Here is a 72,089-nt window from a genome sequence, read left to right on the forward strand (position 1 = left end):
GAACAAACTAGACTCATTTTCCAAACTCTCAGAATTTACGGATTCTGATTTGCACCTTTAGTTATTTTTCTATGAATTTTCTAAAACAGAATAGAAATGACAATACTAGAAAAATGTTTTCAATTTCATATACACCTTGTAACTTGTTGAGCAAGGTGTGTAACTTCATGTGATGATATGTTATTACCATATATGTCATCTTGTATTATTATATAGACATACATCAGAAAACAAATGGATTCTTACCTCCATAAGTATGGTAAATATATAAATGATATTACAAGGCTATATCCATTAAAATACAAATATTGGTAAACTATGACAAGTAAGGCTTATGCTCACTACCCACACAAATATTTAATAAACTATAATAGGTATAGTTTATGGTTCTTTTACATAACAAACACATTATTAAAGGTGTTACACATGCAAAAGAGTTATTACCACTACGAATAATTATGATAAACTATAATAAGTATAGTTAAGCCATTATACCCCCACAAACGAGCACGCTAGTTATAATCGGTATAGTTATGGCATATATATATTACAAATAAAGTGATAAACTATAATAGGTATAGTTTATGTTTCATCTACACTACGAACTTAATTACAAGAAAGGAATTCACCATCACCACCACTTTTGATAAGCTATAATATGCATAGTTCATGTTTACTACCACTATCACTATTTGATGAACTATGATATGTATAGGTTATATTCACCATCACCACCACTTTTGATAAGCTATAATATGCATGGTTCATGTTCACTACCACTATCACTATTTGATGAACTATGATATGTATAGGTTATATTCACCATCACCACTACTTTTGGTAAACTATAATATGCATAGTTCATGTTCACTAGTCACTATCACTATCCGATGAACTATGATATGTATAGTTTATGTTCACAGCCACTATTACTATTTCGTACACTACACTAGGATTGGTTACGGTTTTTGGATTTAAGTCCACATTCAATTTCGCATTGTTAGTTTTCGGCTATAATTTCTAAGTGTATATGCTAGAGTTATATAGAACCTAGTCGTGATTGGCTTAGAATTGGTGGTTCCGCCTCATCTCCTGTTCCTCGTTGGGTTGTGGACCTAGGGCAGACCCATTACATTCGACGTTTTATCTAACTTTAATTTTATATAACTTGTATACACAAGAAAATTATAGAAGGAATCTATAGGGAATTCTAGGATGCACTAATTCATAACATAGAAACTTACATTTCACATTTTGAGGAAAAGTACCGGGTTCACATAGAATAGTTATTTTGATATTAAAACTATATTTCATCTAGAATTGTTAGACTTCAACCATAATCGCTGAGCATATATGCTTGAGTCATATAAGAATTTAGTCTTGATTGGCTTAGAATTGGTGGGGCCCGCCTCATCTCCTGTTCCTCGTTGGGTTGTGGACCTAGGGCAGACCCACTATATTCAACGTTTTATCTAACTTAAATCTTATATAACTTATATATGCTGGACGATTATAGGGGAAATCTACGGGTCATTCTAGGGTTCATTAACGCATCATATAGAAATATTCTGTTCATACTTAACTAAGAAAATATTGGATTTTCTGGAAATCAAACTCTATCGATTTTACAAGGAAAACGATTTCTACTTCAAACAAAACTCTTATGAACTCACCAACTTAATTGTTGACACTTTTTCAAAACTACTTATATTCTCAGGAAATCAGTGAAACAGGAAAACTTCAGCGCTTTGAGGATGGGACGTTAAACTGTCAACAATTTATTTTTGTCATCATAATGTAATTGATTTTGAAACATGTAAACATATACTTAGGTGTAACTTTTTCATTTATATTTATGATGGTTGTATTTACTTTGAGCACTATTATACACGTTGTTGTGATACTGTACATGAAGTCCTCCACCCTCGGACATTTCCGCCATCCTTGGTTTAGGGGTGTGACATTATGTGTAAGACCTCAGAGGGTTTCCAAGGCATCCTTAGTAAAGACCTCGGGGGGTTCCCGAGACATTTGGGTGTAAGACCTTGGAGGGTTTCCACGACATCCTTAGGCTAAGACCTCGGGGGTTCCCGAGGCATCCGGAGTAAGACCTTGAAGGGTTTCTAGGTCATCCTTGGGCTAAGACATCGGGGGGTTCCCGAGGCACCCGGAGTAAGACCCTAGAGGGTTTCCAGGGCATCCCTATATGTTGTATGCATGACTTATGTGGTTTATGTAGCTTTTATAGCTAATATGATTATGTGATTATGTGGAATGTGTGGGGTATGCTCTGGGGAACTCACTAAGCATTAACTTACAATTTGTTGATTTGTTTTAAGTAGATTTGAGCCTAAGGGCAAGGGCAAGGCTTAATGGCGCGACATGCACTCTTCAGCATTTGTTTGATGTGACACTCTGATATTTGAAATAAAAATATTGATGTTATGGATTTCGAAAACAAATGTCATTGATATTTCATATTTTATGGAATGATTCAGTTAATTAAAAATGAAAAAATTGTTTGAAAATTTTGGGTCGTTACAATATAATTAGCATGGTAACCCTTCTTTCTTTAAATTTTAATAAAAATATTTATTTGTTTTAGGGTGCAAGTTCTTGTCTTGTGTTTGTAGTTAAAGCTGAGCATCTTGAAAATCACTATTATTGTTGGTAAGTAATTGTACCTTTCATAGTATTTACAAATCCATAAGTAAATGATAGAAAAATGAAATCATTATCTCTACATTTGAAATGAAGGGCATATAAGTTTGTTAATTAGCTTCTGAATTCCTACCGGAGCATGGTCGCAGAATCAGAGCGGGAAATCATTGCTAAAATCTTGGTAAGATGTTTGGCCAATTTATTGATTATTTTCGGAATAAAGACTTCTTCTTGTTGAAAATAACTTTTTGATTTAAATAGGCTTTTATCCTTCATTAAAGTTGTGTCTTCTTATTTTAACCTAATTGTATTTTGGGTTGAAAAGTTTCAGATCATATTGTTACTCGAGTGTTTGCAAGACATAAAGCTTTTCACTTGCTCACTTGTCTGTAAATTATTCTATAAGAGACAATCTTAACATATATCAATCATTTCATATCCTATACCCTATGTTTTCACAATAGATGCCTTGAGGATCAAACAAATTAAAATTGGTATCCGTGTAAAAGTTTTTAACATAAATTTAGCTTTTATATGGAAGATGCCTTAGATGGTTTGTTCTTAACATATCTAACTCTTAGGTGTCTTGGTTTCTTTTCTAGCATTTAATATATTTTATAATGCTATCATCTAGTTGAAAGTACATTGTCACAATTTCTTTTCTTTGTAGGTTATTGTTGATCGTATTCGTAAGGAGATAAAAGATGAGCTAAGGGCAAAACGTGAATAAATTGATGCCAAAAAATAAGAAATTGTTAAGGAAGTAACATACCCGACTAAATAGACTTTCACACTTGGTTCTTGTAATTTGGTTTTAATACTTTGAAATAGATTTAGACTTTGAAACTTGATTTTCTTGATTTGGTTACGATACTTTGAAATCGAATATTAATCTTAATTTTGCTATCAAAGTTATTATTTAGTTTAGTAGTTGAATTTTAAATTTAGTTTAATATATACATTGAATTTGATGTTGTATAATTTGGTTATAGATTTAGAACAAAACTAATGATATAGAATTATAAATGTCATCAGCAACAGAAAGACGACGGAATACATTGGTTTTGTGGGCTATTCCGAAAAATTATTATCTAGCTAAAAAACTCATTAGCGACGGATTTGCGACATGCATTAGAGACCGGATTAGCGACGGAATCTAGAGGTTCTTTGAGCAATTTGTGTCATCGCCAATCCATTACTGGCAACTAGCGACAAAGGTTTTTTCGACCGACAATTTTGTCGTTAATCCATCGCTAAAGGCCATTAGCGATGGAATTGTCCGTCGGTGATACCTCTTTTTCTAGTAGTGTAAGTTTAACTTATTAAGGTTTTGTTTTTTTATAATGTGTTGAATTGATACTGATATATGAATGAATAAAATGTTGTTAGTATAAATAATGTTTCTTTTCTGAAGTGAATGTACTAGTTTAATGTGATTAAATGACTATTTGATCATCTTGTTTTAAAAAGACAAATAACAAAATTATCATTTATTAATTCATTATTATAAATAAAAATATTTAAATAAATAAAAAATAACATGATAAATTATTTAAATTGATAGAAAAGATAAAAGTAAATTCACAAAATAAATCTTTTTGTTTTAAATTTGATTTTGCACTTAGAATTTTGGGTTGTATATCGAAATAAAATATATCAATTTTTAATCAGACAAAACATTTATATCAATAGAGGTTGATATAAATTTAAAAATATATAGTTTTAATATCTTTTAAAAAACTTCAATTTCTATAATCATACAAAACATTAACAAATAGCATTTATTCAAAACAAATTGTAACAGAATCTCTTTATTATAATCTACCTCTTCTAATAAATGAAACTTGAGAATGACATGTGTCCGTTTTTTAGAATGTCTTTTAACACATGACATTTTTCTATGACTTTTATTATTTCTTTTTTTGGTAACAAATCAAATTCAATTCAAATTTTGAAAATACAAAATCTTATCCTAATAACATTATTATGTTTATTTTGTTTAACAAATTAATTCATAATTACTTACAATCGACAATATCTTGGTTTTTTTACATTTATTATTTTTTTATTTATATAGAAATTTTAAATATATTGATTTTGATTTCCACGGGTTATAACCTAATAAATGAATAAGTTTATTCTCCTAATGGCAAGTGTCATAATATTAGAAATTATCATTAATATTCTATGTCACTTGTCATGTCAAATGTCAACCTATTAATTCTTCATTTTAAATTTTAAAATTCTCATTCTAATTACATTAAATTAATAATTGATTATTCATTTTAAATTTCAAATTTTAAATTTCAAATTTTAAATTTTATATTCTAATTAAATTAATAATATATATATATATATATATATATATATATATATATATATATATATATATATATATTAAATCCAAAGGAGCTTAGGAATAGTATTCTTTTAGGCTTTAGGATTTTGCCACAAAAGTTTGCTGAACTTGACACTTTTAGTCCCTAATGTCAAAAAATTTAGATTTTTGCCTTTTGATTAAGCTTTTGTGTCTTAAGGTTTTTGCCACAAATCTTTAATGACTTTGATACTTTTAGTCCTTATATTCAAAGGTTTTACATTTTGGAGTTTTTGCCACAATTCTTTAATGAATTTGACATTTTTTGTCCTTATAGTCAAAAGTTTTACATTTTGACATAAAAAATACAAAAAAACCTCCTTTAAAATTTTGCCAACATATTTTTCCAACGTTTTTAACTTTAATATTATTGCCACAACATTTTGGATTTTCTCCATCAATGTCCATTTTTTTTTGTTGTACACTTTTGACATCTAATTTTAAGAGTTGTCGACTTTCTTCCCTATTTATGGTGATTTACAATTTTAGCACATATCTTTTAAAGTTTGATGATTTTTTCCATATTACCCCAAAAACGGCGTGGTCGCGGATTCTTTACTAGTATATATTATAAGGTGATATAATTTTATTTATTTATTTAAATTAACTATTAAAATTTTATACAACTAAAAAATATCTCTTAATTAATAATTTATTTAAAAGAATTGATTAATAATTTTAAGTTTTTATTATGAAAAATTAACAAATTTTATGACCGTGGTTTTTACGGGTTATAAACTAATTTTGTTAAATAAATTATAGAACAAGGTTAGAAGAAAATAAGGATAACCAAGGGTAGATTAACAAAATAACAAAATTGTAAAAAGGAATTAACTACTTTTAATTAAGGACACGTGATTTGTGAAAGGGGCAGTTTAGGGAAAAAAAATATAAAAACATCACTTAATGTTCATGATACCTCTTTTTTCAATTTAACCTATTAAGATATGTTTTTAATATTAAGTAAAAGAAAGCATATATATATATATATATATATATATATATATATATATATATATATATATATATATATATATATATATGAATTTATTAAGTAGTTTATATATTAAATGCATTAATTAAAAAAAAACTAACACCTAAAACTACTAAAAAAAGATGAATTTTCAACCGTCAATTCCGTCGGAGAAGTTTGTTACCAATATAAACCCGATAGAAAAAATTCCACCGAAAAATATGGCTTAAGTAAATATATCTAACAAATTTCTGATGGATTGTTTGACAATGTACGGACACGAAATTTCGTCAGTAGTCATCGACATATTCTCGACAGCATACCATCGAATGTCATTTCTAATGGCTTTCAGTTTTTGACTATTTCTGAAAGGGTGATGACAAATAATTTTGATGACAGAAGAAGGATGCTGCTTTTGCTATTTTTGGTGGCCCTGTATGAAGAGGGAAATAGCTTGGTTTGTAGAGTGGTGCTTGACTTAGAGGAAAGTCAAGGCCGAGCACCAGAGACCCTATGGCAAGATGCAAACCTTACCCATTCTCATATGGAAGTGAGAAGAGATTACCATAGATTTCATCACAAAATTGCCAAGGACGACATGTGGTTTTGACTCCATCTGGGTCATTTTTGATAGATTGACCAAGAGTGCACATTTCATACTGATTGCCGAGAGTATATCCGCAGAGAAGTTAGCGGACATCTAAGTCCGGGAGGTAGTAGTTCGGTACAGAGTGCCACTATCGGTGATTTCGGACCGGGATGTTCATTTCACCCCCAAATTTTAGAGGAAGTTTCGTGAGGAGTTAGGTACTCAGTTGCACTTTAGTACAACATACCACCCTTAGACCGATGGCCAGAGCGAGTGGACGATTCAGGCGCTCGAGGATATGTTTCGAGCTTGTGTGTTGGATTTTGGAGGGAGTTAGGATACTTACCTCCCACTAGGCGAGTTCTCTTTTAGCAATAGTTATCATGCCAATATTAATCGACCACCATTTGAGATGTTGTATGGAAGAAGGTGCATGACTTTGTTTTGCTGGGGAGAGGTCGGGCACCGATTCATGGGTAGTACAGAGGTTGTATTCAAGACTACTGATTTGATTCAACAGGTGCGCGACAGGTTGCGGGTTGCGTAAACCCAACAGAAGAGTTATGTAGATCGGTGACGTTCAGATCTCGAGTTTCAGGTGGGAGACTTGGTGCTTCTGAAGGTGTTACCTTAGAAAGGTGTCATCCGATTTTGGAAGTGGTGCAAGCTTAGCACCAGATTCATTGGACCTTTTAGGATTTCAGCCCAGGTGGACAAGGTCGCATACCGACTGTATTTGCCCAATGAGCTCAGCTAGATACATAACACGTTTCATGTGTCTCAACTTCAGAAGTGTGTGGCCAATGAGTCTACAGTTGTTCCTCTAGATGACATTCAGGTTGATGATTGCATGAACTATGTGGAGAGACCGGTAGCGATTTTAGATCGGAAGACGAAGGCTCTGCGCAACAAGGAAGTGTCACTGGTCAAGGTCTAGTGGCAACATCAGAAGGGTTCCGAATGGATGTGGGAGCCTGAGGCGAATATGCGAGAGCACTACCCATATTTATTCGCGGCAACAGACTTCGAGGACGAAGTCGAGTTCAAGTGGGGGAGAGTTTTAACATCTATTTTTTAGGTATTCGTTTTAACCCTTGAGTTGTGCTTTAATTGCAAGTTTAGTCCCCGGCGACAATTTCGTAATTTTATAGTTAGCTAGAGTACGCAGGGCGTACTCTGGATCGCATTAGTACGTTGAGCGTATGCAGGTACGTTGAGCGTATACAGGTACGCCGAGCATACGTAGCCAGGGTGCAAACCCTAAATTTTAGGGTTTAGACCCTATTTAAACACATTTATAGCTACATGCACCTTCTTATCTTCAGCCTCCTTCCTCATTTCGGAATCCTAAAGAGTGTTTGTGCATTGTGAAGCTTGTTGAGCCATTTTTAGTGTCATTTGGAGCTTTTGGAATAGAAGGAAGAGCATTGAGGTGGTGGTGTTTCACTCAATACTTTGGATCTAACATCATGTCCCCCTTGTGCACCTTGTGGAGGTAAAAAGCTTAAACCTCGGTGTAGAAATCTTATGTATCTAGTTTTAGATCAAATTTGTTCCCTTTTTGGTCCCAAACTTGGTCTTTGTGAGTAGAAGGTACTCCAAGGCATTTGAGTTACCATTCTGAGGTTTTGAGGGGTGTTAAGTCATAAAGTTGGGTTTTTGGTCACTAGTTTTTCTCCATGCAGGTGATAGATTGCCTTAATGGGTTAAGAGACTAGGGTTAATGGATTTAAGGTATTAATAGCCATGCTAAACCATAAAGTTAGAAACGTTATGGTTAAGAACATATTTTGTTGCCTAGATCTAAAGTTTGGGCGTAAGTGCTTAAAGGATTAAGCACTTAATAAGAGGGGTGGTAAGCAGCCGCGTGTGTTGGGCGTCCTGAGGGGTACACTGCACGTACAAGTTCACCACCCCAATCCTCAGTCAACTGCGAAGTACGCCCCATGTACACGTGGAGTACGCCCCGCGTACTGACTAAGTCAACCCAGTTGACACATTTGACTTTGATCTGGATTTTGACTAGAGTTTGACCTAGGGTATTTTAGGTATTTGAATGATAGTCCGAGTTTTGGTTACTATTATTCATAAAGGTGACCAGTAGCGTGGGTTACAGTGCAGCGTTTTATTTCAGCTTTTTGTCTGTCTGTGAGGTGAGTCTTTCTTACCACCTTAAAGTGGGATGAAGGCAACAAGGCCCACCCACTGTATCGAATGAGTAGAAACTGTATGCTATTGTATGATTTTTCATGAGGTGATTATATGGTTTATGTATTGAGCTAGTTTGGGCTCGGAGTCATTGCGGACTTGGGGTTGATAGGGACTTGGGGGTTGATTCGGACTTGACACAACTACTTGTTATTTTGGGTTGATACGGACCCAAGGGTTAATACGGAACAACCACATGTTGTTATATTATATGTATGTTGTATGTGGTAATTTGGGAAGCTTGTTAATCTTTATGCTTACAGTTATGTTTATGGTTTCAGGTACTTCCATTTCAAAAGGGAAGCACTCGGCGTGATCGCACAACATCCTCCCCATATGATTTTCGTACTTGATGTATTTGTACTATAATGTTTTGGATTACTATAATGAATGATGGCTTTTGGTACAATCAATGAATAAAAATTAATGGTTTTTAAATTCAAAATTTTATTACTGTTTTTGGGTCATTACACTTGTCACTTATGTGACTAGCCCAATTTAGGGCGATCCTTATAGACATTAGATTCACTAGATAGTTGAGACTCAAGAAGGCCTGAAAAGAATTGTATTGAGTGAGGACATGCATAATATGTTTTTCCTTTTGTTTATAAATTAATGTTAAGTTGGTTTTAGCAAATGATTTTGTATCTAAACTCATTTAGCTCACGAGACAACTGTGTCTTACGTATTTGGTTTGAAATTCCATGTATTCCAAGTATTGAGATACAACCTAAAGAGCTGAGTGGAGACAGATAACAAAGACCCAATGGATAGAAATTAGGCATAACTTTCATGAGGTAAGCAACCTTGCAACTTTACTATGCTTTTTTGTATTGGTTGTGATACCCGAAACAATATTTTTATAAATGCATTTGTAAATGAAAGGAGAAAATTTTGGGACCATCTATTATAAATGGACTCCATTAACAAAAAAAATGTTTTATAAACCATATTATTTTAATATTTAAAATTTCATGTGTTACAAAAGCTACTAGATAGTTAAGACAAATAAAGGTCGAATCCACAAGGTCATAAATGAGCATAATAGTTCTAATTTTATTACGAAAGAAACTACATAACTGATTGATTATTTAACCAACAACTATCACTTACGAAACATAAATTGAAGCAATTAAGTAAAAAGAAATTGGTTGCGATATAATAAAAGGTGAACACTTCCACTTGCATTTTAACAGTTTTATTCTCATTTACTTATATTTGTATTTGTTAACAATTAAATAAACATAATTTTTTTTGACAAGGGCGTAGGTTATAAAGGATCAGGAGGGGTTGTGCCCCCCCCCCATGATTTTTTATTAGAAGTGTTAATAACCTATATATTTTAATGCATATTAAGCTAGATATTAAAAAATTGGGATGTGGCCCCTCTTGTGATTTCCAATAGTTCGAACCAAAGTCCAAAACTCAATCGTCGTCTGTTAATGACGCGTCATTCATGATTCGTCCCTACCCTCGATTCTTATTCCCTTGCTAATCACTATTCTTTAGATGTTATCAAGCTCATTAGTTGGTCAGTGAACCCTAGAATCAATCACTTATAAGTAATAAGTTATCAGCAATCGACAATCTTAATCAGGTTTGTGTTTTTATTTCAGAATTAACAAATCGATTACTTTTAGTTCTATTTTATCATATAGTTGTTAATTAATTGATTTTAGATTTCTGATTGTTAGAAGCATTGTTAGTTATTAATTAATTACTTAGAAATATGATTTGTAGAATTTAGGAGCATTTTTAGTAAAGAACTTTTGTAGAATTTGAGATTTCTAATTTATGATTTCAGAATGTGAGAATTCGAGATTTCAGAAATAAGATTTGCAGAATTTGAGAGTTTGGGATTTCAGAATTTCAAATTTTAGATTTCTGATTGTTATGAGCAACATTAGTAGAATTTTTGCAGAATTTGGGTTGTTGGTTCATGAGCTTATGATTTCAATTTTGATTTTTATAGATACAATCATACAAATCTTACAATTTCTTGGGAAATATGAAAACCATTGATTCTTTTTTCAAAAGGAAGGTTGATAATGAAGAAACTCATAATGAAAATCAAGAGAATAAACGTCACAAAGCTTCACAAGTGAGCCGCAACCGTACGAACATGAAAATCAACAAGAGAATGATATTTCTGAAGCTACACAATCAAATCCTAATGAAGTGGATCTTAAGCATCTAGAAAGAGATCTCGCTAAACAAAAAAATGTGGGATTATCTAGTTAATTTAAGGCAACAAGTAAGACATGATTATATGACTTTAGGTCCTTTCCAAATACGTCTTCAAGAATATCATGCTAAAGGTTCAAAGAAACATTCTCGTAGATTCCAATATTTCATGTTCAACATTTTCCCTAATTGGTTAGAGTATTCTCCAACAACACATGCTTCTTATTATTTTGTTTGTTATGTATTTAATTATAAACCAAGTGTGTGCCATGGTTACGAAGCATTTACTATTAAAGGATTTGAAAATTGGAAAAAAGTAAATGATGGGAAAATTTTGTGCATTCCTAAAGCACATTGGTTGTTTACAACATAGAGATGTTGTTGCATTCGCTGAAAGCTTGATGAACCAAGACACACATTGAAAATATCATAGTGAAGTAAAATAAAGCACAAACATTGAAGAACCGTTTATGATTAAAAGCTTCAATTGACATAGTTTGTTGGTTGACATTCCAAGCTTGTGCTTTACGAGGACATGATGAAACTCCTAATTCCAAAAATCGAGGTAATTTTCTTCAACTACTAAAACTTCTAGCATCTTATAATGATGAAGTTGCAAGTGTTATATTAGAGAATGTTCCTTATAATTCAAAGTATACTTGTGGAGATATTCAAAAAAAATCTCATTATTCTTGCAAATAAAGGTCGGAAGCATATCCGTAATGAAGTGGGGGATTCATACTTTTGTATCATGGTTGATGAGTCACGAGATGAGTCTAAAAAGGAGAAATGGCCATAGTTTTGAGATTTGTTGATGCAAAAGGGATCATACAAGAAAGGTTTTTAGATTTGGTTCATGTTAGGGATACCTTATCATTATCCTTGAAAACAAATATGTGGAAACAGATTTTGCACTATCAGTTTGATGCTAGTAATATATATATGGCCAAGTTTATGATGTCTCTAGTAATATGAGAGGGGAATGGAATGGATTACAGGAACTTGTTCTTAAGGATCGTCTATATCTGAATTATGTTCACTGCTTCACTCACATGTTACAACTAGCACTAGTGGCTGCTTCAAGGGAAGTTATTCCTATACACTGATTTTTTACAAACTTAATTTTTACAATTAATGTAGTTTGTGCTTCCAGTAAGCATCATGATGAGTTACAAAAGAAAAAGGAAACTGAGATTGAACATTTATTAGAACTCGGTGCAATCGAATCAGGTATATGATTGAATCAAGTTGAGAGATTAAGAAGAGTTGGTGATACAGATTAGGGTTCTCATTTTCGTTCTGTTTGCAGTTTGCTTAACATGTTTGATTGTACTTGTGTTGTTCTCCATGCAATAATTCATGATGTTGCTACTTATTCTCAATGCGGAGATGTTGATGCAGCTTATTGTTACCTGAAATCATTTGAGTTTGTGTTTATTCTTCACTTAATGAAAGAACTAACGGGAAAAACTGATATACTTTCTCAAGCTGTGACATCCTCTAATTTTCAGAACCAATTAAAACTTTTCTTTACACTTTTAAAATCATTTATTTATTTTTGCAGAAAATCTAGATATAAAAGATCATTTTGATTACAAATGTTTGTTTCCAAAATGAAAAACCCTAAGGATGTCATAATCAATATAGATACATAAGTTACAACATAAAGATTTAATGGTCCTGAATACTATTGCGGGCTGTTTCTTAATCACTCAGCATCCTAATCAAGTTCTAGTAGCTTAAGTATTGATACATGTGATTCATATAAATTGAGTGGGTCAAGTTGGGAAACCTGGTGAGATACATAGGGATTTCAATCCCACAATATTGACATGATAATATTCCTTAATTATCAGACCTGAAAAACCAATTGTTTACCATTCTATATCCATATAGGCTTACATTCCTACATATTTATTCCTACCTATCCTCACAGATGCTAGGCCATGGTTATAAGGGGAAAATTATCTCGCCTGATGAACCGTTAAAAGATTGACTACACGGCTAGGGGCTTCATTGACCTTTGTAAGTCATAAAGAATATGCAGACATACCATTACAATTGTCTAAACAGGACCTACCATTTATGGTTATCCAATAATATACAGACGTACCATTACAATTGTCTGATCAGGGACCCACCATATATGGTCATCCTAAAGGGAATACTATATCGTACTCCCATACAAAGCTACCATACATCGACACCTGAAAGTGTCACGGAACAGAACTTTACTCTCCATTCCTAGGTTACGCATATTCTCCTAATGAGACTACCTTATATCAAACTTAATTGAACTAGGTACCTTCCACAAGTCTAAGTTTATCCTTAGACTAGATTACAGTGCATGTAATCAACTTTTAATACCAACTCTATGATGGGTTTTAGCCAAAAGACATCATATGTGCTCATGCAAACCCTAAAGCTTGGATCTAGGTTTCTCTATTGTACATGCTTTTAATCCAAGACTTAAAACCCTAGATCTAATCAATATAACATATGAATAAGGGTTTAGATCATACCTTGATTGTTATATAGTAATAACAATCTCAATTCCTTCTTGTAATGACTTTAGAAAGCTTAGAGTCACAAATGTCACTCCTCTAATGGTTCACAAACACCAAGAGCAAGAGGATGAAGAGGAGATGAGAAGGAGGCTGCCCAAAACGTGTGGAAACCCTAGAGAACAAGTTCACCACGTTTTTGGGGCTTAAGGGTTCCTTAAATAGTGAGGCTATTAGGGTTATCTAACAAGGAAACCCTAATTTGGATGCTTAGGCCTTAAGCAACCCATGGACTCTTTCCTTAAGGCCTTTGGACGATTTCTAATGGGTTTCCCCATAGAATTCGTCCACCCCCTTAATAAGGAGTCCATTAGCTTAATATTCAACTATCACACAATTGACAGTTCTAGTCCCTTAAGTTTAATTAATGTCGTTTAGCCACAAACTTAATTCTTATTAATTCTTGACTAATATTAATTAAACAATATGATTTCTCCTTTAATATATTATTCTCATAATATATTAATAAATCATATTTAATCCTTTCTCTCCATAATTCATCCTATCAAGTTGCTTTGGTGAAGGCAACCCAAAAGGACCATGCACCATCGGGTCAAGTACATACCAAAATAGTTATGGACTTAGACACTAATCCAACAGTCTCCCACTTGGATAAGTCTAATAACTATTCCATGTATGACTTCAGATCCTGATCTGCAATCGTAGCTTTCTAAAGCCGCTGTCAACTCTAATCTTATCAGATACGCGTGTCCTTTAGATAAGGGATCATATATATTCCTCCATTCTAGATATCGTATAGACTGAGACATGGATCTAAATAATTCTCTCTGTCTATGTGTTGTTTCCCAAATTCAGATTTACGACGACTGACAACAGACTACAATTGAACACATCAATTTAGTCCCGGCTTGGCCAAGCGCTTAGGTGCCATCACTAAATCATCGAGGGGCCCACAGATATCGCTTTCACCCTACTTTGGATAAAAGGAACGGATAAAATTTGACTCAATGCTCGCTTGAACTCACTCACCAAATCACACACAACAATATGTTTTATAACACCAAGTTACTGGTGCATTTACATATTATCAATGTGCAACCGACTTGCAAGATACAACTCAGACATCTCAGTTTCAAGAATATAAGATGTTATCGTCTCACCAATCACTCGTGATACAAATCCATGAAGTGATCCAAGTGAGTGTGGGTTTAATCCAATGCTCAAATCATATTCATAAGCACTCATGAACGTTGCAGCAAACATTTGCTTATGTCTAATACACTTTAGACAATCCACACACCAATTCACGACAGTCTTCATTCATATCTACTTCCAACATATGAACGACTGTGGCCCGTTCGAATAATTTGACTGTTCTTAACCAATTAAATTATTCAGGAAGTCAAAACATGCAAAGAAAAACACAAGAATAATACTAATCCCATATGTCCTCAAACCTTTGAGTATAAACAAAACACTTTTTATTTATCACCATATCGATTACTCATTATTTGTTGTTTCGGATAATCAACTTCTTACTTCAATTATTACCACACTTGTCCCATGCTCTTAGCATGCACACAATGTTTACCTATGGTTCTTACTTTGTGAAATATATCAAATGAACTCATTACCAATCATACTCATTTCACAACTCCCAATCCTTTCTACAAGTGAAAGAATATCAAATTCTTGCCACTTATAGAATATGCTAGATTCTAACATTTTATGCAATGATCCTTTCGTAATATCACTGCACTAAAGTCACAAGGACTATTGCCAATGAAATTACAAAGTCCTCTATCGGAGATTGTTACTAGACAATTCCATAGATGTGATGTCTGTCACTCAAAGTATATTCCTTTGAACATCCTTTTGCATAAAAGTTTCTAATCTAGACATAGACTCTCAATATCTAACTCCCAATATGGAAACCTTTCCATATGACAACTCATTCTTAATAGAACCTTTTCTATTCATAATAATGTCGATATGGTCCATCCAATATCATGCTTCCAACTACTCACAAGCGACCAATCCTCGGCGAACTTTGGATTGTCCTTTGATAGTTGTCTAATTATCTTAGTCAAAATCGATTCTTGTCCTTTTCCCTCTAAATGCACTAGACATTTGGAAAATTTTAGAATGGTCAAATATTATAGCATTTGCCAACGATCCTATACCCGAAGCGTATGCGACACGATGCATAATGTCTTTCATAAAGATTCGATACTTTATCAAACTTCTGCCATAATATTTTATGTGCTACGTTCTCTCAATTTGAAATATGAAGAGGAATGCCGTAATCATAATCGAATTTTAAGAACGCACTATGTTTCATTGACTAAATTTATTAACATTCCATAACCTAAGCCTTTAGATTTGAAATGAAGCATAATATTCTCTCCCTTAATTATAGCAAAACAACCATTGCGACTTTGCAAAGTATAACTCTTGTTTTCTATAATTAATATTGCTAACTTGCAATACTTGCCTTAATAATCATGCAATCATAACATTTATGCTCCCACTATCACGATGATTATTATAAACATAACACTTATGCTCCTACTAGCTTTGACATGTATTCAGAAACAACTTCACTTTCAGAAGAACAATGCTTATTGAATTTCTTTAAGTTTATATTTCTAATACACAATGCTTTGATAATCTTTTATCAAGGCTTCTTGAACTTATACACTTTTCCTTTAGATAGCTCATATGTGTGTCTTAAACAATTCAAACTAATTGTCAATTCACATAATTTGAATCATGGAAAGGGATACCGTAACCATAATCGAATTCGAGAATCCAATTATCACAATCATTATCTTCTTAAAATCTCTTTTAGTGAAAGTATTTCCTCACAGTCATTTTCATGAAGGAGGGAATCTTATGACACTTAGATTTTAATGGTGTATGTGTTCCTATTCATGTGAATTTGTCAAAACCAAAGATTACGACAAATTCAAACTCATATGGACCGAACTTTCTCAATCTTGATTTCTTGCCTTATCGTAACACGGCTGCCCACAATGTCTTCCAAGTAGTTAAGCAGCTCACCCTTTCCTATCAATGTAATTTTCATTGATCAAGGTCCTTGCCTTTTATGCATTCAAATGAGAGCTCATAGAACTCATATGCATAATTAACTCGATTGGAACGGCATAGAAACAAGATAACGTCAACACGATAGGTTGTAAACCTGTACTCGTGTGCTAGTGATGATCGATAAGGTTTATTCTTGATTTGTTCTTGAAACCTTTCAAAACCATTAAGACTCCCACTGACTCCTTGACATATAAGATTCTCTTGTCAATAAATGTTTCTTGACAAACAAATATTAAAGAGTTAGTGTAGTCTTTATCAAGACAAAACATTTCATAAAATTGGTCCTAGTTGGTCTTTGTCTTATCCAAGACATCACAACTTTCCAATTTCAAATGTGTGAGAATAGGAAAGCCTTTTTCCAAATTCTACATTCGATGAATGTTATAAACCTTCCTAAGACTTGTCATTTAATGTCACAATCTTAACTCTAAGACTTGTTTTGGAATGAAGTATGATTGACTTCTTGATTTAACCATTTCTTCAATTCTTGATTCCTCTTCTTATACATACAATTGTACTAAGACTTACTTAGAGGATCAATTGAAATATGGTTCTTAATCATTTAGACATATCATAAAGTATAAAAGGTACTCTCCCTTCTTCTTAGAATAGAGAAACTTTTATCTTTCTGCCTACTTGATTCTTCTTATTCGTTTGCTATTGATTTAAACTCTTTCAATCAATTCAGAATTACACTTAATCTTATAAGTATAATCATATTTACTAAACCTTTAGTAAATCATGATGAATATCTTTGTTACTCTTATGGTGGACTTGATCAACACACAACCTTGTGTACTTGATCTCCTAGTCCTTCACTTGACACTTTGTCAACGAATTAGTCTAATTTTCCCAAATGTGAAAGTTTTTTCATTCATCATACAACCAAGTTGCATGATTCCAAGTTTCTGTCCAACTGAAACTTGGGCGATGAGAAACTCTCCCTATTTGGTAAATTCTCGACATTTCCATAATTATCATAATTAAGAATCACATTCATTCGTTGTAGAAATATGCAAACATCAATTTTTCATAACGATTTCACTGCAAGGAAATAAATAAATAAATGAGTCAAATCAAAATTTATTTTATTCATAAAAGCAGCAGAAAACATTTGTCCTTACAATGCAAAATCAACTGAAAAACTATGTAATCAAATATTCCTAACAACTCTATCATAACTTTCTAAGCTCAAATCTAATCTTCGAATCCATGCGATCGAGATCCATTTCTTCGTGATTAGACTCATCTTGCTTTCTCATCAAGCTTCCTCTCATTTCACTGATCCTGCAAAACATTCAAATGCAATCTTATCACATTATGTATTAAGAATCAATGAATAGGAACTTAATGGAGTTAGATAGTGGATTTTACCTGAAGCACAACCATACTCTTTGACTCTCCCATCTTCTGGACTCTTTAGGCTCTTAGGCCAGACTTGTATCCAACGCCCTTTCTCTTGGCAGCAAACGCAGGTCGGTTCTCCTAGAACGTCCTCGGAAGCATGGTCGGTTGACTTTTCCAACAAATACGCTCCATTGCTTTGCCAAATCATTTCTGATTCAGCAGCAATGAGCATGTAAGTTAGGTCAATGAGGTTTTTGTCATGATCCATCATATAATACTTTCTTTTGAACTCATTATATGATTCGGGAAGTGACTGCAGAACCCAGTTCACAGCCAACTTATCCAGGAATGACGCACCCAACATTATCAACCTATCGATGTGTGATTTCATTCCTAGAACGTAGGCACACACGAGTTTACCATCTTCATGTTTCATTTCCAATAGGGCTTTAGTGACATTGAACCTTTCAATTCTTCGATCTTGTGGGTTAGGGAGAACAATGGGAGGAGGAAGAGGAAGTGAAGCATGATTTCTTATTCCTCGATCGAATCGTGGAATATCATCTTCATGTGGAATGCTTGTTCCACGGGATTTGGGAAGACCATAGTTGTCGAAATTTGACATTTACAAAACGGGAGAAAACAAATTCAAGTTAGTTGATCGATTGAGTCCTTAGTAAATCACCCAAATGATATACTAGGGCTAGGACCCAACACAATATTCTACAACTTGGGAGAGGGATGCCGTAACCCAAATTGCAGAACATTTGAAGGTAAGTGAATGACGATTCACTAATTTTCCACCATAAAAACGAAAAATAGATTAAGTTTTGAATGTATTGAAAACTCCTAGATCCTTTGAGATTCATTGAACTTTTCAATGGCATGTTTAAATCTCGATATGCCCCTCTAGTTTGTGACTGGGATGCCGAGGATCACAAAGCGGGTGTGAATAACCATGCAAATCTACATGGTGCCCTCACATGTTACAGTCACCTATTCGATGTGCCGGTAAACCACACACGCTCCACCAAACTATGACAAACAATGAGTCACCCTTTGCTACCTTTGATTAGAACCATTTAGTGTGCCGGTTAACCACACACGCTCCACTAACATCTTTGCAAGGGCACAAAGTGTAATTTCATGGAATTGCATCAATTCATTTTTGCCTAAAGTAACTAAGATTGGGAGTTTTATGAAAGCATTTAGTTACCTTTATACTTCATTATGCTTATAATAGAAGGTTTCTGTCCTATCCTACCCGTTTGGCTAACGACCCTCCACTAGTCAAGAGTGTGGTGGGTAAGAGTGGATACCCATTCAATCGTCATTTTATAGGCAATTTCCTTAAACACCCCTTATAGACCAGCTTCGTGAATGAGGCCTACTAACGGTAAGACTGACTTTTACTCATACATATATATAATGTTAGACTTTTAATGTTATATATAGTATAGGGTGTATTTTACACTTTTAAAATACTAGGTGGTCAAATTTAACAATTATACTTTTAATTTAATTAAATTGTAAACCAAAACTTTATGGATTTATTAAATCTCTTTTAATTATACACTTTAATTAATTAATAAAACCATAAGGGTGTGAATTGAACTTTTCAAAACTATACTAGGGTTTTAGAATTAAACATTCCTAAATTAAACTTTTAATCAACTTTTAAATTCCAAAACTTGAGGGCATGTTTTGAAACCTTTCAAAATATTAGGGTTTAGAATTTAAATATTTCAAAATCAAACTTTTCAATCAAAATTTAAATTCCAAAACTTGAGGGCAAGTTTTGAAACCTTTTTCAAAACATTAGGGTTTCAACTATTTAAATTTCAAAACAAAACTTTTGAGTTCTAATTTAAACTATAAAACTTAAAGGGATTAATTTGAAACTTTTCCAAACACGCTCGCTCTTCCAATGTTCCTCCTTGATAGCCTCCTGTTGAGCCTCCCGAATCCGCTCCAACAGGGGAGTCACTACGGTCATCCTCATGTAAATATCCTTGATCGGCGCCGCCTTGCGGCTAAGCGCATCGGCCACCACGTTGGCCTTCCTCGGGTGGTAAAGGATCTCGCAATCATAATCCTTCACCACGTCCAACCACCGACGCTGCCTCATGTTCAGATTCGGCTGATCCATGAGGTACCTCAAACTCTTGTGGTCCGTGTAAATGGTACACCGAACCCCGTAGAGGTAATGTCGCCAAATCTTGAGGGCAAAAACCACCGCCCTCAACTCCAAATCATGCGTCGGGTAGTTCGCCTCGTGAGGCTTGAGCTGCCTCGAAGCGTAGGCAATGACATGCCCCCTTTGCATCAGTACCGTGCCCATCCCTGAAATGGACGCGTCACAATAAACCACAAAATCCTCCACGCCCTCTGGCAGGGCTAAGATCGGCACCTCGCACAATCTCTGTCTCAGCGTCTCAAACGCAGCCTGCTGCTCGGGTCCCCAAAGAAAGACTACGACTTTCTTTGTCAACCGTGTCAGGGGTACGTCTATCTTGGAGAAGTCCTGAATGAATCTCCGATAATAGCCGGCCAATCCTAGGAAACTCCAAATCTCAGATGGAGACTTCGGAACCTCCCATCTCATCACGGCCTCGACCTTGTCCGGATCGACTAGAATCCCGTTCTGGTTGACAAGGTGTCCGAGAAATTGCACCTCGCGCAACCAAAACTCACACTTGGAGAACTTGGCATACAAGCTCTCCCTCTTCAGGGTCTCCAATACCTCTCGCAGATGCTCCTCATGCTCTTCCTGTGTCTTGGAATAAACCAAGATGTCATCGATAAAGACTATCACATACCGATCCAGCATCGGTCTACATACGCGGTTCCTGAGGACCATGAACGCGGCAGGAGCATTGGTGAGCCCAAACGGCATCACCACGAACTCATAATGGCCATAGCGCGTCCGAAACGCGGTCTTCTGCGTATCCTCCTCTCTGACCCTCATCTGATGATAACCCGAACGCAAGTTGATCTTGGAGAACCAAGATGCTCCCTGAATCTGGTCAAAAAGATCATCAATCCTCGGGAGTGGATAACGGTTCTTCACCGTTACCTTGTTCAGCTCCCGGTAATCTATACACATCCGATGCAACCCGTCCTTCTTTTTCACGAACAGAATCGGGGCTCCCCAGGGTGAACTGCTCGGACGAATAAATCACTTGTCTAGCAGCTCCTGCAGCTGCGTAGACAACTCCTGCATCTCGGGAGGAGCCAACCGATACGGTGCCTTGGCTATCGGAGCCGCACCAGGAACGAGGTCGATCCTGAACTCCACCTGTCGCTCCGGAGGTATCCCAGGAAGCTCCTCTGGGAAAACATCTACAAAATCTAGAACCACCGGAACCTCGCTCACTGTCGCCTTACCCGCCTCCCGGGTATCCATCACATACGCGACATATCCTGCGCATCCCTGTTGAAGATAGCGCCTAGCCCTCGCTGCTGAACATACAGTGGGTCCGCCCTGTGGCCTCTCGCCATGAATCACTAACTCTCCCCCTCCTGGGGTCCTGACTCGCACCAGCTGCTGTGCACAATCTATCACCGCCCCATTAGGGCTCAACCAATCCATGCCTATAATCACCTTGTTCCCACGCAACGGAATGGGAACCAAGTCTACCAAGTAGCGCTCCTCAAACAAATGCAATACGCAATCTCGAAATACCATCGATGCTCGCACCGATCGATCATCAGCAATCTCCACCTCTAAAGGGCAATCTAACTCGCCCGACGACTCAGGAAACTTCTTGCTAAGCGCAAGTGAAACAAATGATCGGGATGCACCCGAGTCGAACAACATCTGAATTGGGATGCCGTTCACATGGAATGATCCTAATGCATACATATACACACAGAGCACGTATCAATATCATAACATCATAAAAATAAAACAGAGGGAAAGAATCATACCCGTCACCACATCGGGTGCGGCGCGTGCCTCCTCGGTAGTCAGCTGAAATGCCCGGCTCCTCACCACTGGAGGCTCTGCCTTGCCCTGCCGGCCATCCGTGATCCGCAGGGTCGCTGGAGCTGGCGCCTTCACTGACGCTGAAACTGTCAACTGAGGGCAATTGGCCTTCTTGTGGCCCCTCTGGTTGCAGTGGAAACACAGCAACTCAGATGTCTGTATAGCCGCAACAGGAGTAGTACAATCCCTGCTGAAGTCCCCTGCCTTGCCACACTTGTAGCAACCTACTGATCCCATCCGACATGCTCCCTCATGTGTCCTGCCGCATTTCCCGCAGCGGCCCGGTCCCCCTTGGCCTTTCGGCCTCCCATCTGATCCCTTGGGCTTCTTCCCCGAAGCCCCAACCGCCTCTGCTTTCCTTTTCCAAATGTGCTCTAAATCGATCTCCCTTTCTCTCTCCCTGGCAATCATGGAGTCCAAGGTAGGGCAAGCTGAAAAGCTAACATGCTCCCGGATGTCAACCTGTAGCATGTCATGATAACGGGTCCTCCTCATATCCTCATCACCCGCATACTGGGGCACCAACAAAGCCCTCTCTCGGAACTTGGCGGTGATCTCCGCCACAGTCTCCGTCGTTTGCCTCATATCCAAGAACTCCCTGGCCAGCTGCTGAAGCTCGACAGCTGGCGCGGACTCCACCCTGAACCTGGTCGAAATGTCCGACCAGGTCATAGCCTCGACAGCCGAGGCTCCCAATGTGTCCCCCACGGACTCCCACTAATCCCTAGCTCGGTCTCGTAAACACCCCGCTGCGAACCTCACCTTCGACCCCTCAGGGCAGAAGCTAATCATCTGTGCAGACTCAATGTCGGCAATCCATCGCCTGGCAGCAATGGGGTCTTTCGCCCCGTGAAAATCCGGCGCACCACTGCCCCTGAAGTCCTTGAAGGACAGTGTGCAAGATCCCGACTGGCTAGATGCCATATCACTCCTGAATGCCCGAAGGCGATCCTCCATCAACTCGATGATCCCTTCCTTGATCGACCCAAAGATGATGGGGGTCGACTCAGGGATGCCTCTGGTAATCTCTGACGCGATAAACTCGCGTAGTCCCTCATCCACCAGCTCGGAACCTGATCCCAAACCTGACCCCTCTCCTGAACCGCCATCTATCGGCCTCGATCGAAGTACCACCATTCTGCAATACATAATAACAATCATTAGCGATACTAATACTTCCTGAGGGATCACAACTACTTACAAGTTCCCTGGTCTTATCTTGGCTTTCCTTGGTTCAGGTACGGATCCTCTGTTTTCAGTAGTACGGGCCCATACTACCTTCCACATCTATCCGTACCTTCTTCAAGGACTGCCTCGACTCCACCAGATCCCTTCCACTACGGCTGATCACTGCTATACTTATCCTAGGCTTGCCCTAGGGAAATCTCAGGCTCCACCCTACCAGGCCCTCAGCTGCTGAAGGCCTCTTAGTAGTGCCAATTAACCATTACCTGAATACCATCACATGTGGTGAGGCTCGGATAATCCTTCGAGTAACAGGCTCATTCCTACAACAGTTAGACTCAAACGAGAGCTGCGCAATAGGGCCAGATCCAGCACTCTAATATTATTCAACCATGATCACATGTGACATGACGTATTCACCTAATGGCTAACTCCCACCATTCAGAGTCCCACGAAGCACAAAGCAAGCAGCATTCAAACTAAGGGAACAATCCCAATCAACTCTATCTGCTTACAGGAACTGTACTAGCATACAATGCTAAGCTCATACCATCAGGCATAACCTAATCAGGCTATCCTACTTGCTGTCTACTCAATACTAGCATGCAATTCTCATACAGCTGAAACACATAAAGCAGGCACATAAGGCATCACTCCTAGATCCTTAGTCCTATTCTAGCATGCTGTTCCACAAAAACTGATAAACATAACATAAACTTGTATGGGTACCTTGGGGAATACTTACTTGAGCTCGGCCGGTCGCGCACATCACACACTTCGTTCTTTCTCAAAATTCTTTTCTCAATTTTTTTTAGAAAATCTTTTAATCCCTCGATTTGAGTCCAGACACCCCCGAAGGTGTATCCGAATCCCTCAAACCAGGGCTCTGATACCAACTTGTAACGACCAAATTTTCACGTCCAAAAATTTCATTTTTAAAACATTGCTTCAGTAAACATCACAATTAAAACATTGCTTAATTAAACCATTCACAACGAAAACCAAACTTGAAATCCACAATAGGTAAACAATCAAAATATCAGAGTATCAATCCCAGGACAAACTCATAAATGCGGAAACAAGGAGTGTGTGTGTGATGAGCCGCTACCGCGTCTGCTCCTTCCCCTTGGCTGAAGAGGTACCTGAAACAACAACTGAAAAACGTAAGCACAAAGCTTAGTGAGTTCCCCCATAGTACCACATACCCTACAAGCATATAACATACCACATTCAACTAGGAGTTACGGGCCTCGCCCACACTCATGAAGATACGGGCCCTGCCCACACTTCGCTAGCCGGGAGATACGGGCCTCGCCCACACTCTACTATCTGGGAGATATGGGCCTAGCCCACACTCCACCCTCGGAGAGATACGAGCCTTGCCCACACTCAACCGCTAACCCATAACATACAAGTATCACACAGACAACAAGTACGGACAACTCTATCATACTGGCACGTATATCATAATCGACTAAACCAAGAGATACGGGCTCGGCCCACACTCTAGTGCTAACATCTCGTCTACACGGGTCGGCCTTGGTGCCTTAGACCCGTTCCTACTGGGAGGAGAACTCACCTCGAAGTAGCTGCTGGGCTGTGTGGGAATTGACTGTCTGTTGCTGCCGTTGCTCCGGAAATCCCCCGGCTATCATTCCCACAAAACACTCAATCAAACACTGTTAACTGACCCTCGGGCAAATTGACCATTATACTCTTGGTCAAGTTAATAGTCAAGGCCAGAGTCAACTTTCGGTTGACCCGACTCGCCGAGTCCTTGTCCAAACAATTGTTCTGCAACCCGTCTCTACTCGTCGAGTTGGGCGTTGACTCGACGAGTTCTCCTTCTAAGTTGATGTCCAAATCCTTCATCCTACTCGCCGAGTTGTATGAACAACTCGCCGAGTTCATCTTCATCCGATGAACAATTTATGTTGTGACTCGCCGATTCGTATGAACAACTCGTCGAGTCTGTTCTTGATTTAAGGAGATTGCCTTGAACTCGCTGAGTCAAGGCAATGACTCGCCGAGTTCCTTCATGGATGAGTTCAGCTTCCAACTCACTGAGTCGCACCCCGACTCACTGCTCACACTCGATACTACAAAAAGGGACAAACTCGGAGACTCGTGAGCAGACTCACCGAGTCAGATGAACGACTCGCCGAGTCGTTGCCATGCAGTCACTAAATATGCGGTTTTGCTCGATTCCAGTCCATGTCATTCACAGATCCGGGTTCCTAGAGCATGAATAACACGTAAAGTTTCCAACTTTACGTGTAGATATTCACCAATGAGAGTTTTAGGGATCAAAATGCACCAAAAGAGTAGATCTAGGGTGAACAAGCAACATGGGTCCATAAAGGCAACGGATCTGAGCTCCTGGAGCTCAATCATGCATAGATCTAAAGGCCAATCAACTTATTACGAATTATATTGCACATACAAGCTTGGGGAAGGGCTCAAGAAAGACTTAATGGAGTAATAAGCATAGAATCAGAGGGAAAAAGGGTTATACCTCAAAGGAATCACTAAGAGAACACTAAGATGCTTGGCTTCCTTCCCTTCCTCTTGATCTACTCCACTTCCTTCTCAAATCCTTCAAGGACACACAAAAATGCTTCAAACTCTCAAGGAAATAAGCTTTGAACGAGGGTTGGGAGCTCTGAGGGTGAATGGGGGCTGGCTTGGGGCGGACATGAGGTTTAAATAGGGTGCAGACCCCTGAAACTTACGGTTTCATCCAACAGCGGTGACTCGCCGAGTCCGGAATATGGACTCGCCGAGTCGCCAACTTAAACATGTCCCGGGTCCCAACTCTACTCGGCGAGTCGGACCTATGACTCGCCGAGTCCAAGGCTAAAAGAAAAGAGAATACTCAAATAAGATTTACGTAGCAGGAACCAGGTGCTACAGATATGATAAAGAATCTCAAACTAAGTGGTATATAAACTATTGCTGACATATGCAAGGATTTTGTGGAAACTCAGAAATGTGAGTTTCTAGCAAACAACTTGATGGTTTACATAAAAAAAAGAAATTACTGAAAAATTTTATTTGAAGTCAGTAATCGATGAATTTAAAGATCTTAAAGGTCGTCGAGCTGAGTTGTAGTTCTTTTTGTATGTATTTTGGTGTTTAATTGATGAAAAAATGGTTTTTTTTAATGTGTAAGAACGGTAATTTTAGGTATTTTGGTGTTTCAAGCAAAATTTTCATTGAAAGCGATTGTGCCTACCACAGTCAAGTTCGGTATTTACTAGCAAGGAAAAGGGTAGGATCTACCAAGACGGATGGCATGTGAACCGCTTTGGAAGGAATCGGTTAAGAACCGCAGATGACACATCGAATCCCCGTAGCCACTTTGCTGAGTTGATAGATAGATAGATGAACTAGCCCGATGACCAAAGGAGAGTACTTCTTTTGCCATTGGAAGTTGCTGTCAGTAGGCATTCTTTGCGCCAGAAAGAGATCACGAAAGGGAGACAGAGTCCTAACTAAATCATAAAATAAGCTACCATTCCATCTATCATATCAGTCAAGTCGATCCGATTCGTTCTTATCTATAGATAACGCAAGAGAGAACTTATGACCTCGCGGATGGAGAGGGATTCGAACCCCCGATATTCCTATCAATACTTCGGTTTTCAAAACTTATTAGTAAAGTTGCTCGAGGCCGGAAAATGAGAATACAATCTAGAAGATCTGGTCGAATGGTAGAAGAATCTATGGATTCGTTAGGAATCGATAGTCGTTGGCTGGACATACGAGTCACAACCGGCCGAGTCTCATGATCTAGGGATCACTCCCTCTATGCCAACCTAGAGAGATGGGTAGAAACTAGCTAATAGTACTGGGTGCCTTACATATCCTACATAAGAGTAATCTACATTAGCAGTGGGGTAGAAAGGTCATCCTGAATATGAAGAAAACGGAAACCGTTGTCTTCCCCTCAAGTAATCGTTCGTGTGAGAATAAGTAGACTAATGATTCAATTGAAAAAGACCTGACTCCCTCAGATTGTACATCTCAGCTTCACAAGATTCTCTCTCTAAGAGACATGATCAGAAAGCAGTGACGAGGGGTCGGGGAAGATGCAAAGAGCAGAAATGACGACAACAACTTTTCGAATAAAAAAATTTGGTTTTTTTATGTGTAAGAACGTCAATTTTAGTCTCTAAAACTTTCGGCCCCCGAATTAGTTGTTCAAGCTCAGCCACTGCTTTTCGATTAATCAAATTTGGGTACGAACCTTGTGTAATCACGCCAACCGTCTTATACATCACTGTGGATGATTCAGGGCGGTCGGGAAATCCAAAATGATAATCATCTTACACTTAACTTAAAAGAATGATATAAAACAAATAATTGGAAAATAAATAATTTAAATTAAAATCAAAATCCAACTAACGTTTATAAATTTAAATATGTTCAACAATTGATTTTTGTATTCTTAAGAGATACCCGTTTCCGAATAATTTCTCTCTTAGAAAACTTTTTAGGAAACTGGTTAGTAGGCATCACCATGCAGTCTATACATACAATCACATAAGTTTTTTGTCTTTCGATTCTATTATAGTGTATAGATTTCATTTTCGTTTGTTTCTGTTTTGAAAATTTTGTTTTCATAAGATAATAAAAATGAAAATAGTTGATAAAATGGGATGCCGGCATGAAGAAATATAAAGAATTTTGCGTAGCTCCCAAATTAAACAACACGATTCCGGGGCATGTTTCATGGATTCATTTGGATTAACTTATGATTTCAATCAAACACCGAAAAAACTGAAACCATTAATACATTCAATTAAATTAAATTTTAATTAATAAATATAATAAAATAAAAAATGGACCAGATGTTATAAATAAAAACATATATATAATGCAAATAAGAAGAAGAGCGTTCCAGTTTTCATGCGACTTCACTCATACGTTTACGTACTTTTTATCTCTCTCTTCTCTTCTCTGTTCTAGTCAAATCCCTCTCACTCCACGGCGACGACTTCTTCATTTCCCCTCAGATGCGCCAAAACTCATCTCCGATCAAATTCATGGCGGCTACCACCATAACAGACCCACTAGTCAAACGGAAAACCAAAGTCTGTTTCTCCATTGCCGCCTATTCCAAAGACCTCATCGCCAATCTCCACCACCATTCCAACGTTCCCATCGACCAAGGTCTCACCCAACAAGAGCTCTCCGCCATTGAAGCCTCATTCAATTTCGCATTCCCGCCTGACCTTCGTTCCATTCTCCGGGAAGGCCTTCCAGTAGGCCAAGGATTTCCCAACTGGCGATCGTCTTCCTCCCAACAACTCGATCTCTTGATTAATCTCCCAATCTTGGGAGTTCTTAAGGAGGTCCACCGCCGAAAATTCTGGGATAACCGATGGGGTAATCGGCCGGAGAAAGATGATGATGCTGTTCAATTGGCTAAACAGTTCTTGAAATATGTCCCGGTTCTTGTTCCGGTTTACCGGAACTGTTATATCCCGACGATCCCCTGTGTGGCAGGGAATCCAATCTTTTACGTGAACGGTTTGGATGTTAGGTTGTGGAGTTACGACGTCGTTGGGTTCTTTCAGCAGACTGAGTTCAAAGGAGGGGTGCTGAGGCCGAGGAGCTTGGGTCATTTTTTAAGTGTGCCGTTATGGGCGGCTACGGAGTCTAGAACGATAGAATTTTGGACGGAGTTAACTGATCTCCGTCGTGTTACTCCGGTGAATGGTGGCGAAACGGAAAAGAGGTGGTGGGGAGGGAATGAGTTGCGGCGGTTTTTGGAGGATGTTCGGTTGAAGTTAAGAAACGGAGGGTGGAAAGAGGAGGATGTAGATGAAATGATGATGGTGATGGAAATGAACGGCGGAGATGAGAAATCATCATCTTCATCTTCATCGCCGGCGCCGTCACCGTCGTCGTGGTCATCATCGTCTGATGATGAGAGCGGCCCCGGCGGTGTAAATTACGTTAGGATGTTGTCGGGGATGTTATTACGTGCGGGGTGGAGCAGGGGTGATGTGATGGAGTCGCTTGGTTGTTTGACTATAGAGGAAGATCGAACGGTTGAGATTGAAAACGAGTGTGGTGGTGGGGATTCTTTGTTTGACTTTGAGTACAACAATTACAATTGTGTTAGAGAGGGTCAAAGCCGGTGTTGAAAAGGCATTACTCATACTATTGCATTTGCTGACAATTTCATTCTATTTAGATGTAGAAGTATACTTGTAATAAGTGCATTAACAGTAGTACCACACCATCATCAATTTTTGTTCATTTCTATAAGAGACACTCCTCAGTATTCAACAACATTTGTGTTTGTTGCTTTCATCTAAATGATCATATCTTTATAGTCTCTTCCTACAGAAGTTTGTAAGGTGAATAATTTTTCAAAATGATAGAATGTTCAATGTTGTTGAAAACTAGTAAAAAGGTATTAGTGAAGATAAAAGCATCTCAAAATGTGAACATTACTTATCGTGTTTTGGTATGACCACTCACCTACAACTTTACAAAAATGACATCATTGACAAAAAGGGAATGAGTTAAAACGAAACCTTCACCTACAAATGTAACACTCCATCTTTTATACATTTTCAATAAATACAAAAAAGACATTATTTGCAATAAAGTCTTTATGCTTTATACAAAATTGATCATTTTAAAAGTTATTTTTGGACTATAAGTCGACTATGGTGGTTACAAGTCAAAACATCAACAACAACAGAAAAGCAATCACAAGTTACAACTATTATTTACATGTTAAAAAAAACTATCAAATGCTTTCTATTGTTTTTGACAAATTACATTTTAGCCACTATCGACACACAGTTTTTTGTAATGACAAAAAAGGACCAAATTTAAGTTTACTGTTTTTGACAAACTACAGGGACCAAACCTGCATTTTCCTCTTCTTTGCCTTTATGATTAATCATTTTTTTTTTCGCACGCCCCCTGCACGTGCCTTACTTATTCTCTAATCCTTAATGGGCCTAGTGGCTTCGGTAACCCACCATTTATGAAGAGAAGAACTCCACGATTCCCATCGGAAAATTAGTCTGTGTCTGTCCGAGAAAAAAATCATAGAGAGAGAGATGGCGACGGCGATTGTGAGATCTACTCTTCGAACGGCACTTCGAGGTGGCGCTCGCGTGAATCCGGCATCTACGAGATCATTTTCTGCTGGTGCATCGGTTGAAGAAGAAGCTCGTAAGATTGTTATTCCTCTTTATGATGCAATAACACTTTCTAGTTTCTAAGCTTTTAACTTTTTAATCTTCTTCCATTATTTAAGATTTAGTTTTTGTTATTCCTTGTTTGTCCTGTCCAATCGCATAGTATTCCGATCTGAAGGATTTCATCTTGTCCGATTTAGGGTTTTATTTGTCACAATTGTGCATTTTAGGGTTTGAATTTCAGATTAGTCGAAATTTATTTGAATTTCTGTTATCTGATTATCGAAAATGGCGACAAACTATGCTATGTTGACTTATGGATTTGCTTGTGTATTTACAGGTGAGGCGGCGAAATGGGAGAAAATTACATATGCAGGAATCGCTGCTTGCTCGATTCTTGCATTTGTCAACCTATCCAAGGGTCATCCTCATTTCGAAGAACCACCTGTAAGCTCAAATTTTGGTTATTTCATTAGCTTTACATATGTTTAAATAGTTATCCATTGCTCTATGAAACTTGCATCCTTGTAATAGCATGACATTGGTGTTCATCTTTATTAAGATTTGATGTTGTATTATGTGTGTAGGCATATCCATACATGCACATCCGTAACAAGGAGTTTCCATGGGGTAAGTTTTGATGCATGTGAAGTGAAAGTTCATTGGCTTTGGTAATTTGGTTGATGTTTACTAATTTTTATTGTTGTATAATTTGCAGGTCCTGATGGGCTCTTTGAAGTCAAGGAACACCATTGATGCCCAAATTGAGGTTGTGAAGGGCATTCAGATTTCAGAATAACAATCTTGATGTTTCTGTTTGATTGGGTTTATTGTTTTTATCATTCAGACTGGATTCTCATAGAGGTTGGTACTTGTAACTTGTATTTGCCTCATTTCAATGGATTGTTTCTTTTTCTATACTTTGCTTCTCAGAGATTTCTTTTATGGCAAATAAGAGTTCATGAAATGGAACTTTGGCTTTGTAAAAATATTAAGACTCAAGGTTTGAAGATGTTGAACAAAATTTTCATAACTATGTGTTTTAGATATTGGTTTGTAACCACATGTTTTTTGCAAAACATGTACAAGTTTATAATTTAGAAAGCTAAATGAATGGATAGTATGAAAATACATAATCAAATTAACCGAGTCATTGGAAAAAGCTAAAAGTTGCATAAAAGACATATTTATGAAAATTGGATATTTTATGAATTCACTTATTAGAGATGTTAACCGACCTCTTGATCAAATGTCATCGCCGTGTATTTTGATAGTGATGGGTTTATAAAATTGTTTTATCATATTTTAATTTTAATAAGCGGTATATTTTGTGAACTTTAGAGCATGGAAAATACTTTGATTTACGAATAATCATGTAAAATGATCTCACTTGTTTATTAATATTTTAATTGTTTTTTTATTCAAATAGTAAAATGAGTATGTTGAATGGTTATTATGATTAATAAAGGGCATGTTTAGTATTGGGGAAATTTTAAAAATCTCATTAAGATTCTTGAAACACATTATTATAAGCTAGATGTGACATGTCAAATATATTCTTAATGATATAAGATAAATAAGATGCTGAGTGTCTTTTTTTTTTTTTTCTTCTGAAAATTGAAGTTTAATTGAACTCATCTTAAACTTTTCATATTGCATCCAAATTCCAAAGTTTCTTGTCTTGTTTTTTCGAAGACAATCCATTTTCTTGTGATAGCTGAGATCATTAATTAATGAGCTCGAGAATGTTGTTTTTACAAATCAGTTCATCTAAATTCCTTAAAGGGTTAAGGGTTCAAGCGCAGTAGCGAACAAAAATGCAGTTTCGGAGTAACATTTAGAGTGTCTGTGTTTTAGCTAACTAAAAAATTTACAAAATTCTCTTTCAATTAATAAATATTAGTTGATTCTCTTTAAAACAATAAAATATCATAATCCAAACAATATTAATTTATAGAGGTTTCACTTTATATGGTTTTTATTTTGGCAATATTGAAGCAAACATATATATATATATATATATATATATATATATATATATATATATATATATATATATATATATATATATATATATATATATATATATTCAAAAAACTAGGAGGATATTTAATTTTTCAAAATTTAATAACTACATATTGCTGTTCCACGTTGTATCATGAAAACCTTGTCAAACACAGAATCATTATATCTTTGAGATAGGGATAGATCCATATTCAATAATTGGCCAACGATAGGGCTCCAAATCATCCATATTTCTATAAGAACTTAAAGAATAGAAAATTGAAAATACTTAATTAAAAAAAAAAAAAGTAAAAAACTCACTCTACTCTGCAGCTGTGTTTTCAGTGCTTCTGCTTCCTCCTATTCCACTCTCTGGTAATGTTCCCAAGTCTGTAAGAGCTTCTTTCTCTTCTTCTAGAACACCACCTTCCTCATTTTTCACTTCAGACTCTTCATTATTCTCATTCTCATTCTCATTTGATTCCTGTTCCTTTTGGTTCTCATCTTCCCCATTCGAATTCATTGAATCTTCTGAGTTTCTATTCACTGATACTGCATTCTTGAGGTCAACAGAAGGCATCAAATTCGAATCTTGACTTGTGTTCATATGTTGTATAGTTTCCTCCTTTGACACTTTCTGTGATGAAAGATCCACACTGGGTCCCACTTCACTTGACACATTCTCAACTTTCATGCTTGAATTCATCTTTTTCTCATCTTCCTTCTCAAGAACAATAACTTTGTTTTGTTCATTGTTTGCCTTTTCGTCCACTTTTTCTTTGATTTCTTCACCGCCATCACTATGTTTTCCTTCTTCTTTGTTCAACTCAGTCTTCTTAATCTTTATCAGCTCATGTTCTGTTTCTGCAGTCTCCTCTTCATTCTCACGATCTTCCTCATGCTTCATGTCTTCATGTTCTTCACTCTCATGATCATGAACAAGATCTTCAGGTTCAGTTTCATTGCCGATTTCATCCACTTGATGTTCTTCGGGTTCCTTTTTGTCTTGAAGAACAGTTGGTTGCTTCACTTTTGGTTTAAGATCTTTTCTACCCAATCTCATCATGTCCTTGTTAACAACATTGTGTAGCTTGTTTGTGATATGTGATGGGACTGATGGTGTCTTGTCGTCTGAATGGTGGACCTGGTAAAGCAGCCATACACTCACACCAAGCAATAATGAGATCTGGAGAACGTGTTTCACTTTTAGCCCTTTGTTACGTCCGTTTCTACGTGGTGACTGCCTGAACATGATTCAATCAATCTCCAAACAGAACCACTTTGAGTTGATGACTTCAATTTGTTGTAAATCTGAAAGAAAAACCATACGAAATTATTGTATAATCATATATCTAAATGAATTTGATAATCAGGTTTGCGTAGCAGTAAACCAATCGTCAATCGGATGAAATAGATCTATGTTAATGAACAGATTTGAAGTCTATATAACATTTATCGAACGGAAATCCACTTTTTCTAAAATAGATTTACAGCCTTGAATGAATGAATTGATGCTTCGTTTTGATTTTTTTTCTTAAAATTTCTCATCTCCATCGAAGACCATGAGACCTAATCCTTCCATTGCGATTTAACCAAAATTCAATTAACTGCGTAAACCGTATTCCATCAATTAACAGCAAAACAAATAGATCAGACCGACTGAAGCTGAAATTGGATAACACTAACGCGATTAAACAGGGGTAAAAATGTGAGAAATTAGAAGATCCAAATAGCAGAAATGAAAGAAGGAATGAGAGATTACCAGTAATTCATGGAACGCAGGCGAATGGAGATACAGAATCGGTACCTTTGCCTATCTTCAAATCATAAAACCTACAAGACTTCGCGAATGCGAATTCTGAAAAGGCCTGACGCCTTGTTCACTACATTCAAATCAATATTGAGAACGAAATTGCGTTTTGGAACAAGTAAATTTCACAATCTTCAACAAATTTGCCATCTGAACTGACAATGAGAGCTATACCCGATGACACTGACGCACACTCTCGCTCCCTAAAATTGGATCCGATTTTCGGTGGTTTGTTTGTGTTTATACTTTATATATTCCGGCGTATGATAGTAAATTACAAATTTGATCCTTATACTATTAGATGATCTGCAGGTTTAGTCCAAAATAAATTACCTTTTGCATTTTTTAGCTTCTAAATAAAAAAATTGTTTCTAATTTCATCACCTGTTCTTTGATAGATCCTTCGTCCGTGTTAAAGTATACATTCACCTCTCTTTGATTTATGGTACTAATATCTTTAGAAGATAAAGATCATTGGAGCTACATTTTTAAACTAAAGTTTTAATTTACAAATTATTGAGTTTTGGTTATTATTGTTTAGGATGCACGTATTATCAAGCATCTAAATCCATAGCAAAATCAACTTGAAAATATAAACCATATGAAGTAATGAATACTTGAATGAAATGTCTTAATAGGTCTTTATGTCCTAATAGGTAAGGTGTGAATACATCAGTTAAGTTTGTGATTCAAAATCAGATGTCAGCGTCTTTTACATTGATAAAAATATGGCTTAATTTTTTCGTGTTATTTGGTGTATTTGGAAAGCACGGTGTGATAGGCTATTCAAAAATGTGTGTGCTGCCTCGGCAAAAGTGAGTGACGATATTCTTAACCTTGTATTCAATTGGGTGAAAAATAGAGGGCGGTTTGAGAATTGTAACTGGGTAACTTGGTATTGCTTTCCTCTCAACATCGTCTAATCTTGTCTTTGTTGTTTCTTGCTCTGCTTTGTTTTTTAAGTAGTGGTTTTAGAATAAAAATTTACCGTTTCCAAAAAAAAACCTCTCGTGTTGTTCATAGGACTTGATGGAGAGTGATGTAATCCAATGATGAAAATACATCTTTTCATCCGCCCTTATTATTATTATTATTATTATTATTATTATTAAGTTTATGCACACCATTTATGTGTTAGCATGTTACTTTTTAGTAAAAAAGGGTTCTCGACACTCCACTGTGACTCCCTACTTTGCGATGATAGGTGGAGGGGGATCGTTTTTTGGACTATACGCTAGAACACCGAGGTACATCGAATACTCTCTCCTGATTAACTCTTAATTGAAACCCTCGGGACTCAAACATTGAACATCTCATATGCAGATGCAGATGTCAGTGTCTTACCCGGTAGGTCAATAGATAGTTGGTTAAATGTACTTTTTAGTATTATTTTTTTTGGAACGGCGGAATTTTATTAAAAAAACTATCAAGATGCTAGAAAAAGAACAATACAACAAATTACAAGCTAGAACAGGATTATGAAGCCACAAGGTCCGACCTATTTTAGCTTTGTTACACATATTGGAAACCAAAAAAAAAAAAAAAGAGTTTTTGACCACATCATCAAAAATGGTTGAATTCCAAGGCAACACCGTTCCAGAGATAATGGAATTTCGAAAATTCCACATACACCATAAAGCAGTCATAATCACGACATCAAAAGCTTTCCATTGACCACTTCTCCAAGCAAAAGAATTTGACCAAAACAAGATAGAATTTATGGAAAGGTGTTGAGGAAGTTGAACACTCCACCAAATGACAACTCGAGTCCAAAGCTCAATCAAATCACTACAACATGCAAACAGATGCTCAATGGACTCAACTGTAGTGGAACAGACTGGACACAAGATTGAATCCATCAAAATACCCCTATGTAAAAGGTTAGCTCGAGAGGTAAACCATTTAGTCTTGTAATATCCAACTAAAAATATTCAACTTAAGTGGAACATCCTTTATTACTATAAAGTACAAAGATAATTCAAATATTGTATTTGTAAAACCAGGAAATTGTCACACCCCCAAACCAAGGATGGCGGAAACGTCCGGGGGTGGAGGACTTCATGTGTAGTATCATAACAACAATGGCAATAGTGATGAAAGTAAACACAACCAACATATATATAATTGAAAGAGTTACATCATTGTATGAATTACATGTTTCAAAATCAATTACAATATGTTGACAAAATATGATAAGTTTGACGCCTCAACGTCCCATCCTCAAAAGCACTTTGTTACCTGTTTAGCAATTTCCTGAAAATACAAGTTGTTTGAAAAAGTGTCAACACAATGGTTGGTGAGTTCATAAGCTTTTGTATGCAATTTATGAAAACCTTGTCTTCGTATATGTATGGTTGTTCTAGAAAATTTCGATAATTTTCCTTAAAAATGTGTACTGTAGTCTTATATATACAAAGACCGTAACGTATAAGTAATCTTCCTTATTTAAAGAAAATAATATGAGTTTAATTAAACATAACGCGTATGATGTCAATGAAATTCCCGTAAATTCTTATGTTTGTTAATACTTTCTGTGAGCTATTATAACCATGTTATGACCTAGATGGCCTGAAAACGACGTTCTTCAGGCGTCGGAACTGTTATGACATTTGTCACCTTAGACCTGCCGGTCTAGCTGTTGCATGCAGCTCAGGTGTGGGTTTATCATGCCCAATATAGATCTATATACAACTATCACGCACTCCCTCCAGGAGACTCTGGTTACAATACAGGACTTATGATTAATGCGAAGGGAATGTCTCACGAAGTCATTATCGAATTTACACTTAACGTAATGAAAGTTCCCTTTTGTATAAATGTACCCTTCTGAAATATATGTATTTTGTAATGTATCATAAACTATACCTATTATAGTTTATCAAAACAAGCGTAGAAATAGTAAAGTACATAAACTATATTTAACATAGTTTAATAAAACATTTGTATGTAATGGGTGTACTTTAATTATAACACTTTGTTATTTCTATGCATTACCTAGTAAAAATCTATTTGTTAACTGGTGTATATCTAGATACTAGTACAAAAATGTCATATATTGTAACAACACATAATCACATAATGGTATATCCCTTGCTCAACATGTTACAAGGTGAAATGAAATTTATAGTGTTTTTCTGTTAATAACATTTTCTGTAACTGTTATTGGAAAATTTATAGAAAAATCATAAAATGTCTAAATCAAGTTCTGTAACTTCTGAGAGTTTATAAAATGAGTCTAGTTTGTTCATAAATTTTTCCATAATTTTTAGTGACCTCTAACTTGTGTGAACAAGTCCATAATCACATACTGGTCCGGATTGATGTTTGAAATGATAAACAGTTTTGTAAAAATCACCATAAATTGTAGAAAAATCGTATGGAGATGTTCAAGTAGTCATTTTAAAGCTAAAAACTTGAACTACATGCACCTAAAACAGTTTTGAAAACAAAAATGTTTAAGTTGTCCAAAACAGTCCGTGAATGGAGCCCAACTTTTCTGATGAAAGCTGTTAGAAAAGTTTAGTTACGTTCTTGGTGTTTTAACTTGTATTCCCCCCCCCCCCCCTAAAAACTTGAGAAAACATGAAAATGTAGGGGTATGAACTCACCTTGAGTGATTTCAGAAGGTGATTGTTGAAGAATGGAAGTGTTTAACTCAAGAACACTTGAAAGATCACTTGGAGATTCGAAGATCTAACATGAACGTGATGATGTTTGTGTAAGGAATTGATGATTGGATTAGAATGAAGTGTATAAATCACAAGAAGGATGGATTATACTTACCAAGAGTGGGAGAACACTTGATGATTAGCCTTGGGATCTCGAATTAGAGAGAAAAGTTTGAGAGAAAAATTGTGTTTGATTTTTGGTGAAATGAGAGCAAGTGAGTGAGAATGAGGAGAGAGGATGAATGTCCAGCTCTATGAACGTGGGAATAACTTGTGAGAGAGGTAAAAAGTACAAGGAAGTGACAAGGTATGGTGGGGAGGAGTGTGGGTTGGTCATGGAGTGGGTATGGGGGTTGCTTGTGTCATAATACAAGGAAAAGTCAACACTCAACCTTTGTACTTCACCCACTCTTCTTGGATAAGGTTTTATCCTTAAAACGTGATTAATCATTAATTAAGGGGTCTTATATGTTAAAATAAATTTTTGGGTGAAAATCCCGTGTTAAAACAATTAAAAACGGGCCTAAAACGCAAAACTAGTCGAAAACCGGGAGAAAATGGACTTCCCAGCGAGACCTCTCGGTCCTGGCCGAGGCTCGGTCTCCTCTGATGCTGAGCCGGAAGCAAAGGGAAGCGAAAGCAGCAAGAAGCGAAGGCTCGGTCCGAAGGCGTAAGGAGCGAAATAGACTGAAGTGAACAGTACCTTCGGGTTCGGGTGGTGTGCGAGGTTCGGTTCCAGGAGCCTTCGGGTTCGGTTCTTTGAGCGAGGTTCGGGCCCGAGAGCACACCTTCGGTTTCGGTCCTCTTGGTTTCGGTCCCTAAGAGGACTTTCGGGTCCTAAGAGGCTTCGGCCCTAATAAGAGGGTTTCGGGTCCTTAAGCCCTTTTTGCCCGTTCTTGCCCCGTTTTAAGCGGTTTTGACCCGGTTAAGGGTCGGAATGACCCGTATGACTTCAAAAAGTTACGGAAACTTTTGAGAGAGATTTGGGAGAGATTTCACATTCTTGGAGAGATTTCACATTCTTGGAGAGATTTCTCATACAAAGAGAGATTTGGGAGAGATTCTCGATAAAGAGAGATAGAGTGAAAACGATTGAGAGAGGTTTCATGTGTGACAATGGTGAGTGTTTGGCTCCGCAACGCAAGGTCCGTGAACCCCGTTAAGTTGTTTAAGGATCTTACCCACTCCCGATGAGTATGTAACATTGTTTTATCAGTTTGGGTCATTGTTTAGCACTAAGGCTTAGGAAATTTAAACACACGAACTTTTCCAAGTGATGTTTTCTCATTAAAATAGTGAGTTATACAGTAATTACATAACGTACGCTCCAATACATAAGGTTAAACGAGTCAATGGGTTTGACTTGTTGACTTTGACTTGACTCGAAATTGACGACTGTCACATAAATCGAATTCTATAGAGGGTAAAACCGGTCCATTGGCTTTGGGTTATCGGAAATGACTAGCGAATTCTTTTTGGGTACAAGGACAAAGATAATTTAAATATCATATTTATAATATTACTTATAGACACATCCTTTATTTAATTTATGTATTTATTAGTTGTTTTTTGATTTAATTGAATTTTTGTAAAGAATATATTTTTTTCATACCATTTGCATTTGATGCGTTTGGTTTTCTTGCGATGGAGCTTTTTAGTAGAGTATAACGGATCATTGCATTTTCTATTTGATAAAACCAAAAGGTATACATTTTATAAAAGCAAAACTAATACATTATATAAAATCAAAAGTTATTTTAAAAGAAAAACCACATGTTACACCTAAAAAAAAACTAGGAAACTGTATTCCGAAACCGTACTCCGGAATCCCGGAAAGCTCTCTGGAACAATGTGTTTTGGAGAATGTGGTTATATATATATATATATATATATATATATATATATATATATATATATATATATATATATATATATATATGTGTGTGTGTGTGTGTGTATGTGTGTGTGTGTGTGTTTAGGTTTTATGGAAAACAAAAAACCCTAAAAATAATAAAAATACATAAAAAATACTTAGAGATCACAAAACTTTTTTTTTTTTTTTAATTTTTTATGAAAAAATCGCATGTTTCAAAATAAATTCGCTGATTTTTTTAAATTTTTTTAAATTTGATTTTTTATTTTTTTTTCAGCGAATTTATTAAAAAACCTGCGATTTTTTTATAAAAAAATTAAAAAAAAAAGTTTTATAATCTCTAAGTATTTTTTATGCATTTTTCTGATTTTTAGGGTTTTTTAGGGCATTATATATATATATATATATATATATATATATATATATATATATATATATATATATATATATATATATGTCATTTATGTCAAAAATATCATTTATAAGGGTTAGATTACTCAATTTCCCTTTTATTATTTGTTTTTCAAGTCACTGAACTTGATACTTTGATGATTATTTAGTTAATTTGCTCTTAAAGTCATCTAATTCATATGCTTGAAGTCCATTTGATCCAACTATTGATTGGGTTACATATATAGTTAGACAATTTGAAATCTTTTTATAAAATTAAAAAATATGAAATTGTTATTAGTTTATGTAGTTATTATAATCTTTGTTGGATGTATTATATATATATATATATATATATATATATATATATATATATATATATATATATATATATATAATGCAATTAGATATCAAGTTTTATTGTAGACATAACATTATATAACGTCTATATCCATCTTATCAGCTCATTTAATGAGTAGACATTTTGGTGAGCAATGATATCGGTAAAATGTGTGTTATAGAAAGAAAACATGTAAATCATCATTTTTACCAATAATTCATGTTTTTTTCACAAACAAAAATTAGTTTGAAACTTATTCATAAATTATTATAAAATAACGAGACTTTAATGCGTCTAGGTCTGCAATGAAACCGAAAACCAAGGAAAAAAAGATTAAATCGTCATTTTTACTGATAATTCATGTTTTTTCAAATTTTTTGACAAAAATGAAGTTGTTTAGAACTTTAGATAATTATTTACTAAAATGGGCCTGTTTAGAAACTATTTACCAAAATAGTATTATTTCAAATTAAGGGGGTGTTTGGCTTAGCTTTTTAAGAACCATAAGTCATTTTTGGAAAAGTTGTAAAAAGTCAGTTTCCTGACTTTTTCAAAAAGTTGATTTTTCTTCTATCAAAAATTTAAAAGTAGGTTTTAAAATTGTTTTGCCAAACATCTTTTGGTTTCTATCTTTTTCTAAAAGATCTTTGGGCTTCTCAAAAGCTAAGCAGAACACCCCTAAATGTTAATATTATTGTTTTAGAAAAAAGAAAGTAGAATTATTCCTCCCATCGAGGAGTCTTTGGTTTGTTAAAAAAAAAATAGAAAGAAACTAGGGCTCTACTGTCGTTCCCCTTCGATCCGCCTCACCTCATCCGTCAACGGCCATCTGTTGCCTCTCTTATCGGTCGTCGGCCACCTGCGGCCTCCCTCATCGGTCGCCGACCACCTGTCACCTCTGCAATTGATCAAAATTTTGCAGTAAGTCCATTATATTAATGCATTTTTGGTGGTTTTTTCCTAACCTGCACACAATTTAGTGATTTACATTCAAAGCCTTTAAATGTTACGTGTTTGGGCATAATTTGGTGGTTAATTTATTTATTCTTAAGGTGTTACGTGTTTGAGTTTCATTCGTAATCTTGATTATGTTGCAACAAAACCTATTTGAACTTTGCATTCCCATATTAGTTAGGCTAGCTTATTTCTTCTTAAGATGTTATGTATTTGAGTTTCATTTATAATCATGATTATGTTGCAACAGGAACACAGCCTGTTTTTTTTTTTTTTCCTGATCAATTTTTGTAGATGAATTCTTGTTATCATAGCTTGTTAGAAAGAAATGCCAACCTTTGTACACAAACACGAAGTAACTGCTTCAGCTCTCATTTTTTTTCTTTTGCTGAAATCAATTTAGAACTCCTAATATATGCTTCATAATTTTTACTTAAATCATATTGGTTCTTATATTTTGTTGAAATCAGATTAGAATTCCAAATCTTAGGTTTATGCTTCCTGAATTTAGATATGTTGCTGCAATCATATTAGAACTCCAATGGTGCTTCCTGAATCCTTTATGCTACTTTTTTTTATGCTTCCTGCTTCCTGAAATCATATTGAAGTTTATATTTTTATGCTTGATAAAATCAGATATGTTTTGCTGAAATCAGATTAGAACTCCAATGGTTGTTTACTTGGTTTTCTGCGTTTTGGATCCTTAATGTTTACTTTGTTTTATGTTTATTTGTTTTTAGCTTTTCTGCTTAAAATTGCAAAACTGTATTAACTGTGGATATGTTTAAATTGATGAAATGGGTTTTCTATAATGTGTTGTAATATTAAATACTAATTCAAATATTTTATTAATTAATTCAGTAAAAAATAGTTCAAATGTTAGAAATAGTCATTTTTCTCGTTGTATACTTTTCATCCATCTTAATTCTTAGCGATTCCACGTTAATTTTTTCAGCTTTTGAGCAACGGCTCTCAACGCGCCACGTGTAATATCTTTCAACCGTCACAGCAAGCTTTGTATCCTTAGCTTCTTCCCCATTTCTGCCTTCGTATCTCGAAGAGTTCTTCCGCAGACCTACTAGCCGAATAATGGCTTCCAGATTTCTCGCAGCCGCCGTCCGCCGATCGATATCCCCCAGACTCCTGACACCCACCCGCCCTCTCTCCACCACCGCGGCGGCCGTGGCGGAACCCTACGATGAGACCGCCGGAATCTCAATGAAAGGGGTAAAGATCTCAGGAAGACCACTCTACCTAGATATGCAAGCCACTTCCCCTGTTGACCCTAGGGTACTCGATGCTATGCTCCCTTACTTCGTTTCTCAATACGGAAACCCTCACTCACGCACTCACCTCTACGGCTGGGAATCCGACGAGGCGGTGGAAGCTGCACGACTGCAAGTCGCCAATCTCATCAACGCGTCGCCAAAAGAAATCGTCTTTACATCCGGTGCCACTGAGTGTAACAACATCTCTGTAAAGGGCGTGATGCACTTCTACAAGGAAAAGAGAAAGCACGTAATCACGACTCAGACTGAGCATAAGTGTGTTCTCGATTCATGCCGTCATTTGCAGCAAGAGGGTTTTGATGTCACGTATCTCCCCGTGAAACCCGATGGTTTGATCGATCTAAACGAGCTCCGATCTTCAATTCGGAGCGATACAGGGCTTGTGTCGGTGATGGCTGTGAATAACGAGATCGGAGTTATTCAACCAATGGAAGAAATCGGTGAAATATGTAAGGAATTCAACATCCCGTTTCATACAGATGCAGCTCAGGCGTTGGGGAAGATTCCAATCGACGTCAACAAGTGGAACGTGAGCTTGATGTCGTTAAGCGGACATAAAGTCTATGGTCCGAAAGGCGTTGGAGCTTTGTATATGAGGCGGCGACCTCGAATTAGGGTTGAGCCACAGATGAACGGAGGTGGACAGGAAAGAGGGATCAGAAGCGGGACAGTTCCGACTCCATTGGTGGTCGGAATGGGAGCCGCCTGCGAGCTTGCAATGAAGGAGATGGAATACGATGAGAAGTGGGTGACAAAACTGAAAGACAGGCTTTTAAATGGAGTCAGATCAAAGCTTGATGGGGTTGTGGTGAACGGAAGTACTGAAAGTCGATATGCAGGTAACTTGAACTTATCGTTTGCATATGTTGAAGGTGAAAGCTTGTTGATGGGGTTGAAGGAGGTGGCTGTATCAAGTGGAAGTGCATGTACTAGTGCTAGTTTGGAGCCTTCTTATGTGTTGAGAGCTTTGGGTGTTGATGAAGATATGGCGCATACTTCAATTAGGTTTGGGATTGGGAGGTTTACCACTGAGGAAGAGATAGATAAAGCTGTTGAATTGACTGTTAATCAGGTTGAGAAGTTGAGGGAAATGAGTCCACTTTATGAAATGGTGAAGGAGGGGATTGACATCAAGAGTATACAATGGTCTCAACACTAACTTAGTGGAGTTGCTGGTGTTCTTACAGGGTATTATACCATGTAACCATATCTTTTCTTATGTTATTTACTAGTTACATGTTTATAGACTTTGCTTCTTCTCTTCAATTTTGCACAATGGTTGTTAAATTTTGGGTTTTTCATGACATATACATTATTTGCATTTCTGGTAGGTTTTTTTCCCCCTGTGTATGGTTGTTTTGTTTGGATCTGTTTAGGCTGATGGTGGGTTTGTTGGTGTCCCTACAGAGACAACAGAACCCTCATGGTGGCGAACTCGATAACAAAGTCATTGAAGCTGAGGCAACAAACACAATCTGCAACTAAAAGACCAAAATACTAAGAGTAAGAGACATGCCTATGATAAATAAGGGTCTTTGCATTCCAATTGTTATTTATAACCTAAACAGCTAAACTAGATGCAGGATTACTTTTTGAGTTACCTTTTTTTATGTGATTTCTGTATTTGTATTTTTTATTTTCTTATACCAAGCTACATGTTGGTGATTTTAGTGTCATCAGGACATTTTGTGTAATTGAAACTTACATGTGAGTTAAGGGGTTTCATAATTTGTACTCTAATATATGTTTGGGTATGTGTGGAGTACACATATGTATAAGATCGAATTAGAAGCTGGTTCGACAACAATTCAGGGGTCCAAGGGGCGGGGTCCATGGCTGGGGGCAGAGCCCTTGGCGGGGTCGAGGGACAGCGTCCCAAAAACTCTTCGGATTTTACAAGTGGTTACATAGTGGAAAATCGAATTCTTGAGGGGGTTATGATAAAACTGACTAAGACCTTCAGTTTTGGAAACCATTGATTTCCTCATTAATTTCGGATTCATTTGACTTGTTTCTAAAGAAACCAATGATGACCAACCCTTAAAACGAAACCCTACATCTCGTTTCTACATAAACGACTCTTCTTTTTTAGAATGATAACCCTTTAGCTCTCGTTTTTCTTCATACAAGCTTAGAATCTCCCAACAATCTAACATGTGTTTTCTATGCCTAGATTAGTAAGTGTCATTTTGGATTATCTTAAGCTGAATTTCTTATAACCCGGGTATAGGGTAGAAATATAAGTTCAGAGAGTGGTTATACGATCTAAGGGTGATCAAAGGGTAGCCAGAGATCTTCACCATAAACCCTACCCAAATTTCTAACACTACATACATAGGTTAGGAACTAGAGGGTTAATGACTCATAGCTATGGTTGTAAAATTTGGCTTCTTCCAACCCATTTGGACCTACAAATCATAAAAATTTCATTAAAACCAATCACATTTTTAGATTTAGTAATTTTATAAACAAAGTTGATCAATGTCAACATAGTCATCATTAAAGCTATAAGAACTTCCTAGAACTTGGTGTCATATTATCAAACTATGCTGTTGCTGACATCTCAGCTCCTTCACCAATTTTTTAAAAAAAATGAATGACAGAAATACCCTTTTGGTGCTGAAGAGCAGATTGAGAGGTAGCTTTCCCCATTTGAAGTGGGAAAAAGAAGAATGAAGCTTCATTTGAAATGGACACTGAAGCTTCAAAATCATCTTTCACATGTTGTGAGTTTGACCATAGAGTTCACATCTGATGACTGTGTTGGTAGGTCAAAAACATACAACCCTTTGAGTAAATACTACAAAATAAAAAATACCCAAAACTGAAATGAACTTCCAAATCTGCAATTGATAACATTTCCATCTGGTCAATATACTAGTCACGGCTCCAAATTTAAATTTGTAATGTTCTTAAGCCGGTTGTGTTTTAACATTATATATAATTATATCATAATTTCTTGCTTTTATTATTTCATATCAACCTAATATTTTTTTGGAAACGGTGAAATTTTATTAAAAACCACAGTCTATACAGAAACAAGGTCGGGCAAAGAAAAACAAAAAACAGAGTACAAACAAAAACGATTACATGATATCAAAGGGAGAGCAAACCCAAACCGTCCAATTACAAGAAAATTCTTGTAATTACCCCTATGTTTGATCCAACCAAACACCATAGCGAACACGCTATCCGCCAACAGAAAAAGAGAAGCACTCAGATTATTAAAAATGCTATCGTTTCTTGCTTTTCAAATACACTATAAGAAACCATAGAGGATGGTCAACAAAATCTTCCTTTTTTTGGAACAATTTACCCAAGTTGCAGCAAATTGCACAAGCCCCCCAACTGAATAAAATTTTTGCCACAGGATACTACGTCTTAGGGAAACTTCCACCTGAGGGCAACTTAGAAAAAAAATGATTGGAATCGTCGTTTCCACCATTTCGCCGAACTGACAGAGATGTTCGAGACAAAAATACCCCTTTGAACGAGAGTCATAGCCGAAGGAAGCCTATCAATACAAGCCCTACAAACAAAGACAATAATTTTCAGCGGGATCAGCTTTTACCAAACAGTCGGATTAGGCATAAGAACAGTAAACTTAGAATCGGTTATGACACGCAAATCATGAACGGAAAAATTTCATTAGGAGATAGCTTTGATTTCCAAATATCCGACTCGTTACTCAAAACCATCTCTTCTGTGGAGCCACTTAAACCTCTCAATTCCTCGATTTCAATATAGCTACTAGGAATTCTATTCCAAGCCCCGACAAATCTATTATTCAAGATTCTCTCCTCAATATAACATGATTTTTTCTTATCAAGGACAAAAAGAGCTAGGAATCGTGTAGCCAATGAACCACAACCTGTCCAATCGTCTAACAAAAACAAAGCAGTATTACCGAAACCAACATGTATTTGAAAAACTGAAGAAACGTTGATTCCTACCTCCTCCACCACATGGGCCACCTTGACGACAATAAACCAGATTCCAAGAGTTGATTTTTTGGCAAGACCGTCAATGGGTTTTCTCTTGTTGTGAATGCCACAGGTGACTTGCTTCCATAAAAAGACCGAGTCACATTTAAACCGCCAAAGTCATTTGTATAACAAAGCCCAATTCAATGACTCAAGTGAGCCCACCCTGAAACCACCTTGATCCTTAGGCCCAAAAACCCCTTCTAGGCCACCCAATTAGTTTTATTTTTTCTTTCATTCGCTCCCCAAAGAAAACGTGTGTGAATCTTCTCAAGATGCTCAATAACAAACTTAGGAGCCATGAACAGCGAAAAGAAAAATAAAGGTAAAGATCCAATGACTGATTTGACAAGAGTTAAACGGTCACCTAAAGAAACATGTTTAGCTTTCCACGCCGAAAGTTTGGATTGAACCTTTTCAATAATGGGCAGACAATTCTGTTTAAGATTCATCTTAGCTCCAACCGGGACCCCAAGGTACTTGAAAGGGAAGGAAGCCGCTTCACACTCGATGATCCTAGCACAACTTGACACCTCATTGCTAGAAACCCCAAGATCAAACACCTTCGATTTATGAAAATTCACTTTTAAACCGGAGGCTGCATGAAAACATTTAATACGGGCCAAGTTTGCAAAATTTGAGCTCGTCCAATCCCCAACGAAAAGCGCATCATCATCGGTATAAAACAAATGCAAAATAGAGGAGCCATCATTAGGAATTTTAACACCATGTAAAAAATCGATATGACAAGTCATAGATTCAGCATTTTCTACCCTGGAACTGAGCGCTCTGAAGTCTTAAATGGAATAAATGGCTGCCAAAACTGTTTCGTTTGGTGGTTGCCTCTAACCTCTATCTTCTAGCTTGTGTCCTTCTGTAAAATGTCGGAAGAAATCACTGTTCATATTTCCCTTTAATGTCAAATTGCAATATCGGTTTGGGCCGAGTTTTGCTTGCCATGGTGCTTTGGATTATTTGACAAAGCAATTAAACGTAACGTTTAAAACTAAACCTGACTTTTAAACTATTTAAATCATATAAAATGCTATTTTTGACTAATAAACTAATGCAAAAGGCTATTTCCTGCAAAAATAGTTTTTTGTAATTTTGTTTGTTTTATGCAATGCTAGAACACTAGTGACTACCATGTATGTAATTTTTACTATTATAAAAGGACCATTTATGTAATTCTCAAAAAATATAATAACATATGAACGACTACTGAAATTACTAAAGCATGTAAAAAACTGTAGTTTGATGTGTCATTATGAACAGTGCATAATATTTACTAAATGTAATATTGTGTTATTTGAAATAGCAAAATAAAAAATAACAGAAAATACATATGTTTTTTTTCTAACTTTTCTATAATGGAAAATTAAAACTCAAATAATTTATTGTCAAACAAGTTACTAAAAGTGAAAACTCCATTTTTTTTAATCTTTTTCCAAGAAAACCGATTATAATTTTCTACAGCCAAATATACGTAAAACTTCTTAAAATCTTTCAAATTGCCATCTAATCGCTAACTATTCCAACTATAATATGCATGCTAATGATTTTCAATATTTTGCGCTTGTTTTCTTGCGAAAAAAGTAACGACCCTTTCTGGATGTAGAGAACAATAAGGTTGATGGCTAACTAAATATTTATGTGGTTAAAGTTTGACTTCATCATTCAACGTCTGTTTTTATTAGATTTCTAAAATCCACTATTGTATTATGTAAAAGCTAGTTTCAGACAAAAACCTTATATGTGAAAATTCATGTTTATCATATTGGAAAGTTGATCCATGCACAACATTTTTTTTCTGTATATAACAATTTTCACTTCAAAAAGCTGTATCGTATAATTATATCAAGCCTAAAAGTTTCTAATGACATTTGCATACAAAAAACATTCATTATTAGAATATTATATATATAATTTTTACAAAGTCCTTTAAATGGGTAGTAAAGTTAATATAATACTAATACCACGAAAATTAATTTGGTGTAATTAAACAATACGATGCATTAGTAGAAAAAAAAAAGTTTAAAGCTCGTGAAGGAGAAAAAGCAAACATTTTTCTAGGTAGGGGCCAAACATTGAATTGACAGGTAATGGTAACTATTTTTTAAGTATTAATTACATTTTGAATTACCCACTTATAAAATATCTATCTTGAAACGAACCAGACATTTACTAGTTGGAAAATACGTTTTTCTAATAAATCAACAAAATCAGACATTTTAGTTAACAAGCATGGCATCTAATGGATTTAACTTGTGGGATTCAAATTCAAGAAAAATTTTACATGCTATGAAAACGTATGATATTAGAAGGAAAAAAAAAGTTAAAGACGGATATGGTAAACTAAACGTATTGATCAGGTAGTAGTTGAGAAGTCAAATCCATTATAAAAACAAATGTGATATTAGTCAAATCCATCATATTAAACTCGAGAGGTGTTTGATTGTTAATTGTGGGATTCATTATATTATGGTGTGGAGGTTGTACGTAAATCGGTTGTCCTTGAGAATCGATTTGGTTTTTTTTTGGAAACGGCAACTTTTATAAAAAGAACTCACGACTAGCAAGAAACTAGTGAAGAAACAAACCAACAGAAAAGAACATTGTTCAAACTAAAACAAATACAAAAGAACAACAAATGACAATTAAAGACATCCCCAAAATGGATATGTTGAAAGAATCGATTTGGTTAATAGAAGTTTGGGTATTCATTCTTCTTTATGACTTGACTCGCTTATGGAAAATATGAAACATTAGAGTGCATTTCGTTGTGGAAAATGTTTAGTTGATAGTTTTTCATGAAAATTTTCAAATGAAAAAGAAAATTTTCAAAACGTGTTTGGTTGATTCAGTTTTCAAAAAAATTCTAAAAAAATGAATTATTTATTTGTTTTCCAAATTATATGTAAATTAAAAAAATGATTTTTATAGTTTTTCAAAATTTTATGGATTTCTAAAATAGAAAATGAAAACTCCATTGGTTTCAGCCAAACACATTTTCTAAAATTTTCATTAAAAATTAAAAATGAAAACTTAATTCTATTTTCTGAAAATGTCTTCTTAAAAAATGAAAACAATTGCAGCATCCAAGTGAATCTTAGGTAGAAAAGAAACAATTAACTAAGGGTATTCACGACAAGACTCAAGGGTAATGTTCGGTCGAGTAAATTGTAGATAAAGTAACCGTCCAATGAGGCGTCTGTAAGCTCCGGGGCAAAAAGTGGCGTATTGTTGGACATATCAAGTTTCCCATTTTTTTCCATTGGGAATGAACTGGTTCTACAACCCTTCAGTCCACTATCAGCAAGTATGTCAAGGGTGTACTTTCTTTGACTCAGAACCATGACATCCATGGTTCGAGTTGCTTTAATGCCCATAAAATATTTTAGAGGCCCAAATCCTTTATGCTAAATTGGCTATCCGAAAAGGTTTTGATTTTTGCAATGTCATTATCATTGTTTCCAATAAGGATAATGTCGTTAACATATATAAGAGCTGCAACTATACACTATCTTTCTTATAGGTAAAATGAGAATGTGTCGCAATTAGGAAATTCTATGTGTTTGTAAACATTAACAAGGATAACATTTGTAACTAAAACATGAAAGCATGCATGATGTTTATTCAATGACAACAAAATTTCATCAAACACTCTATACAAACACTTCAAATAGTCAACAAAGGATTGGAAACCCTAAAAATTCCGGTTTAAGTCCAATATGGACTAGGATTTTCTTATTGGGCCTAATTGGGCCTAAAATAGAATAAACTGGAAACACTCTATACAAACACTTCATAAGATTTGACATTTTGGGCCATATTGGGCCTAAAATGGAATAAACTACTCCAATAAGCCTTATTGGGCCATAACTAGCCTAATTAACCTTATTGGGCCATAACTAACCTACTTAGCTTTAATGGGCCATAAAACTCACTCTCTCATGCTAGTTGGGCCGTGAACTATCTAAAGGAGCCCAATGGGCCGAAAACCTTCTCCATGAACCTCAAAGTTTCGAACATAGGCTAGAAGTGGGCCAAAATTAATCCATACCTTCTTCCACTAGGCTCATTTCGGCCCAAGTAAAAAAAGGGAAGAATAAAAAGAATTAAAAGGAAATTAGGAGAATTAAGGAGGGTTAGCCACCTCCTTATTACATGGTGGATTTCCATGCATGTCATTTCACTCCTTCTCTCCTCTCTTCTTCTTCTTCTCGGCCGAGGATCACAACCACTCCACCATCTTCAAAATTTCTCTTTAAACTCTCTCAAGAACACCTTTTTCCTTCCTCCAAATTTTCGAGAATCATAAGAGCTTCAAGAAGGTTTTCATCCAAAAATCACTTCAAGTTACATACTTGTGGTAAGATCTTGCAAACATACTTTCTTTCTACACTTAATCACTCTTCTTACCACCTTAAATTCTTGATCATACTCCCTAGAACTTTTCAAATTCGAAGGTCTCTTCAAGGAGCTTGCTAGGGCCGAAAAACCATACAAACCTCCTTCATCTTTGCTTCAAAACCGAAACAACAAACCCAAGGTGAGTTCATACCCCTTGTTTTTGTTTTTTACATGTTTTTGGGGGAGAATACAAGTATTATGTTTTGATCTATGTGTGTATGCTTGTTATATGTGATTTCTTTGGGTTATGTTGAGAGAACATGATATTATTTGCTAAATCTTGTAATCTATGGCTAAAGTGTGAAGGATACATAAACAAATAACATAATAAACAACTTATTTCAAAGATCTAAGGGTCTTTAGGCTCAAGAAGTGAAAACAAAGTCAAAATCCTTATAAGTGTCATTTTTGCAAAAATAACAAAGATTTGGATAAAATATAATATTTTCGGTTCTATAAGGATAAAATGGTATTATTCACATAAAAATCTAACTTTTATGAAAATAACACTTTTCAAGGGGTCAAAAACATAAATTATAGCTTATTGGGTTTATATTTGGGCCTCACGGGTCTTGGGCCCAAAATTGCAAAAAATGAAGAGTTTTGGGGGCTAAAGTTGTAAATTTATCAAAATATGAGTTTAAAATGTAAATAAACTATTTCAGGGGCTGAAAATGACTTTGATGCAAAAATTGGACTTAAAATGCAAAGCTTTTGATTTTGGGGTCAAAATTGTAAAACTTACGGAATTTGAGCCAAAAATGTAAACTTTTTACAAATAAAGGCTGGAAATGACAAATAAAATAGTTTTGGGCTGAAATTATTATTTAAATAAAGTTTGGGTTAAAAATGTCAAGAAAAATGGTTTAAGGACCAAAAATGTCAATTTTCATAGAAAGGGACTAAAAGTGTCATTTTTATAGATAAAGGGGCTGGCGGGCTGCAATGGTCAAACTAAATGTTTTTGGGCTGAATAGACAAATATAAATTTTTTGGTTAAAAATATCAAGTTTATAACGCATGGTTTTAAAAATATATATATGTATAACCAAATCTTCGTTATAAATCAAATGTTAAGGTATTTTTTTAACAGCGTGAATAAACATTTAGCATACAACAAATACCTACACTACGAGCTTAAAATCGATAAACTATAAATGATTTAATGATTGGGCCCAAAATCTTCTGTTCGTGCTATTGGGTCTTCGAGTCCCAATATCATGATTATTGGGCCCAATATATTCAAACATGTTTATTGGGTCTTGGTGATCCAATTACATGCCCAATGGGCCTTTATCAGCTTTAACATGCTATTAGGCCTTAGTGGTCCATTTGCATTGCTAATAAGACCCTAAACACTCATAATATACTTAATGGGCTATAACGTGTTCGTAGCATACTCGACAGTCTATAATAACATACATAATTAGTGGACCACCGTTGTCCTCTTTCATGTCTGTTAGGCTTACTTCGTATTCACGTAAACATCATTCGGGTTGTAAAACAAGGTTATTCAATTTCATGGGATTTAGTGAGAAATAACGGGTGGCACCAATAAGTGTCGTCCGTAGCCTGTAGTTATAATCAGAGTCTCCTGGAGGGAGAGCGAGAGTTTGTGTATAGATCTATACGGGGGTGACTCCCCCACACCTGAGTTGTTCGCTACAGTTAGACTCGGCTAGTCTAGGGTGACAAAATTTTGATCAAAACCGGCGTTTGTAAAAATGCTAAGACAGGCGAATTAGTCATTATTATGCATGGTTATAACGACTCACATAGAGATCCATTACCATTTTATTATTCATGGGAAATCAAATTCATACACGGTGATGATGCAAAGTGATTCATACAATAGTACAAAACCATCATACCATTTAAATTGGAAAACATCGGGTTTTCTGGGTAAACGACATTATTCACTTCTTCATACAACAACTATAATACAAGAATCAATTTTGAAGAACAATCACTTTTACATGTTTTGAAATCACATATATATGCACTTATGGGATCATCACATCTTTTTCGCAAATAGTTTTTGTTACAGAAAATATCGGATTTTTTGGGTTTTACAAACAATACAAATTAGTTTTATAGCAAACATGCTTATGAACTCACCCACATTAAATATGTTGACATTTTCAAAATAACTTGTATTCTCAAGAAATCGTTAGACTGAAAAACCTCCAATTGTGTCTCAGGAAGTTTCTTTTTGTGAAATGTTAGTCATCAGACAATTTATGTTTTGAAATATGTCATGTAAACAATGTACTTGATGGGAACAAGGTTAGTTGTAATGTATTAATGCATAGTGATGTTTATGTTATGTTTCATGTATAATCATTGTACAGATATTTCAATTTAAGTCACACGAGCCCTCGGACGTTTCCGCCGTCTGGTTCAGGGGTGTGACATAATGGTTAGCCCTAGAGCGTTTGAAACTAATTTGAGAAAGATCACTAATGAACTTATGTACCAGTTGCGAGAAGCTTGTTTCAACCCATAGAGTGATTTTCGCAGCTGAAAAACATGCATATCACCCTCTTTTACAAAGCCTTGTGGTACCCTCATATAAACTTCTTCATCAAGATCACCATGTAAAAAGGCATGGTTCACATTCATTTGGTGAATGGACCAATTCTTGTGGACAACAACTGTAACGTCCTAAAAGTGCGAGCCAAAAATTTCATTTTTAAAACATATACTTTTGCAAAACATTAGAAATAAAACATTCACCGATCATATCATTTCATAAAAGATGTCACGTGTCTGGAAACCATTTTATAAAACATAATATTGTCAGAGCACAAATCCCCAGGAAGATCTCATAGTGCGGAATATAAAGCATGTATGTGATGTGCCGCTACCGCGCCAGCTCTTTCCCCTGCGAAGAAGAGGTACCTGAAACCAAAACTGAAAACTGTAAGCACGAAGCTTAGTGAGTTCCCCCATCATACCACATACCATACAATCACATATCATACATACTGCCGGGCAATTCTGGGGTGCCCGACCTACCCGGTACGGCCATTCTGGGGTGCCGACCTACCCGTGTCAAGCCGTTCTGGGGTGCTGACTACCCATGTCAAGCCGTTCTGGGTTGCTGACTACCCATCGGTCCTAACAACCGATCCTCGGGGACTATTTCACCCCCTACTGCTACTATCACATATATCATAACATAGCATATTATCAGACATATCTGGGGTGTCCAATCTACCCTTCGGTCCTAACGACCGAGCTTTGGGACTATTCCCCTCCTACTACCACTATCACATATAACATATCATTCCAGCATATAAACATATCATCACGTACTATCAGAAATATCTGGGGTGTCTGGCCTACCCTTCGGTCCTAACAATCGAACTCTACCACTATCACATATACATATCATGCCAGTATATAACATATCAGGTAGTAGCAAACCTAGATGATATCACAAAGACAATCATCTAACATACAACTCCTACTGATGGGCCGGCATTGTGGCCGTAGACCCACCGCTACTGGAAGGTAACTCACCTCAAAGTAGCTGCTGATCTGTGCGGGAACTGACTGTCTCCTGCTGCTGCTGCTCCAGAAATCCTCCGGCTATAATTCCCACAAAACACTCAGTCAAATACTGTTGACCGACCTCAGGGTAAAATGACCATTTACCCCTAACCAAACTAAGAGTCAAAGTCAAAGTCAACTTCCAGTTGACCCGACTCGCCGAGTTGGCTCGCCAACTCGTCGAGTCCCTATCCATTCGATTGACCATAACCCCGTCTCTACTCGTCGAGTTAGGCATTGACTCGACGAGTTTTCCTTCTAAACCAAAGTCCAATAGTCCTTCATCCTACTCGCCGAGTTGTATGAACAACTCGTCGAGTTCATCTTCATCCGAAGAACATTCTATGCTGAGACCCGCCGAGTTGTATGAACAACTCGCCGAGTCTGTTCTTGAGGCAAGAAGATTGCCTTGGACTCGCCGAGTCAGGGCATTGACTCGCCGAGTTCCTTCATGGGTGAGTCTGGCTTCCGACTCACTGAGTCACACCCCATGACTCACTACTCCACTCAGCAAACACGAAAAGGGGGGAAACTCGGGGACTCGCGACTCGACTCGCCGAGTCCGATGAATGACTCGTCGAGTCTTTCATATGAAAATACTATATACTCGATTTTGCTTGAATCCAGCTCATGCCATACATAGATCTGGGTTCTCAGGGCTTGATCAACATGTAAAGTTTCCAACTTTACGTGTAAATAAACACCAATGAATGTTTTAGGGCTCAAAATGCACTAAAAGAGTAGATCTAGGGCTTTCATGCAATATGGCTCCATAAAGGCAGTAGATCCGAGCTCCTGGAGCTCAATCATGCCTAGATCTAAAGGTTAATCAACTTATTACAAACCCTAATTCATAATCAAGCTTGAAAATGGCTCAAGAAGGGCTTTAATGGAGCTTTAAGGGACTATAAGCATGAAAACAGAGGGAAACTGAGTTATACCTCAAGGAAATCTCTGAAATAACACCAAGATGCCTGGCCTCCTTCCTATCCTCTTGATCTACTCTCCTTTCTCTTCGTGTTCCTCCTCTGATTGTTTGCATTGATTTGATCCATCGCAGTGGTTACTGCCGCTGTTACAGCAGCTTGGAATGTAGTAGAGCCATCTGCAGGAGCAGTGTCTCGCGGGTGCGCTTGTTATTCCTGCGGGGTGGCATTTTCATGCTGCATGTTGATAAGCCAGATCGAAAGTAATGATCATCATTCCTGGTTGTACTCTATAAATTTCGAGTCTCATCGTATGATTCTCATTGTTTCCATCTACATCCCTATGATGTAGTTACGGTAGTAGGTAATCACAGATTTGGCACGATCGTTACGTCTATCCTTAGAGTATATAGGTTGTTTTGGTTTCGAGACCCTTAAGTATCTAGCGGCTTTGAGGGTTTGGTTGTGCATATAACTGAATTTATGTAGTAATATGAAATAGAGATAGCACATAATTGTTCCATTGGTAAGTACCATCTTAGTACATGAAAGAGAGTCATATCAGATAGTAGGGGGAAAAAGAAAAGGTTGATCCTAATTGTGGCAGAAAGTGTCTGGTGGTGGTGCTGATGAAGTGGATGCACCTCGGAGACGAGCTACCTGTTGCTCGGTATCTCGTAGTCGTACCTCCCAGACTAACTGTCTCGATCGAGAGTCTCCGTTCACTTCCTGTGTTTGTCTCTCATCTCTTTCAATAGCAAACCACATTGGTTTCGTTCAATTTGGGGTGTCCTGAGCTTGGTTATCAATACCTCAGGTGCGCCAGACCATGACTGGGAGGGCCCGGTCAGCTGGTCCTCTATGACTAAGATCGAAGAGACCTCAGTTCCTACCGTAGTGTGGTCGTATCCTTTGCTGGTGACTCCATCTCCAAATATCTTGTGCCCATGGGGGAATGGGGCCACCGGGGCCCATATGATAATTCGATATTCTTGGCTTTACATGGAGGATTGATGACATCGGATTCTGCATCCAAGTCATCATCATCATTTCCCTTGGGCACTTCCTCTTCGAGGTCCACTATTGACTCGGCGGGTCCATCTGCAAGTTCTACTTCGTGTTCCTCCTCTGATTCTTCCTCTGAGTCTCCTTCTAGGTCTTCCTCTGGGTCGAACCACCCTGCTACTCCCTGACTAGGGAGATAGGGGTTTCCTAGCTAATAATACTCGTCTATAGTGTATTGCACGAAGGGGTATAAACACTAGAAACAAATAGCATACCAATTACTCCTATAGTAATTTAATTTTGTTTAGGTTTGGTTGTATAAGCTCTTTGGATAATTAAATGGTAAGTTTTTGATTCATTTTCCATCACGATTACTCCCGAAAACATGTTGGTCGTATTTTGAATGAATGTAGTTGATCAGGTTACATTCACCCCCAATACGACTACATAACTGCCCGAGTTTAATAGCGATGTTCAAATCCTCCAAAGACTTTTACTATTCTTGTTGTGTTATTATTCTAAAATGCACACAAAGGTATGTATTTTAAATTATTATGTTCAGAGTTGTTTAGTCCCATTGTATTTATAGTTGCATATCCTGTATTATTAGATATGCTAGTTCACTATAAACAATGCTCTGATACCAATCTATCACACCCACGAACCAGACGGCGGAAACGTCCGGGGGCTTGTGCGTGACTTCATCTTGAAATATCATTACGGTGAATATAATTGAAACATAACATCATCATCATCACACATGTAATATAACAACATTCATTGTTTACATCGAGTATTGTATTTGAATATTACATGCCAAAATAGTAAGAGCATGATGAAACAAAATATCACACAATATCCATTAGTTTGTTTCGTTCATCCTGCTTCAACGGTTTCCTGAGAATACAAATTATTTTGAAAACGTTCAACATAAAAATGTTGGTGAGTTCATAAGCATGTTTGTGAAAATGATTTGTATAACTTTGAAAACCACCAGAAAATCCGATATTTTCTGAAAACTGTTTAGTGTGTTTGTGTTAGATATTGTATTAATGCATGTATGTTATTGTTTATTTGACTAAAAGGTAAATGGAATGTAGAGAGAATGTAAGAGCATGTAAAGAGAATGTTCCCAGACAACCCGACGTTGCCTGTAAAAAAATGGTCTTCCGTAAACTTCATAACGTTAATTCCTCTAAGCGAGCCGTCATAACCATACTAAATAATGACAATTTCACCTGTCTTGGCGTCGTTGGATGCCGGTTTTGACTTTGATTATAAGGTTTTCGTCACCCTAGACTGAGTTAGTCTAACTGTAGCGAACAACTGAGGTGTCGGGTGTCATCCCCGTATAGATCTATATACAAATCCCCGTTCTCCCTCCAAGAGACTCTGGTTATAACTACAGGCTACGACCGTACACTTAATAGGTGCCAACCGACAAAACTCACTAGATCCTTAATCGAATTTATGCGAAGAAAAAGGTATAAACTCCTTCCAGGCCCAATGATCCATGTAAGTGAACCACTAAGGCATCGCTAAACATGTAAATCATTCAAGACCCAATTGGAATGAGATTATATAACATGAGCCCGAAATATATATGAAAGGAAAACTAAGGCCCATTTCATATGTAAAGTATTTACAGGCCCAAATAGCACACAAATAGTATCTAAGGTCCATCGCACATGTTAATGGGTCAATGAGGCCCAATAAACATATACAGGACCTCTCACACATAAAAATGGCCACTAAGGCCTAATAACTGAGAAAATGATCAAATTAAATCCATTTGTTGGTTTATCATTGGTTTTGGCTCAAGTATTCACTAAAATAACATAAAAGAAGAACGCATATAAAACCCATTCCCAGGCCCAATAAACATGTAAGTGGACCACTAAGGCCCACTATACGTGTCTATTATTTCCAGGCTCAAAGGAATATGAATGTCTATCCTAAGCCCAATATACATGTAAAAGGACACTAAGGCCCACTAAACATGTATATTATTTCCAGGCCCAATAAGGATATGAATATCTATCCCGAGCCCAATATACATGTAAAAGGACACTAAGGCCCACTAAACATGTATATTATTTCCAGGCCCAATAAGGATATGAATATCGTTTTTAACCCGTTTGTTATTGTTTTGTTTATTTTAGCTTGATTATTTACATAATTGATATCTAAAACCCACTTTTTGTAAAAATGACGTTCTTGGCCCAATAAGTCACCAAGTTTTCAATTAAGGCCCAATTATAGTAAAAATAACACTTTAGCCTCCATGTTGTTCAAAACTTGTGTTGATGACTAGTTTGTGGTAAAAATAACATTTTAAACCCATTTTTGTCAAAATATCATTTTTGGCTTGATTTTTGTGGAAATACACATTTTTCTGGTTTTGGGCTTTTCCAACCTAGTTTTTGGAAAATTTGTAGAAAAACCATCGTACGTCGAAATTTGGATCCGTAAATTCTAGAATTTTGGAAATTTTGTCTACTTTGTTCAACATTTTTCTCATAGTTTTTAATGGCTTCTGACAAGTGTGAAATTTCCCACCTTCACAGGCTGGTCCGAAATTACATCAAATTTGATAGGCAGTTTTGTAAAATTCGCCAAAAATTGTAGAAAAATCGTATGAAAACGTGAGAGTAGTCATTTTAAAGGTATAAATCTGAGCTTTTTCCATGTAAAACAATTTTGAAAAATACTTCCATTAAGAGGGTCAAAACAGTCCGATATTGGACCAAAACCTTTCTGTCAATGGCTGTTTTGTGAGTTTAGTTTATAGATCTTTGAACACAACACTCATTCTTGCTATATCAAGTATACAAATCCCAGATCTACAAGTTTGCATGTATTATATGTGATAAAACATATTTTTCTCATGATTCATATGAAGATCCTAGTGATACACTTCAAGTTTGTTAACATATTTTTAGATTAGTGAAGAAATCAACACATAATCACCAAATGTTTCAAGAAAACACACATAATCATGCATATATACATAGATCTACACATAAGACTTGTATTCTCCCCCCAAAAACAAGTAAAAACAGAAAACAAGGGGGGTATGAACTCACCTTGGGGTGTTGGATTCGGTTTTTGGTGAAGAGGTGAGTAGATCTCGGCCCTAGCAAACTCCTTGAGGATGTTTACGAACTTAAAGGGTTCTAGGGATCATGATCCACAAAAATATGGTGTAAGAGGAGTGATTTGAGTTTAAAGATGTAGTGAATCAACTTAGGTTGTGAGATCTTACCAAGGATGATGATCTTTGATGAAAATGTTGGATAAGGTGTCTAAGTCCATAACTTATTTGGTATATACTTGACCCGACCCGGCATGGTCCATTTGGGTTGCACTTCACCCGAACAATTTATGGATAATTTTATGAGAGTTATACACATATGTTTATTAATATATTATAAGTTATAATATATTAATATGAAGTTATGTTATTTAATTAGTCTTAGTCTTAAATTAATTATGAATTAATTTAGAGATTAAAAGGAAGACTAATTAGATTATGGGCTATTGGTTTTATATGGTGTGGGCTAACACTCATTTGTTAATGGGCTAGGCTTGGATGGAAGTCCATGGATGATCCATGGAGATTTTAACCCATGGGTCCTTGGAAAAGGAAAGGTCATGGGTTATTAGGGTTTCACCCTAACCATGTACACTATATAAGCATGCTTATGGTGCATGAAATGGCAACTAGTGAACTAGTGTGGTTTTGTGTGTGTGGCCGATTTTCTATGTGTGTATACACTCTCTCAAAGTTTTCCAAGAGTTTGTGGTGATTTGTGATTCCATTTGAGGCATTCACACTATTGGTGCTTGGCCCTCAAACTCTTTAGGAATCAAACTCATCATCAAAAGGTATGTAATCTCATCTAATTCTTTTGTGTTTAAAAGTACCCCATGCCATGTTAGATAGGTTATGAACCTTGGAAAAATTATTATTTTGCATGTATTTAGACAAACATAGATCCAAGGTTTATTAGGGTTGCATGCACACTTAGGAAGTGTTAGATTGCTCAAAACCCAACAGTGGTATCAGAGCCTAGGCTTGCTTATTTGATACTTGATGCAAAATAGTGAAAAAAAGTTGAAATTATTGCTGTCTGGCTGATGGACTCGCCGAGTCCATGGGGGGACTCGCCGAGTTCAAGGCAAAATTCATCCTACTCGGCGAGTAGGTTCGTGCACTCGACGAGTAGAATGATCAGAATGCAGAATTTTGACTTTTGCTGCTGGAAATGGACTAGAAACATTACCCTAAACTATTTTGGTGTTTTAAAACATGTTTTAGTTGGTGTAATGGTTGTTCTAATCCATTTACAATAGCATATATCAAAATTCCATGATTTTTATGTGTTCATATAATTCTTGAAATTTTGATGATCATGTTCATGTTCTTGTGAATTTAGAAGATGATAGGAATTATTTGCTGAATTGTTTAGAATTAATTCTTGATCATTTATGTGTTTTAATGGAGTCCATAATTTGTCCTCAAGTTATGGATATCCAAAGGTCACATTTCTTTAACACACACATTTAAACACATAAGTTACATGAAAATGAAGAGTCTTCATTTTTATGAACCTTTAATTCATAAGTTATGAAATGAAAAGTTTTGGATAGTTACAAAACTTGCCCTCAAGTTTTGGAATTTGTAAAGTTTCACACACTTTAATAAACTTTAATTCCAACCCTTAGAGTTTTAATAGTTAAAATTCAACCCTTATACTATTTATAACATTAATGGTTAATTATTATATATATATATATATATATATATATATATATGTATAAGAATAAGTCGTTCTACCGTTAGTAGGCCTCATTCACGAAGCCGGTCTATAAGGTGGGTATAAGGTTGTTGCCTATAAAATGGCAACTTAATGGGTGTCCACTCTCACCCACCGCTTGCTTGACTGGTGGAGGGTCGTTAGCCGAACGGGTAGGACAATGACTTTAAATCCTCATTAAAAGTATAATGATTATTATAAAGTAACTAAACCTCTTTAATTCCCAATCTTAGTTATTTTAGGAAAAATGTGAACATGGTGCTAGTCCATGGAATTCACACTTTGTACCTTACCAAGTCGTTGGTGGAGCGTGTGTGGTTAACCGGCACACTAACTTGGACTAGTAAGGATCACGAAGGGTGACTTAATGTTTATCATAGATCAATGGAGCGTGTGTGGTTAACCGGCACATTGATTAGGTGATAATATTAAGGGTACCAAGTGAATTAGAATGGTTATTCACACCTTGTTTTGTGATCCTCGGCATCCCAGTCACAAAACTTGAAGGGCACAATCGAGAATGAAACATGCCATTGAAAAGTTCAATGAATCTCAAAAGAATCTAGGAATTTCAAATCCAATTAAAACCTAATAATTCATTTTGTTTTTCATGGTGGAAATTGGTGAATCGTCATTCACCTACCTTTCAAATATATTATTACTTAGATTACGGCATCCCTCTTCTAAGTATAATATATTGTGATTGGGTCCTAGCCTTAATATTACATTTGGGTGTCTTATTAAGGATTCTATATATCTAATCTAAACTTGCTTTCTTCTTTCAGATGTCTTCCAACACTAATGCTTCGGGCTCTAACCCAACTGGTTCTTTCTCTCTCATGAATCTTTGTGGGAGGCTCATCTTTGATGGTTCCAACTTCATGGATTGGATTAGGAACATCAGGATGGTTACTCGTTATGAGGACAAGGAATATGGCCTCGATAAGGAGTTAAAAGAGCTTGATGAGTCTACTGCTACTCCTGAGGAGATCGCCGAATTCAGGACACATGAGAGAGATGCTACTAAGGTGGCATGTATCATGATGGCCACGATGACAGCCAAGCTCTAAAAGTCATATGAAGATTTCTACCCTTTTGAGATGCACCAAGACCTGATGGAAAGGTACCATCAGAGTGCTCGTTAGGAGCGGTATGAAATAATCTCCTGCATAATAACTACCCACATGAAGGACGGTGATTCCGTCACGGCTCACATGCAAAAGATGCAAAGGTATGTGGACCGTTTGCTGAAGCTGAATGTGAACATTCCTAAGGAGTTGGCAATTGACATCATTTTGCACTCCTTACCTTCTTGTTATGACCAATTTTGTATGACATATCATATGAACAAGGAGGAAGTTACCCTCAGCAAGCTTCAAGGACTCTTGAAGACCGCTGAAACCGGTCTTAAGGGCAAGGCGGTTATTACCTCTACTACTCCTACTCCAACATCTACCCCTGTTTTGGCTATCGGGCAAGGCAAAGGGAAAAAGAGGAAGCACCCTTCGAAGGGTACCAAGGGAAAGTCTCTTGAAGGCTCCTCATCTAAGACCAAGAGCGGTTCTGTCACTCCTTCTGCCATTCCCAAGGATGCTGAATGCTACTATTGCCATGAAAAGGCACACTGGAAGCGAAACTGCCCTAAGTACTTGCAGGATCTAAAGGATGGGAAAATGAAACCCACCCATGCAGGTATTTACACTATATTGTCTAATTACTCAACATATTCTAACTCTTGGGTGCTTGATACAGGATGTGGTATTCAAATATGTTCTGATATGCAGGGCCTAAGAAGAAGTGAGGATGTGGAGCACGGGAAGATAAACTTGATCATGGGGAATAGGAAGGCTTCACCTGTTTCCAAGATTGGAGTTTATACTTTTTTGCTTAATAATGGGTTAAAATTAGATTTGAATAAATGTGTGTACTCGTCTGAAATGGCGAGGAATATTATTTCTTTTCATGCTTTGTACAAACAAGGTTTTACCTTTTCGTTTGATAATGAATGTGGTGGTATTAATGCTTTCTTTAAAAATGTGTTTTATCATAAAGCGTTACCTTGTGATGGTGTGTATGAAACTGTGTCGATTGTAGACAACTTAGGAAATAATGTGTTGTATATTGATTCTTCTACTAGCCTAGATAAAGCATCATTGTGGCATTGTCGTCTTGGACATGTAAACAAGAAACGCATAGGCCAACTCCAAAAGAGTGGAGTCTTGGAGTCATTCTACCTTAAATCGGATGATAGTTGTGAATCTTGTCTACTTGGAAAGATGACAAAATCACCCTTCACTGGAACTTGTGAAAGGAGTGAGGGTTTGTTGGACCTAATACATACTGATGTATGTGGGCCATTCAAAACCGCCACAAGGGATGCTAATCGGTAGTATGTGACTTTTATTGATGATTTTAGTAGATATGGGTATGTCTACTTAATCAAACATAAGTCAGAAACCTTTGAAAGGTTTAAGGAATTCAAACAGGAAGTAGAAAATCAATTGGGCAGGAACATTAAGATGCTTCGATCCGATCGAGGTGGTGAGTATCTTAGTACCGAGTTCCTTGACTATCTTAAGGAGTGTGGGATTGTCTCACAATTGACTCCTCCCAGGACACCACAACTGAATGGTGTAGCTGAGAGGCGTAATCGAACCTTGTTGGACATGGTTCGCTCTATGATGAGTCGAGTTTCGCTACCAATCTCTTTTTGGGGGTATGCCTTAGAGACTGCCGCCCATATCCTTAATCTAGTCCCTACAAAGAAGGTTACCAAAACACCTCATGAGATTGGACTGGGAAGGTTCCCAATTTGAACCACATCAAGATTTGGGGTTGCGAGGCTTTCGTGAGGCATGAGACTCATGATAAGCTCGAACCCCGAAGTGAAAGGTGTATTTTCATCGGCTACCCACAGAAATCCTTCGGTTACCTCTTCTACAGACCCAGTGAGAATGTGGTCTTTGTAGCGAGAAGAGGGGTCTTCCGTGAGAAGGAGTTTATAAGCCAAGGAGACATTGGGAGGCAAATTGATCTTGAAGAAATTCAAGAAGCAATTGGTGAAGGAACCTCATACACTAGCAATCAACCTGAGGAGGAAATTCCTGTTGAGCAAGTTGACATGTCTGTACCTCCGAGGCGTTCCACACGGGTTAGGAACACACCTTCGTTTTATTATGGCTTTCATATTACTACGGAAGGTGATACGTTTATCAGTGATAGTACACTGGTAAATTTGGATGAACCTAGTAGTGTTAAGGAAGCCATGGCAGGCCCGGAGTCTGCTAAATGGAAGGAGGCTATGGACAGCGAGATACAGTCCATGTATGACAATTAAGTTTGGAACTTGGTTGACAATGTACCAGGCCGTAAAACAGTCGGGTGCAAATGGATCTTCAAGAAGAAGACTGACATGGAAGGAAAAGTGCATACTTATAAGGCTCGACTGGTTGCGAAGGGTTTTACTCAGACTTAGGGTATTGATTATGATGAAACCTTCTCGCCGGTAGCAAAGATTAAGTCTATTAGGGTTATGCGAGCCATTGCAGCATTTCATGATTATGAAATATGGCAAATGGATGTCAAAACCTCTTTCCTTAATGGAAAGTTGGCTGAGGATGTATACATGAATCAGCCAGAGGGTTTTGTCAGTGCAGAGTACCCTAATAGAGTATGCAAGCTTGAGAAATCCATTTATGGATTCAAACAAGCATCTCGTAGCTGGAATCTTTGTTTTGATGAGAAGGTCAAAGAGTTTGGTTTCTCGAGAAGTGAAGATGAGTCTTGCGTGTATGTCAGAGCTAGTGGGAGTATAGTTAGCTTCTTGGTACTGTATGTGGATGACATACTACTTATAGGAAATGACATCCCAACCTTGCAGGAGGTTAAGTCCTGGCTTGGGAAGTGCTTTGCTATGAAGGACCTAGGGGAGGCTGCCTATATCCTAGGGATAAGGATATTAAGAGAAAGGAGTAAAAGACTAATTGGACTTAGTCAGAGTACCTACTTGGATAAGGTGTTCAAAAGGTTCAACATGCAGAATTCCAAGAAAGGAGATTTACCGATCCAAAGCAATACCAAACTGAGTAAGACTCAAAGTCCGAGTACAGAGGCAGAGATAGCTGAGATGAGCCAATTACCGTATGCTTCCGCTGTTGGCTCGATCATGTATGCTATGACTTGTACCCGCCCTGATGTGGCCTTTGCTTTGAGCATGGTCAGCAGGTATCAGGGGAACCTTGGCAAGGCTCATTGGACCGCGGTAAAGAACATTCTCAAGTACCTGCAGAGGACTAAGGATTGGATCCTTACCCTTGGTGGGAGTGATGACTTGAGAGTATTAGGGTATAGTGATGCTAGTTTTCAGACTGATAGGGATAACTTCCGCTCTCAGTCGGGCTGGGTCTTTACCTTAAATGGAGGGGAAATTTCTTGGAAGTTCCAAGCAGGAGACGGTGGCTGATTCGACTTGTGAATCAGAGTATATAGCAGCGAGTGAAGCAGCGAAGGAGGCGATATGGCTGAAGAACTGTTGGATAAGGTGTCTAAGTCCATAACTTATTTGGTATATACTTGACCCGACCCGGCATGGTCCATTTGGGTTGCACTTCACCTGAACTATTTATGGATAATTTTATGAGAGTTATACACATATGTTTATTAATATATTATAAGTTATAATATATTAATATGAAGTCATGTTATTTAATTAGTCTTAGTCTTAAATTAATTATGAATTAATTTAGAGATTAAAAGGAAGACTAATTAGATTGTGGGCTATTGGTTTTATATAGTGTGGGCTAACACTCATTTGTTAATGGGCTAGGCTTATATGGAAGTTGTAACGACCCAATTTTCATGACCAAAAATTTCGTTTTAAAAACATTACTTTTAGAAAATATAAAAAGCTAAAACATTGTCTGATCAAGTTATCACACAAGTGAACCATCTCTAAAAGCCAATTCATACATTCAATTAAAATATCAGAGTACAAATCCCAGTGAAGCTCGTAAATGCGGAAACCGGAGAGTGTGTGTGTGTGTGACGTGCCGCTACCGCGCCGGCTCCTTTCCCCTAGCTGAGGAGGTACCTGAAACCAACACTGAAAACTGTAAGCACAAAGCTTAGTGAGTTCCCCCATAATACCACATATCATGCAACATATAACAACCATTATTCAGCTAGGAGTTACGGGCCTTGCCCACACTCGGGAAGATACGGGCCCTGCCCACACTTCGCTATCCGGGAGATACGGGCTTTGCCCACACTTGTGAAGATACGGGCCCTGCCCACACTTCGCTATCTGGGAGATACGGGCCTAGCCCACACTCCAACCTTGGAGAGATACGGGCCCTGCCCACACTAAACCGCTAACCCATAACATACAAGTATCACGCAGACAACAAGTATAAGCAATTCTATCATATTAACACATATATCATACTTGAGTAAACCCAGAGATACGGGCTCGGCCCACACTCTAGTACTAGCATCTCGTCTACACGGGTCGGCCTCGGTGCCTTAGACCCGTTCCTACTGGAAGGGAAACTCACCTCGAAATAGCTGCTGGTCTGTGTGGGAACTGATCACCTACTACTGCTGCTGCTGCTCCGGAAACCCTCCGGCTGCAATTCCCAAAATATACTCAATCAAACACTGCTCACTGTCCTTTGGGTAAAATGACCATTTTACCCCTGACCTTGCCCTAAGTCAAAGTCAGAGTCAACTTTCAGTTGACCTCGACTCGCCGAGTTGGCTTTCCAACTCGACGAGTCCCTACGCAAACGACTGCCCTGAATCCTGGTCCTACTCGTCGAGTTAGGCGACGACTCGACGGGTTCACCTTCTTAACCAATATTCAAGTCCTTCATCCTACTCGCCGAGTTGTATGAACAACTCGCCGAGCTCATCATCATCCGATGAACACTTATGCGAAGACTCGCCGAGTTGTATGAACAACTCGTCGAGTCTGTTCTTGATCTAAGGAGATTGCCTTGAACTCGCCGAGTCAGGGCATTGACTCGCCGAGTACCTCCATAGATGAGTTAAGCTCCCGACTCACTGAGCCACACCCCGTGACTCACTGGTCACTTGACACTACGAAAAGGGGACAAACTCGGAGACTCGCGAATAGACGCCGGGTCATATGAACGACTCGCCGAGTCATTGCCATGCACCTACTGAATACACGGATTTGCTCGATTCCAGTCCATGTCATTCATAGATCTGGACTTCTAGGACACGAATCACACGTAAAGTTTCCAACTTTATGTGTGGATATTCACCAATATGGATTTTAGGGCTCAAAATGTCTCAAAAGGGTAGATCTAGGACTAACAAGCAACATGGGGCCAAAAAGCTAACAGATCTGAGCCCCTGGAGCTCAATCTTGCCTAGATCCAAAGGCCAAACGCCTTATTACAACATACAATGCACATACAAGCTTGGGGATTTGATCAAGAAGGACCCAAATGAAGTTTTAAGCATAAAATCAAGGGGAAAACGGGTTATACCTCAAAGGAACTGCTGGAGGAACACAAATAATGCTTGGATGGCTTCCCTTCTTCTGGATCTACTTCCTTCCTCTTTCAAAGCCTTCAAAAACACACCCACTAACCTCAAACTCTCAAAGAATAGCTTAGAACGAGAGATACAGGGCTTTAAGGGTCAATGGGGGCCGGCTTGGGGCTGATAAGTCCTTTAAATAGGGTGCAAACCCCTGAAACTTAGGGTTTCATCCAACAACTGTGACTCGCCGAGTCCAGGATATGGACTCGCCGAGTCACCAACTTAAACGTGTCCCGGGTCCCGCATCCACTCGGCGAGTCGGACCTATGACTCGCCGAGTCCAAGGCTAAAAGAAAGGAAATACTCAAATAACATTTACGTACCAGGAACCGAGTGCTACAGAAGTCCATGGATGATCCATGGAGCTTTTAACCCATGGATCCTTGGAAAAGGAAAGGTCATGGGTTATTAGGGTTTCACCCTAACCATGCACACTATATAAGCATGCTTATGGTGCATAAAATGGCAACTAGTGAACTAGTGTGGTTTTGTGTGTGTGGCCGATTTTCTATGTGTGTATACACTCTCTCAAAGTTTTCCAAGAGTTTGTGGTGATTTGTGATTCCATTTGAGGCATTCACACTATTGGTGCTTGGCCCTCAAACTCCTTAGGAATCAAACTCATCATCAAAAGGTATGTAATCTCATCTAATTCTTTTGTGTTTAAAAGTACCCCATGCCATGTTAGATAGGTTATGAACCTTGGAAAAATTATTATTTTGCATGTATTTAGACAAACATAGATCCAAGGTTTATTAGGGTTGCATGCACACTTAGGAAGTGTTAGATTGCTCAAAACCCAACAGTGGTATCAGAGCCTAGGCTTGCTTGTTTGATACTTGATGCAAAATAGTGGAAAAAAGTTGAAATTATTGCTGTCTGGCTGATGGACTCGCCGAGTCCATGGGGGGACTCGCCGAGTTCAAGGCAAAATTCATCCTACTCGGCAAGTAGGTTCGTGCACTCGACGAGTAGAATGATCAGAATGCAGAATTTCGACTTTTGCTGCTGGAAATGGACTAGAAACATTACCCTAAACTGTTTTGGTGTTTTAAAACTTGTTTTAGTTGGTGTAATGGTTGTTCTAATCCATTTACAATAGCATATATCAAAATTCCATGATTTTTATGTGTTCATATAATTCTTGAAAATTTGATGATCATGTTCATGTTCTTGTGAATTTAGAAGATGATAGGAATTATTTGCTGAATTGTTTAGAATTAATTCTTGATCATTTATGTGTTTTAATGGAGTCCATAATTTGTCCTCAAGTTATGGATATCCAAAGGTCACTTTTCTTTAACACACATTTAAACACATAAGTTACATGAAAATGAAGAGTCTTCATTTTTATGAACCTTTAATTCATAAGTTATGAAATGAAAAGTTTTGGATAGTTACAAAACTTGCCCTCAAGTTTTGGAATTTGTAAAGTTTCACACACTTTAATAAACTTTAATTCCAACCCTTAGAAGTTTTAAAAGTTAAAATTCTACCCTTATACTATTATAAGATTAATGGTTAATTATTATATATATGTATAAGAACAAGTCGTTTTACCGTTAGTAGGCCTCATTCACGAAGCCGGTCTATAAGGTGGGTATAAGGTTGTTGCCTATAAAATGGCGACTTAATGGGTGTCCACTCTCACCCACCGCTTGCTTGACTGGTGGAGGGTCGTTAGCCGAACGGGTACGACAAGGACTTATAAATTATCATTAAGTATAATGAATATTATAAAGTAACTAAATGTTTTATTTAATTCTCAATCTTAGTTACTTTAGGAAAAATGTGAATTTGGTGCTAGCCCATGGAATTCACACTTTGTACCTTACCAAGTCGTTGGTGGAGCGTGTGTGGTTAACCGGCACACTAACTTGGACTAGTAAGGACCACGAAGGGTGACTTAATGTTTGTCATAGATCAATGGAGCGTGTGTGGTTAACCGGCACATTGATTAGGTGATAATATTAAGGGTACCAAGTGAATTGGTATGGTTATTCATACCTTGTTTTGTGATCCTCGGCATCCCAGTCACAAAATTTGAGAGGGCACACTCGAGATTGAAACATGCCATTGAAAAGTTCAATGAATCTCAAAAGATCTAGGAATTTCAAATCCAATTAAAACCTAATAAATTATTTCGTTTTTCATGGTGGAAATTGGTGAATCGTCATTCGCCTACCTTCAAATATGTTATAGCTTGGATTACGGCATCCCTCTTCCAAATTATAAAATATTGTGTTGGGTCCTAGCCTTAATATTTCATATTGGGTGTTATATTAAGGACTTTGAATCAACTAACTTGATTTGCTCCCATTATAGATGTCTGGTTCATACAACTATGATCTTCCCAAATCTCTTGAAGATGGTGTCCCTCAACATCATGCTTCACTTCCTCCACCTCCTCCAATTATTCTCCCTCACCCACAAGTTCTTGAAAAGTTTAAAGTCACTCAATCCCTATTGGCAAGCATAGTCTATGTGTGCTCACATCTTGGAGATAAAGTCACATATTGACAAGCCGGGAGAGTTGGGTGTCAAAGTCTTGTGAAAGTTGGATGTTCAATCACTTTCTTAGTAACATAGTAAGTCTCTTTGGGACTACTATGAGACCGACTATTACATGACCCTTAATGATGTTATCTATTTGCTTGGTGTAGTGGAATCAGCAATGATTTAGAACACCAGTAAAGCAAATTTGATTAAAAGAACAACTTCCCAAGTCTACATGGACATTGACAATGGTAGCATTGGATATCTAGAAAAGGATTTCTCTTCCCAATGGAAAAGGATCGGTTATAGTCAACTCGGTTGACCAAATAGTAAAGAGAAAGGCAAATTCTGAGATAGTCTCATGTGCCATTACCAAAGGGTCCATGTGTTTTGTTGCCAAAGGAAGGGGCATTGGTTGCGAAGCTGCCCTATTCACCTGAAAGGTCATAAGGTTGATCAAGTCAAGAGGTTTGACTATACTTCGGGTAAAGTCCACTGTCTAACTCTATTAAGTTCCTATTTGGAGATTCTTATTACATAATGTGAATGGGTCACATGTTGATGCTTTTAAGAATCAAAGAAAAGATAGGAAGCTTAAAGTAAGTATATGTTGATTCTGATTGCGAAGGTGGGTTTCGATCGCATGGTTTGACAATCAGAATTTTGAGCTGTTGCTTAAGAGTTATAATATATTGCTTATGAATAGATAACAACAAGATTTTCATGTGGATTGTAAGGATAAGTTTTTCCGCAAAGTTTTAAAATAGAAAAAAAGGGTTTTAATTTTATTTATTTTAAAAATATCCTTACAATGGCATTTGTGGAAAATTGTTGCTTATATGTTTCCAGTAATAGCAATATTGGAAAGTGGATTTGATTCTTTCATTTGTGGTAGTGTCTGAATTTACCAAATGAAGAAAGTTTTTCATCACCCAAGTTTCAATTGGACAGAAACTTGGAATCATACAAGTTGTATTGTATGATGAATGAGAATTTTCATCTTTGAAAATGAAGACTAATTCTTTGATCACATGTATATGTGAGCCAATTGAAGGACTAAGTAATTAGGTACACTGGGTGTGCGCTGGTCAAGGTTCACCACAAAGATTGATTTGTCATGATTTACTAAAGATTAGTAAATATGATTATACTTATGAGGTTAAGTATAATTCTGTAACATAGGAAAGGTTACAATGTATGACAAAACAAATGAGAAGAATCAAATTAGGCAGAAAGATATAAGTTTCTCAAATTTGAAAGGATGGGAGAGTACTTTAGCATCGTATTTCATGATCATCTTAATGATTATGAAACCATATCACAAATTCATACTCTAAGGATGTCTTAGTGCATTGTTATGGCTAAGAAGAGAGGTCATGAATTGTTGGATTGGTTAAAATCAAGAAGATGAGTCATACTTCGTTCCAAAACAATTCTTAGAGTCATACTCCAAGATTGTAACTTTGAGTGACATAAAGGAAGATTTATTAACACTAGTCAAATGTAAGAGTAAAATGTTTTCTACTGTTGTACATTTGAGATTGGTAGGTTGTGATGTCTTGGATGAGACAAAGACCAACTAAGACCAATTGTTTAAAGTGTTAGTCTTGATAAGAATCCGCATTGTCCCTTGAATATTTGTTTTGTCAAGGAATAGTTCTTGACTGGGGAAACATATA

General features: G+C 36.9%; 4 protein-coding genes across 5 annotated transcripts; 3 read left to right on the forward strand and 1 right to left on the reverse strand.

Moving 5' to 3' along the window:
* The first annotated feature begins 28,054 nt into the window (after positions 1–28,054).
* On the forward strand, positions 28,055–29,536 carry LOC145087449 (uncharacterized). The gene has a single exon (XM_079025396.1). The coding sequence runs from the start codon at positions 28,167–28,169 to the stop codon at positions 29,301–29,303; it is 1,137 nt and encodes a 378-aa protein (XP_078881522.1). The 5' UTR covers positions 28,055–28,166; the 3' UTR covers positions 29,304–29,536.
* A 619-nt stretch (positions 29,537–30,155) lies between these two features.
* LOC145087450 (cytochrome c oxidase subunit 6a, mitochondrial-like) lies at positions 30,156–31,235 on the forward strand. Its single transcript, XM_079025397.1, has 4 exons — positions 30,156–30,351; positions 30,658–30,764; positions 30,905–30,947; positions 31,036–31,235. The coding sequence occupies exons 1-4, from the start codon at positions 30,237–30,239 to the stop codon at positions 31,071–31,073; spliced, it is 303 nt and encodes a 100-aa protein (XP_078881523.1). The 5' UTR covers positions 30,156–30,236; the 3' UTR covers positions 31,074–31,235.
* A 1,267-nt stretch (positions 31,236–32,502) lies between these two features.
* On the reverse strand, positions 32,503–34,345 carry LOC145087451 (uncharacterized). The gene is made up of 2 exons (XM_079025398.1): positions 34,084–34,345; positions 32,503–33,632 (listed from the first exon to the last, which is right to left on the reverse strand). Exon 2 carries the CDS (start codon positions 33,571–33,573, stop codon positions 32,644–32,646), a length of 930 nt encoding a protein of 309 aa, XP_078881524.1. The 5' UTR covers positions 33,574–33,632; positions 34,084–34,345; the 3' UTR covers positions 32,503–32,643.
* Positions 34,346–41,166: 6,821 nt separating this feature from the next.
* Positions 41,167–44,385, forward strand: NFS1 (nitrogen fixation S (NIFS)-like 1). 2 transcript variants are annotated; one of them, XM_079025401.1, is made up of 3 exons: positions 41,167–41,323; positions 42,312–43,833; positions 43,977–44,385. In XM_079025401.1, the coding sequence occupies exon 2, from the start codon at positions 42,446–42,448 to the stop codon at positions 43,802–43,804; it is 1,359 nt and encodes a 452-aa protein (XP_078881527.1). In that variant the 5' UTR covers positions 41,167–41,323; positions 42,312–42,445; the 3' UTR covers positions 43,805–43,833; positions 43,977–44,385. The 2 variants fall into 2 exon arrangements, with proteins under 2 accessions (XP_078881527.1, XP_078881526.1); XM_079025400.1 differs by having other exon boundaries at positions 44,053–44,385.
* The last annotated feature ends 27,704 nt before the right edge of the window (positions 44,386–72,089 follow it).

This window comes from Lactuca serriola, chromosome 2 (genome assembly GCF_051521515.1).
Source record: "Lactuca serriola cultivar US96UC23 chromosome 2, Lser_US96UC23_V15, whole genome shotgun sequence".
Classification (NCBI taxonomy): domain Eukaryota; kingdom Viridiplantae; phylum Streptophyta; class Magnoliopsida; order Asterales; family Asteraceae; genus Lactuca; species Lactuca serriola.

What these genes read in the sequence shown, in the direction of transcription:
- LOC145087450 (XM_079025397.1), top strand. Translation starts at nt 30,237, where the DNA reads ATGGCGACGGCGATTGTGAGATCTACTCTTCGAACGGCACTTCGAGGT. An exon ending in CTCATTTCGAAGAACCACCT is followed by an intron (nt 30,765 to 30,904) that starts GTAAGCTCAAAT and finishes TTATGTGTGTAG; the next exon opens with GCATATCCATACATGCACAT. An exon ending in TAACAAGGAGTTTCCATGGG is followed by an intron (nt 30,948 to 31,035) that starts GTAAGTTTTGAT and finishes TATAATTTGCAG; the next exon opens with GTCCTGATGGGCTCTTTGAA.
- NFS1 (XM_079025401.1), top strand. Translation starts at nt 42,446, where the DNA reads ATGGCTTCCAGATTTCTCGCAGCCGCCGTCCGCCGATCGATATCCCCC.
- LOC145087449 (XM_079025396.1), top strand. Translation starts at nt 28,167, where the DNA reads ATGCGCCAAAACTCATCTCCGATCAAATTCATGGCGGCTACCACCATA.
- LOC145087451 (XM_079025398.1), bottom strand. Translation starts at nt 33,573, where the DNA reads ATGTTCAGGCAGTCACCACGTAGAAACGGACGTAACAAAGGGCTAAAA.